This window comes from Punica granatum, chromosome 8, assembly GCF_007655135.1.
Source record: "Punica granatum isolate Tunisia-2019 chromosome 8, ASM765513v2, whole genome shotgun sequence".
Taxonomy (NCBI): domain Eukaryota; kingdom Viridiplantae; phylum Streptophyta; class Magnoliopsida; order Myrtales; family Lythraceae; genus Punica; species Punica granatum.
Window position 1 is genome coordinate 18,572,948 of NC_045134.1, and position 60,948 is coordinate 18,633,895.

General features: G+C 36.4%; 6 protein-coding genes across 10 annotated transcripts; 4 read left to right on the top strand and 2 right to left on the bottom strand.

The window, feature by feature from the left end:
* Positions 1-13,295: 13,295 nt before the first annotated feature.
* On the top strand, positions 13,296-16,565 carry LOC116188496 (GABA transporter 1-like). Its single transcript, XM_031517897.1, has 7 exons — positions 13,296-13,636; positions 14,292-14,414; positions 14,909-15,003; positions 15,094-15,280; positions 15,388-15,518; positions 15,717-15,932; positions 16,053-16,565. The coding sequence occupies exons 1-7, from the start codon at positions 13,417-13,419 to the stop codon at positions 16,446-16,448; spliced, it is 1,368 nt and encodes a 455-aa protein (XP_031373757.1). The 5' UTR covers positions 13,296-13,416; the 3' UTR covers positions 16,449-16,565.
* A 724-nt stretch (positions 16,566-17,289) lies between these two features.
* LOC116188799 lies at positions 17,290-31,398 on the bottom strand. The gene is made up of 4 exons (XM_031518270.1): positions 31,321-31,398; positions 19,809-20,043; positions 18,989-19,281; positions 17,290-18,765 (listed from the first exon to the last, which is right to left on the bottom strand). The coding sequence occupies exons 1-4, from the start codon at positions 31,396-31,398 to the stop codon at positions 18,760-18,762; spliced, it is 612 nt and encodes a 203-aa protein (XP_031374130.1). The 3' UTR covers positions 17,290-18,759.
* A 3,378-nt stretch (positions 31,399-34,776) lies between these two features.
* LOC116189614 (photosystem II reaction center W protein, chloroplastic-like) lies at positions 34,777-36,186 on the top strand. Of its 2 annotated transcripts, none has more exons than XM_031519342.1 (2): positions 34,777-35,032; positions 35,679-36,186. In XM_031519342.1, the coding sequence occupies exons 1-2, from the start codon at positions 34,930-34,932 to the stop codon at positions 35,984-35,986; spliced, it is 411 nt and encodes a 136-aa protein (XP_031375202.1). In that variant the 5' UTR covers positions 34,777-34,929; the 3' UTR covers positions 35,987-36,186. The 2 variants fall into 2 exon arrangements, with proteins under 2 accessions (XP_031375202.1, XP_031375201.1); XM_031519341.1 differs by having other exon boundaries at positions 34,810-35,032; positions 35,637-36,186.
* Positions 36,187-38,920: 2,734 nt separating this feature from the next.
* LOC116188800 (metalloendoproteinase 1-MMP-like) lies at positions 38,921-40,030 on the top strand. The gene has a single exon (XM_031518271.1). It carries the CDS (start codon positions 38,930-38,932, stop codon positions 40,028-40,030), a length of 1,101 nt encoding a protein of 366 aa, XP_031374131.1. The 5' UTR covers positions 38,921-38,929.
* Positions 40,031-49,577: 9,547 nt separating this feature from the next.
* LOC116187563 (glutathione reductase, chloroplastic) lies at positions 49,578-55,378 on the top strand. 3 transcript variants are annotated; one of them, XR_004152093.1, is made up of 12 exons: positions 49,650-50,044; positions 50,699-50,924; positions 51,436-51,714; positions 51,800-51,976; positions 52,264-52,317; positions 52,392-52,540; positions 52,956-53,019; positions 53,102-53,272; positions 53,630-53,767; positions 54,573-54,616; positions 54,698-54,763; positions 54,987-55,378. XR_004152093.1 is itself a non-coding variant. In XM_031516340.1 (11 exons), exons 1-10 carry the CDS (start codon positions 49,650-49,652, stop codon positions 54,609-54,611), a joined length of 1,692 nt encoding a protein of 563 aa, XP_031372200.1. In that variant the 5' UTR covers positions 49,578-49,649; the 3' UTR covers positions 54,612-54,640; positions 54,987-55,378. The 3 variants fall into 3 exon arrangements, 2 of the variants coding, with proteins under 2 accessions (XP_031372200.1, XP_031372201.1); XM_031516340.1 differs by lacking the exon at positions 54,698-54,763 and having other exon boundaries at positions 49,578-50,044; positions 54,573-54,640; XM_031516341.1 differs by lacking the exons at positions 54,573-54,616; positions 54,698-54,763; positions 54,987-55,378 and adding an exon at positions 54,042-54,499.
* A 536-nt stretch (positions 55,379-55,914) lies between these two features.
* Positions 55,915-58,586, bottom strand: LOC116187564 (U3 small nucleolar RNA-associated protein 18 homolog). Of its 2 annotated transcripts, none has more exons than XM_031516343.1 (2): positions 58,385-58,586; positions 55,915-57,948 (listed from the first exon to the last, which is right to left on the bottom strand). In XM_031516343.1, the coding sequence occupies exon 2, from the start codon at positions 57,925-57,927 to the stop codon at positions 56,245-56,247; it is 1,683 nt and encodes a 560-aa protein (XP_031372203.1). In that variant the 5' UTR covers positions 57,928-57,948; positions 58,385-58,586; the 3' UTR covers positions 55,915-56,244. The 2 variants fall into 2 exon arrangements, with proteins under 2 accessions (XP_031372203.1, XP_031372202.1); XM_031516342.1 differs by having other exon boundaries at positions 58,363-58,586.
* Between the last annotated feature and the right edge of the window lie 2,362 nt (positions 58,587-60,948).

A 60,948-nucleotide genomic window follows, 5' to 3' on the forward strand; every position in this document is an offset into this window, starting at 1 on the left:
CTTCGGGGTATATGCAACATGTATAAGATGCTATCTCAAATAATATGAGTTATAATTATCATTTATTTTAGGCACACTAAGAAGATGTTTACAAACAAAATGAGAATTTTGCATGACCAAATCAACTATATTTGAACAAATAAACTATAAGTTATAAAATCCTGATACTTTTTAATCTATGATGCTTTTCTTAAAAGACTCAAGATCGTGAGTTCCCTTTGAACTAACGTGTTTAAAACGTATTATCATACATACCTCAGAGAGATCTTTCAAGTATTGTCCTGTAGGGTGGGTTTCGAACATCATAAAATTGACCACCTCCTTGGCCGATCTATATGTCTTATGGGTGTAGTACTGCCATTAACAAAATAGACATATAAAAACATATGATGTTGAACTTTTAAACTAATTGACCAGTAAATGAGCAATCAAAACTAAATGAACCCATTTTGTGACATTAAAATTAGTTAATTCTTTTTTTTATCATGATGAATGTCAAACTTAGACAATTATTATGAATGTTTATAATAAATTAAAATAGTGAGACACCATAAAGTTTACCACGTCACATCTGCCATTAGTGCGTACCCTGCACTTAATTTTCCATCCTTGAGTTGAAGCCTCTTGTAAAAGGAAAACTGGAGCACCTTGCTACTACCATGAGAGGCAATCCTTGTTGACTGTCGAATAAACATGGGGAAACTATTATATCAAGAAGATATATGAACTTTCTGTTTAAGCGAAATAGATATGCCAAAATATTTTCATTTGACACGCTATTTTCAAGAAATGGGAGACAATTCACGTTAAATAAATAAATAAATAAATATTTATAATTATATAAATTTATATGGGGAAAATGACACTAATGGTCCTAAATATTTATCATTTTTTGACATTAAGTCCTAAAAGTTTTACTTTCAGTCATCAAGTCCTAAAAGGTTTGAAAAGGTATCAGCCTTGGTCCTAAATGTGACGGACCGTTATGTGATGCCTACGTGGACCTAACGGCGTTAAAATCGTCATATTGGCCGTTAATACGATGATGTGCACATTCCTATTGGACCGATTTGAAATTCGATGGATTTCAACCAGACTTGCTCATGGCTGACCCGAATTGCTCCTGTAATACACGTTGCAACCCGGTTCGGGTTCGGTTGTCTCCTTCTTCACCCGACTCAAAGATTGCCAAAAGAAACCTCTGAAGCAGAATACCCTGGGACAGAGATTCAGGAGACTGTTGATGGACTGGCCCAATTATTCATCCAAGTTGTGGAAGAAGAAGAAATGGGGGAAGTTTCGACTGTTCGACCGTGCACTCCCGGAGAAGTCTTGAACAACTGGGAGAAATACCTTTACCTTATCTTGCCTGGAAAGATTAATCGTCATGACTGCCCTTTTTTTTTTTTAGTTTCGGTTCATGACTCAAAAAGGACATTTGTAACTGGGCCTTACCCTGTTCTTGGTGATAAAAAACAGAGAGGGGCATGGATAAGAGAAGCAATAAATCTTCCTTCCCTGTTGTAATCGGAATGGCGCCCTTCAATGGGAAAGAGATTTGCGTGAAGACCAGAAGGGGAAAAAAAATGAGGTCTTTTAGGGCTGTAAAACCCTAAAAAAAATGGTTGTAAAGCCCAGCCATCACTTACTCTTCTCCTTCATCGTGCTTCGTCGCCATGATTGCCTCCCCCCGCTCTCTCTCCATCACTTACTCTTCTCCTCCTCCATTCGCAGTACTGTCTGCTGAACGAGTGCTTTTTGCATAATCGAGAATGGTGAGTCAGCTCGACAACTCGGCAGCGCACGACCCGCTTGACTTCTCGACCGTTTCTCGATGGGTATACAGGCAGCGGCGGCGCTGGGTTACATGGAGGAGAGGAGCAACGCTAGGGTTTCGGCATGGGGAGGAAGTCGGGTGAAGAAGGAGACATCCAGACCCGTTGACCAGTCGGGTTGTTACTCGGGTTGATCCATGAGTTCACGGGTTGAAAGGATGGCCACTGTTTTGGTTGATCCATGAGCAAGTCGGGTTGAAATCCGTCGGATTTCAAATCGGTCCAATAGGAACGTGCCACGTCATCGTATTAATGGCCAACGGGATGATTTTAACACCGTTAGGTCCACGTAAGCATCACGGTAACGGTCCATTGCATTTAGGACCAATGCTGATACTTTTTCAAACTTTTTAGGACTTGATGATCCGAAATAAAATTTTTAGGACTTAATGTCAAAAAATCACAAATATTTAGGACCATTAGTGTCATTCTCTCAATTTATATGTGTATCTTAAGGACAACTACCTCATCCAAATCGATATCAAAACCATGAGGAAGTTCAAACGAGGTCCAAATTTCCCCCAAACTTTGCTAATCAGATGAACACCAAAGCCTTGAAAATCAAGACAGCATGTCACCAAGGAGGAAGCCTTTGTTCAAACTTACTTCTAATTAAAAATAAAAATAAAAATTGTGTATGCATCATGGTGACTCATGTAAATGCACTCCACGTGGAAAGCACATGGCCATTCAACTAGTACAAACAAATATTGAATGGTAGAGAAAGAAATTTTAGAAACATGTCATAGATAATAAGGAAAAATTGTGCAAGCAGTTGGCGAATTCAACAATTAGGGGATTGTGGGAGTTTTTATTCTAACATTTAATAAAAGCTAGGTACAGGCCCACAATTTCGAGGAGTCGAGAAGTTATCTAATTTATGTGATTTTTTATTAATATTTTGATAACTTTAGTATTTTTCGTGATTAGAAAAACTTTCATTTAAATATTTTGATGTGTATTTATTATTTTAATACACTATAAAATATTATAATTTAGTTAGGAATAAGATAATAAATGAATCAATAAAAAAATCGTCCATATTGGATAGTTTTTTTTTATGAATTTTTACATGAATAAAAGATATAATTGCGACCATCGAATCATACCAACAAATAATATTACAAAAAAGTAATCAATGTTGTTTTGTAATGAACGAAATCAATTATTCAATCAAACTAAGAAGAACAAATTTGCAATGATAAGAAAAAATAACTTGATTTGTATAAGATTATTGTTGTCGTTAAACGTTATAATAATGTTACACTATAGAATGTATATAATATATGCACTATATGAATAAAAAGTATAGGGAAAATTACAAAAATGCCTAAATTTTCTGAAAATTCTTAATTTTGTCCTTTTTTTTTTGTTTGTTATAAAAAATCACATGTTTTTAAAATCTCAGAAGTGGCCTCTTGTTACAAATCTTATTATAATTTCAGTCAATTTGCCTACGTGGATATCGTGGGACCCACCAGATTTACATATCACTCCATCATTCTCTCTACCCTTAAAAAAACCCTAATTTTCAGAAAATTCTCAATTTTATCATAAATTTTGCTTTATAATTTAATAAAACTGCATGTTTTTATAATGTCTCAGAAATAACCTCATGTGCCTATAACAAGAAACAATTAAATCATCTTTGTTTTGCAAGATATCCATGATTGAAACCTCTATGTTTTGTCGTATCGTTGTGATCGTGAAAGTCGAAAGTTTTATCCTAAAACACTAATCCCTAGGCTGAGACAATCCTTGTTGTAACTAATCATACTAAATTCTGAGTACAATGATAATCCGTTCATTACTTTATGCTCTTACATGATCTATTTGCTTTAATTCTTTCCCGGATTGCCTCTTTCCCTAGTATTATATGCACAAATACATAACCAAACATATCGGGCTCCAGTTCATGCCAATCATTTCTTGTTATAGGCCTATGAGGTCATCTCTAAGAACTTTTGAAAACATGTGATTTTTTTAGTTATAAAACAAAATTTAGGACAAAGTTAGGAACTTATGTAAAGTTGGTTCTTTTTCTTTTTTCTTTTTTTTTGTAAGGGGCAAAGAGAATAATGGGATGATGTGTAAATATGGTGGGTTCCATAGCATCCATGTAGGCAAATGGACATAAATTATAACAGGAGGCCATTTTTGAGATATTTTAAAAACATGTGGTTTTTTTTGTTACAAAACAAAATTATGACAAAATTGAGAATTTTTTTGAAAACTTGGGATTCTTTTTTTATAATTTACCCAAAAGTATAAGAGAGATAGTCGTCATTTAAATATATATATATATATATATATATATATATAAGAGCATATGTAGTGTGAGAGAAATGGCCGGAATAAGGTATAGGGGAAAGAAGAGTAAACAGAAGTGTAAAGGATGATTTTTTTTGGGCGTCCTATTCATAGGACATTTAGTTCATTAAATTTTGAAAAATATTTCATATTTTGAGAAAATTTTCTAAGTTATATTGGGAGAACTTTAATTTTTTTTAAAAAAATTTCAAATTATATATTTAAATATCAATAACTAGTCATGGAGCATGTGCGTTGCATGGAATAGAACTTGATATTACATAAAATTAGAGAATTCAAAAATTTTACAGAAGTTTATGTCATAAAAAATAAAAAAAAATTGAGAAGCCAAAAATTCTGTAAAAGTTTAAGCGTGAAAAAGAAAAAAGTTGAAGAAATCAAACTTAGTCTAATTATAGGCATAATAAAATAACTCGCTTGCATGCATGCGAAAAAAGATGTGAAGAACTCAAATAGTAACAATATTTTTTCGAGGTACTTATCCAAAAAATAATATTTTTCCAAGGTGGATTGATAATAGTTTATGTGTGGTACCTCTCCTATTTATAACGTATCATAAAAATATTATAATATAAATAACACATAATAATTATATCTATCAAACAAAATGATCTGATTTAATTTTTAAAAAGCAAATGCATCACAAATTATATCTTTAAAAATATGTTCTAATTTATCTTTTGAAAAGCAAATTACATGATTTTTTTAAAATATTTATAATTTTATAATAGAGAAAAGACATGTCCCATAAATCTATATTTATAATATGTTTAAAATATTAAATAACCCGTTTAGAAAAGCTAAAAAAAACCCGAAAAAATAACGATCAGTCCTGTAAATCTATATCAGTATCTTTAAAAATATTTAAAAATAGTTTTTAAAGAAAGCTAAAAAAAATCTAGAAAATAAAGAATGATCATACAAATCTATATCTATATATTTTAAAAAATTTAAAAATTTGTTTTCTTCAAAGAATTCAAAATATTGAAAAAATTCCATTAGAAACCAAGCGTTTTGAGATCATCTGGTCGGACTCATCATGCCATTGCTTTCATATATATATATATCTGTGTGTGTGTGTGTGTAGACAAATATCTAAAATTTGTTGAACCACGCACATACAAAATCTGGCCAAATTTATTTAAATTAAATCAATAGATATAGGGAAAATAACCCCATATAGCACAGTTTTTACCTTATTTTCACTTCCTAGCACGTTTTTTAAAGTTGTCACGATCTAGCACAAATCACCATTTTATTCCGGGATCTAGCACACCGTTAAACTCTATCTAAAAACCGTTAAACATCGTTAGATGGAGTTTAACGGTGTGCTAGATCCTAGAATAAAATGGTGATTCATGCTAGATCGTGACAACTTTTAAAAACGTGCTAGGAAGTGAAAATAAGGTAAAAACTGTGCTATATTGAGCCATTTTCTTTTTTTTTTTATTTGAAGATTCACTGCCCAGAAAAATTTGAAAATTAGTGTGGAGCTTTATAATAATATCATGAACATGGGTTAAAAGTTTAACTATTTTTTAGATCAGATGGTTCACAAAAACTATCAAAATTAGAATACCAAAAAAAAGGGTAAATAATTTTTATCGGAAGATTCACCATCCAGAAAAATTTGAAAAATATGTGTGAAGCTTTATAATAATATCAGGAATATGGGGTAAAAATTTCATCTCGTTTTGAGATCGGACGATTCACAAAAACTATCAAAATCGGAACACCGAAAAGATAGGTAAATATATTTATCTGAAGATTCATTACCCATAAAAGTATGAAAATCTATGAGGACCTTTATAATTATGTTAAGAATATGGGGAAAAATTTTCATATCGTTTTGAGATCGGACGGTTCATAAAAACTATCAAAATCAGAGCATCGAAAAAGAAGGGTAATTATTTTTTATCTGAAGATTCACAGCAAAAAAAAGATTTGGAATTTTGTGTGGAGCTTTATAATAATATCAAGAACGTCGGGTAAACTTTTCACCTCGTTTTGAGATCGGACGATTCACAAAAGCTATCTAAATCACAACACCAAAAAAAGAGGTAAATATTTTTTATCTGAAAATTCACTACCCAGAAAAATCTGAAAATTTTTGTGGAGCTTTATAATAACATCAGGCACATGGGATAAAAGTTTCATCTCATTTTGAGATTGAGCAATTAACAAAAACTATCAAAATTGAAACACCGAAAAGATGGATAAATATATTTTATCTGAAGATTCACCTTCCAGAAAAATCTGAAAATCTATGAGGAACTTTATAATAATGTTAGGAACATGGAAAAAAAGTTTCATCTCGTTTTGAGATCAGACGGTTCACAAAAACTATCAAAATCAGAGCACTGAAAAGAAGGGTAATTATTTTTTATCTGAAAATTCACCATTTAGAAAATTTTGAAATTTTGTGTGGAGCTTTATAATAATATCAGGAACGTGGGATAAAAGTTTCACCTCGTTTTGAGATCGGACTATTCACTTCATCTATCTAAATCAAAACACTAAAAAAAGATGTAAATATTTTTTATCTGAAAATTCACCATCCAGAAAAAATTTGAAAATTAGTGTGGAGGTTTATAAAAAATCAGGAACATGGGGTAAAAGTTTCACCTCGTTTTGAGATCGTAAAGTTCACAAAAACTATCAAAATCAGAATATTGAACAGAGTAGTAAATACTTTTTAAGGGAAAATAGTCCCATGGAGCACATTTTTTACCTTATTTTCACTTCCTATCACTTTTTTAAAAGTTGTCACGATCTAGCACGAATCACCATTTTATTACCGGATCTAGCACGTCGTTAAACTCCGTCTAATGGTGTTTAACGGTTTTTAGACGGAGTTTAACGGTGTGCTAGATTCGGGAATAAAATGGTGATTCGTGGTAGATCGTGACAACTTTTAAAAACGTGATATGAAGTGAAAATAAGATAAAATTTGTACTATATGAAACTATTTTCCCATAGATATAAGATATTATTGAATTTATTAGGTACTATGCTTTAAAGGTCATGCAATGATGACCTAAGGCTTTGTGGCGGAACCACATCCCATTTCTCGACTTTTGTATATTGTTTATGAATAATTGTAGATGTTAATATAAGAACAATAAAGAATAAAGAGGGCGAGAAAATTAAGTGATACGTTAGATAAGTAACATGTTCTTTAATAAAATAGGCGTAAGCCCGTGCATTGCACGGGTGTTTAAAAAATAATAAAATTTATTTATTCGATATTTATGGTGAAATAATTTAATTTATCTAGAGAAAGTTGTTTTTACATTTTTTAACTTTTATTACTGAATCGACACAATTTTTTATTTTCTAAAAATATTAATATTTATCACAACTTGAGATATTTTTCTTCTTTCAGTGTAATAATTAAGTATTATCTTTGTTTGTTTAATTAATTGGTCGAGCAGTCCAAGAGATACTCAACCATATGAGATAAGGACATTAGGAACGTCAAACGCTGGTGTAGCACATCCTCGTTGCGCTTGCTTTTGTTATTGATATTTAATATTTGTATAATTGATTGATACAATTGAATCATAGTCATCATAAGTATTTATATATATGAAATAGAGACTAATTTCTTTAAAACAATAAAAAAATTAAAGGAGATGTAAATAATGTGACGAAGTTAAAGTTTGCCTAGATACATCGAAATGGTAGATACTAAAAGTTAAGTTAGCATGCATATATTGAATGGTAAAAATAGCATAGATAAATGAAATAAAAAGAGTTATTCTGGATATATTAGAAGTGGAAAAAAGTCTTAGATGTATAGAATGTACAAAGCATGGCGGAGTGAAACAGATATGTTGATATTTTGAAAGGGTAAAATTAAAAATCAAATGAACTCACAACCATCTTCAATCTCTTCAATTTGACATGATTAGTTGACAGGTGAAGAGGCAGAGCAATATGTGATTAATTTAACTTGGTCTTAATAGATATAGATGGTAAGTCCATATTTAATTTGAATATACACAGATAAATCATTTGGTTCATCATGAAAAAAGGATGCAGTGCAGTGGCACACGTCCTTGCTTGATAACCAAGAGATTTCAGATTTGATACTCGATGGAACTATATGTTCTCATTTATTAACTATTATGATTTTTATATCATTATACTATTCCTACAAACCTCTCTTATAAAATAATAATAATAAAAAAACAAGTGCTTCACTTATTTGAATTTCTGAAAACAACACAAGTTTAGGGAACTTTTTGCTTTTATTTATTTATTTTGATAAATGTTTTCATATTCATATAGCTTGAATTTTAGAATATTTCGAAAACATCATGATTCAATGGATTTGCTTACCATATGTTCAAAAATTATTAAGGCTGCTTCTTCTATGCATATTTTTTGTTTTTTTACATCATACATAATTAATTTGAGCCCATAAATTCCTCTCAATCTAATCAGGACCAACCAATTTTATAAGTTTTAAAGTTTTAAAAACATTCCTGAAAGATCACGATATGATCTCTTTGTTATATAAAATGTGATTTTTATCAACTATTCTTTCCATCAGTCTTTAATTCCATCACAAATCCAAAAAGTTTCATGCTGTGGAGAGAACAATTGAGATGGTAGACCCTGGCCATCTCATGGCCTTTGACCCCACCCATCAGTTCTCTTCTCTACCATCTTCAAGTTTTGGCTCTCTCATCTTCTTCAATGCCTTTGCCAATAATATGAACTATGCATGTATAGAAAAAATAAGGCTAATCAGCCGACTTAAAGGCTGTTGCTTTCTATCTTGAGCTCATACAAACATTATTAAAAAGCTCAAATTGTGTCGGGAAGCAGCATCAGCTCATGTATGGCAAGCTCGTACAAAAATCCACAGAATTGATAGCAAATAGACACATCAGAGCCCGAAACCAAATTTGTCGCCATGTTACAATTGAATGCGTGCATTGAATTGACCAATCTTTTTAATAAAAATTCTCATCTCTGACTACCATTCCAATCCCGAATCATAAAAACACATCCTTAAGTGTGAAAGAGATGATTTTGAGAGAAAATTACACAGCCGGTTCGATGAATGGCTTATGGTCAATGACATGACACTTCCTCATCGATCCATGCACAATGGGTAATTTGTAAAACTATTGAAGGTTGGTGAGATAAAAATAGGAAAGTAAATAATGAAAATACTTTAAAAAATTCCAAACTTTTCACATTTTAACGATTTTAACACAAACTTTTTTTAACCAATTAAATCACGAACTACCGATTTGATAACAATATTAGCATACTATTAATATCTCTGTTAATTATAACCGGAATTGCTGACATGTACGTGACTCATAAAATTTGGCCGAGTGGGTCCCACATTAAAAGAATTCTGAAAATTAAAAAAGGAAAAAAGAAAAAAAAAAGGTAGTTGGCTGATAGTGAAGAGGAAGGGAGGTGGTCGGTGGTGTAGGCCTCGACGCCGGCCACCACCCCCCTAACTGGGGTAGCCGGACCCCAATTTGGGGGGTGGAGGCCGGTGTCGAGGCCCCCATCGTCGACCACCTCCCCTCCTCCTCACTTTGGGTTTTATTTTTTTGTTATTTTTTTAAATTTTTTAAAATGTGAAACCCACTCAGCCAATTACCGTGAGCCAAGTGGCACCGTCATGTACACGTCAATAATTCCGGTTAAAATTAGTGAAGAAATTGACAGTGTACTAACATTGTTATTAAAATGGTAGTTTGTGATTAATTGGTTAAAAAAATTCATGTTAAATTCATTAAAATGTGAAAATTTTCGGATTTTTTTGGTTATTAACACAAAAAAATATTATGTAAAATAAACGGTCCATATTGAATGAGGGAGATCTAAGAGCTCATATTGGTTTTATATAGTGTGGAAAAACCAAAATTATACATAGTAGAATCTTGGAATTCCTAAACTGCATTTCCAAGATACTTCTTCTAAATCTATATATAATGTACAATAGAGAAACGAAAAGCAAGTTTGATGAGGTTGAACCATATATCATTCCAGTAATAAGGTGGTACCATGTGTCAAGCTCTTACTTTCTATTTACCCAAAATTCACAATCTTTTTTACCTCTTTAATGCATTAATAATTAATGCACAAGTAAATATATTGATTTATAAGGATAATATATTTATATCTATTCAATTTACTAAAATTATTTTCATTTTTCAATACTTTGTTTAACAAGTAAAATTATGTTCCCTAGAATATCTATGAAATTTTAAAAATTCTATACCAATATTAAATACACTTAAAATATATATAAAAATATAAGTGAATTGATCTAAAAGTTCGTACAATTTAGTAATAAATATATATTTTGGAATTCGATTAATTAAAATTATATTCTATTCCAATTTTCAATTCTACAGATACTTAGTTATATTCTCGAAATTGTAATAGAGTTTTTCAGTTTAAAAAGGATAAGGAAACATTTTTCTAAAGTTTTTACACAAGTAATTAATATTGAAATTGTAAGGAGGTTTGGAATATTAAAAAACTATTACAAGCTTTATGTTAATACAAAATATACTTAGATATGATGTTAAAAGAATTTATTTATTTAAAAGTTCATTAAATGAATGGAATAAATTTAGTCTCTTTTTTTATTAAATCTACTTAAAGTTGAAACATTTAAGTTCTATGAGTAACTTATTATTGTATAAATGACATAAAATATTTTCGATATTGAAAATTAAGAGTTTTTTTAAAACTAAAAGGTATTAATTAATTACTTAATTAAAATAATTTTATTCATGTGATTTTACTAATCTTATTTATAAAATATATAAATTAATGATTTCAAGTGAATAATATAGTTTTTTATGTAAATAAAGTTTTTAATAGAGTAAATTTAATACAATAAATTTAACATTATTTGTTCATCATTATTCTGACAATTATCTAAGAGTTGATTGACAATTATAAACTAATCAATATTTTTAAAGACCAACAATAAATTATCAAAATTCATGCACGAATAACACTTTCGCGTAACGTGCTGGTGAAATAACTAATTTCAGTTATTACAAAATTTAAGTGTGAATGGTTGCTAATGTATAAACTACCAGTTTGCAGCATAGCCTGAGTCCAGAAAGCTTGGAAACTGGTCCGCACTGTGTCCTGTTCGGGCACAGTGTGATCAAGCAGCGTTTCGTAGCATGATTACGAATGGCACAGGATTACGTCATGTTCCAGGGCTAACATAGCGTGATCAGCAGCGCTCCGTGGTACGATTACATGCACGTGTAATTTTTGGAGTGGCTCCGGGTACTCTTAATACTCACAATCCATTTATATTAAACTCGAATCTCCTGTCTAGACCCCTATCCATGACACAGTGGATCTCGCTCAAATAGTCATCTTTCAACTCGCTTCATCAAAAATCAAATTTGATGAATATCAAATTTTTGGTGTACAGAGGAATATCAAATTGATCGAGGGCTTCTGAGACCTACCAGGAAAAGGGGAAAAAAAAATAGGTTCTTGATCTGCGACCAACCCTTGTGGCTCCTCAAGGACGGTTCCGACCTCCTTCATTCTTCTTCTTCTTTTTCTTTGTGTGCACATGGTTATGGCTACAAGCAAGACCCCCACTAGGAACTATAAAAGTATTTGAAATGGGAATTCACTGAAAATCTCTTTCGTTCACGACACCTTTTCCTTTCCTTTTTGGGTGGTATAAGATCAAGTCGTGGGGTATGCCAGGTTATCAGCATTATCATAATCGGATCAGATAGTGAATCGGAAGGGATATGGGTTCATAAGTTTATAAGTTCAACCGGGATTCGATAAGTCGGACCGCACGTTTAATTAAAATAAAATAAGTATTCATATTATTAAAAAAAATTATGATGATTAAGTTAGAAGTATGATGACTTCAAAGAAATATAATGATAGTATAAGAAAATGTTTATATTTAATATTTCTTACTCCAGAATAAATATTAGATTTTAATAAGTACTTGAAAATAGAGTTAAAAAGAACAAGATGGTAATGGTGATTTGGTTGGCAGCATGATAGTATGGGAAGCGAGGAGTCATGGATTCAAAATTCCTTGCACAACTTAGCAATTTTTATATTAAAAGAACTAAATACGAAACCCATAAAATCGGCCAATTCAATGAAATTTTGCTAAAAATCGGCCAGTTAAATGAGTCTAACGGTTCAACTCTGCAACATGGGTCTTTAGGTAGATCAGATTGGACATGGTGCCGGTTCTTGATCCGATTGCGGTTCAATGAGTCTAACAGTTTAACTCTGCAACATTGGTCTTTAGGCAGATCGGATCGGATATGGTGCCGGTTCCCAATTCGATTGGTCGAACCAGCTGGTCCGGTCCGATTCTAATAACAATGCAATTTTTTTTAGGAGTATTGTTATATCTTTTTAATAATCATCGTAAAATGCCTTCTATTTCAAAAATTCACTGACAATAGCATAAGTTGTAATGTATACGACATCTAATGACTATCTAATATTTGTGAATGTTGAGAGGATTATTAGACACACCATTGAGGAGGATTGTTCATTCTTCAGCTATTAATTATTTGATAACTTTTAGTATTTTTCGTCATTGGAAAACCCCCTTTCATTTAAATATTTTGACATGTATTTCTGATTTTTTTTTGGTGAATTGGGGCCGAAGCCTGAATTTCTTATTTTATATGATATAAATTAAATATCACAATTACTCACAAAAACATAAAAATTCACTCACATAAATATGAGTTATAATTTACATAATATCCGATGACTATTTAATAGTTAAACGTGAAGAGGATTATTAAGGCACACCATCCAGGAGGATTTTCCATTCTTCAGCTGTATAGAAAGTCGATCAACTATTATGAGTTTACCCACTCATCCAAGTACAGCATTCAACTATTAGACACGATGACAATACAAAAACTTAGAAAAAAAAATATTCGATGTGTAAATCCATATTTTATATATTATTTTCTAACTTATTAATAATTTAACAATATTTATAATTATATCTAGCTTATTTAGTTGTTATTAGTGGAAAGAGGACACCTCAAAATTTCGTACAGTGAGACCTTGGAGTTCTTTTAGATTCATATTTTCTTCTGCCTCTGCAAAATTTTCAAAGGAAAAGTCAAACTTTCATCCATCATATTTTCAATTCCCATATATAGAAATTTCCTCATCAGTACTTCTACATCATCATCGTTATCATCACTTCAACCAGCTCCTCGATCTCCCCTGAATGAGTCACCCTCGTATTCCCCCTCCTGTAGCAGAACCAGAGCAAGAGGAAACTGATGCTGGTAGAGAAGATGATGAAAGGGAGGAAGAAGAAGAGGGAGGAAAACAAGAAGGGAGAGGGACATGGAAGCACGGAGCTTTCCATGTCGCCACCACCATAGCCACCCCCGCCGCTTACGCTCCTCTGCCCTTCGCCCTCGCCTCCCTCGGCTGGCCATTGGGTATGCAACTTTTGAATTGTCTTTGTAATATTCATATAACAGTTAAGTAAGACTCAATATCGCCCTTATTGGTATCACCAGTTAGCAGTGCTCTTTCGGATCCGAATCTCATGCTATGCTATGTCTCTGGCCTTGATGAGACACCGTGCCTGCTCACTTACTTCGCCTTTCATCAAATTCAAGTCCACATATTAGTCAGTTGATCGTTCTTTCCAGGCCAAAAGTGTTACATGATATAGTCCTATTATCGCCCGTTGTCGTCGCCTAGAAGGGGTTGAGCATTTAAAACAGTATGCAATGGCTTTTCAGAATTTCATCAAGTTCGGGCAGCCACTGGCTTTCATTTCGTTTTCTAGCATGCTCGCTCTTCTTCCCAAGAAACTTTTCGAAATGAGAACCCAAGGACAGTAACTCTTCCCGAAACACGCTCTATATGATTTGTGAATCTGTGCCATATGGTCTGGGGACGGACTTTTCTCTAAAACCTGAAGACAGTTTGTGATAACACGTAACGATAGACAACCCGAATATATAGACAGGAACCAAGAGCTACGCATCTAATTAACTTCAATTATCATTATGGTGATCACGTAGTTTTGTCCCTAATCATAAGGCCTGCTGCTGTGAAGCTAACTGATTTTACTGCTGCTTCTAGGTGTGAGCAGTCTTGTCAGCGGAACCCTGGCCACATGGTACTCTAGCATACTCATTGCTTCTCTATGGAGATGGAACGGGAAGAAGCATATCACATACAGACATCTCGCCGAGAGCATATTCGGTTTGTATCACATCCTAGCGCAAATGCTTTTGCTTCTAATGGATCAGTGTGTCAACTTAGTTAGTGATGAAGCTATTTTTAGAAAATTTCCAGACTGGACATTAGTTATACGCATCAAGCCTAGGTAAAATAGAAAAAAAAAATCAGATTTTAGCAACTGTACTCCATGGCTCCTGTTGTAGGTAACATTAACGAGCAAGTCTAATCGACTGTAGATAGAAGGGGACCATTGAATTGTTCATCTATGAGAGCGTAAGTCGGAGGTTCTGTATCCATAATACAAAAGTGAGATTGTTTGGGATTGATGCGAAACAACTTGGCGATTGCACTCTCAGAAGGCTCACTTCTTCCCGAATCCATCAATAAATTCAAGATGGGCTTTGCCGCTTCTGTATGCAAAGGGTCGTAGTTATGTCAAACTTCTCGATGAAAATCACTCAGTGAATTGTTTCCACTCATATTGTTTCCCGAAATTTCTTTCCTCATCCTTGAAGGATTCTGGGGTTATTGGGCCATCGCATTCTTTCAGCAGGTCGCTTCTCTGGGGAATAATATTGCCATTCAGATAGCTGCTGGTAGTAGCCTTAAGGTCAGTCCACCACAGAGATTCATGTAACCAATGAGGGGTATATTGCCTCTGTTGATTTCGTTTTCTTCTGAACTGATCCAATCTCTGCAGGCAGTTTACAAGTACTTCAACAACGACGGCACTCTCACTCTGCAACATTTCATAATATTCTTCGGGGCTTTCCAGCTTTTCCTGTCACAGCTTCCCAATATCCACTCCCTGAGATGGGTTAATGCAGTTTGCACAGCTTGTACCATTGGTTTTGCCGCCACAACGATTGGTGTGGCAATTTACAATGGTAGATCTTGCGACATATTACTCACCCGTTTGAGTCGTTGGACTGTGTGTTTGAGCTGTAGAACTCATATAGACCACACCAGCATGACATATATTTCGGAAATGCAGGAAAAGAGTTGGACAGAAAAACAATCAGTTACAGTCTGCAGGGAAGCTCTTCTGGAAAAGTTTTTGGAGCCTTCAATGCACTTGGAGCAATTGCCTTCTCCTTTGGGGATGCTATGCTTCCGGAAATACAGGTAACACCTGATCAATCGATTCTGAGCTGTGGGCTTTGTCTCTATCTATTCCCGGAATATAGGTAATACTTCCAGCATAGCCGAACTAGGGGCCTGATTTGGTAGAAGTTATTCTAATTGATTGCTCCATCTAGGGTGTTTGCAGCCTTCAGATGTTAGGAATACTCTTTGGATTTCAAGGCTTTTCTTCTTTGACAGAACACCTTGAGGGAACCGGCCAGGAAGAACATGTACAAGGGCGTGTCTGCTGCTTACAGTATCATTGTCCTCACATACTGGCAGTTGGCCATCTACGGGTACTGGGCTTTTGGGTCGGATGTTCAGCCTTACATCCTGGCCTCTCTGACAAAGCCGAAGTGGATGATCGTGATGGCAAATATTTTTGCTGTGATTCAGATATCGGGTTGCTTTCAGGTCAGTCCAAGCAGTCATTACAAGTTTCAGTATTGGAGCTGTTGCTAAGAACGCACCGGCCTAGAGATATAAAAGTAAAAATCGTGCCAATGGTAACATGTCATGAAATATTTCTTGCAGATATATTGCAGGCCAACCTATGCTTGCTTCGAGGATAGAACGATGTTCAGGGAAACTTGTTCTGACTTACCCTTCAGAAATCAGCTTCAGCGGCTTATTTTTACATCAGTTTACGTAGTGATCGTCACCCTTATTGCATCTGCAATGCCCTTCTTCGGGGACTTTGTGTCCATCTGTGGTGCAATAGGGTTCACCCCGCTCGACTTTGTGTTCCCTGCCTTAGCCTACCTGAAGGCCGGAAGAATGCCCAAGGACCCGAAGTTGAAGGTTTTGTTGCAATTCGTGAATTCCTTGATAGCTACATGGTACTCGGTTGTCGCAGTTTTGGGCTGCATTGGGGCAATCAGATTCATTACAGAAGATGTCAAGACTTACAGATTCTTCCATGATATGTGATTAATCAATTATGGCTCAGATCCTTGTGTATTCAGAGTTTTAAGAAAGATATAAATAACATATATCGACCGAGACAAGAAAAAGGAAAATCATATACCTCGGGCTGCAATTTACTGACGTTTCCTTCAATGGCAACAAATTGCTCAAATCATATATGGGATGGTTATCCGAACTAGTGATGCCACGACATGAGAGAATATACTGGTAAACACAGTGTCGCCGAACTTAGAGCTCGATCCTGCACAAATAGTACAACCAATAATAAGCTTAAGCCTCTTGAACAAGTTCTATGATACCAATGAAGAAAAATCTTACCTCCAGCAGCATCTTGAGCTGCTCGGCATCAGTTTTCCCCCAAGAGTTGCCCGACTTCTTCTCAATAATAACTTTGAGCCAATCGTAGAGGAGCCAAGGAATCAATGTGGATAGTCCATGCCAATTAGGAGTCTCCTTGCCTAAATTTTTTCTCAATAAAATAGCGGTCTCCCTTATCATCATCATCGCATAATTGTTCTAGCTTATCTCTTACCAGTGAAACAGAAAGCACCGCAATTGATTGAAAAGGAAGGAGTGAAGCCTTTCTGGTTTCTGCAGAAGAAAGGAGACGCTTTTGCTAACTATTGCATTATTTATGGAGTAAATAGCAATAAAACGAAAGAGTAGGCCGAAGGATCTAATTCATTGGATTAATTGCAGATATTCCCCATTACAGGGAACCGACAAATCTATCCATAGACGTCAATTGATGTTTGGTGATCCCATCGTACTCATCATCCATTATTATGACTTTCGGGTGGACATAAATCATGAAACATCGATTTTCCCGAGCGAGAGCACGGTATTACAGCAAAACATCATCAGTTTCCAACTTATTAGACCATTCAGTTTTCGAAACAGACAGTCAAATTGCCAAATAACAGCAAAAGGGGTAAAAAGGAAGATCCACCTACAGGTTTCTTCAAACTACCCGACTAAGATCTATAAGCAAAAGGTCACAAGGCAGCTAGCTCTATCTCATGAATATCAAATCGCATATCAGAGATAGTAGAAGTAAACATCAAATGATAAATCTTGCTGCTTCCTACTTCGTTTTCGTCAAAATCAGATGGCGCTTAGTCTTCACAAGAGAGCACTCCCACTATAACAACCTCCAATTGAAGTCCCTGAAACCGCGCCACGTGCATATCTACAAGATCTCTCCATTGTTGGTCTGTACAATAAGCCATTCTGTACCTAGCACTGGGTTCAGTATTTACTTCATCCACTGATCTTCAACAAGCAGATGTCCTTAATACCCATTCCAAGCTCATTCCATCTATTTCTTTCCGGTGGTTTTAGTTTTTGAGGGCCAGCCTCATAATCGTTGAAAGACACTGTTCCTCCTCAAATTCATGCCTCGACCGACCAGTTCAGCAGAACTTGGATCTTTCTTTGTCCCCCATTGGAGGACACGCTTGAGCTGCAACTCTCCCACTATTTCATCCATGAATTTATCCACTCTATCACGGTTCTCATCCTCTTGTTTCTCTTTCGAGGCAATATTCAAGCGCGAAAAGACGCTTTTCCGTATGAGAGGAGTGTCACTGTAAAGACCTCTGATGCTGGGAATTTCCTCACTGTCAGTACTTTGACCACCAAAAATAGGCACTGGAATATACAGATCAGAGTCAGACAAATGGTCATCTCCACCAATATCAGAACGAGAAGATAGGATCCGATCATCAAGAGGCAAGAGTTTGCCCTCTTCAAGGTCTGTTTCATCATCAGAGGGCACAGGCAAGGGTATGAAATCACCAAGGTCATCAATCAAATTAGAACTGTTATCCCCTTTTATCATCACGGAATCATGGTCTGGATGACTTCTCATCGATAAGTTCAAGGAGCTCTGGCTTATCTGAGGTGATGACGAATAGTTAGGACTTGAAGCCTCGGGTTTGTCCAAGCAAGTTGTCTTGGTAACTTGCTGAAGAGTTGAAACCGCATCCATAGGAATAGATGTTTCAGAATTTGAGTTCCACGATGACCTATGGCATTTGCTTCTGAATTCTCTCAGTGTAAACAAATTCGAGTCCCTCGAAATCTTCCTCGAGATAAACAAGTGAAGGAGTTGCTTAACCTAAACAGAGAAAATCTGAAACCAATATAAAGCTCAGAAAGGAACTATCCTGATCTTACACATAACATGAGCTAAACCAGATACCTGATATCTGGACAGACCGAGATGGAACTTCTTGGTGCCAAAATAGTTATCTTTGATAGCATAAGAAAACTCCTGTTAAGAAAGTGGATCACAATTCCAGATTCTCTTGACTCAGACCTGAAAAAATAACATGAAACAAGGGAGTCAATGAATGAGATATAAGAATACTAAAACAAGTACGAGATACCAGCAAAGCGAGGCAGCCTAGGGGTGGAATGGAACCTTAGCTTCAGCAGCCTAAAATGACGGAGGTCCTAGTCCAACCTCTCCCAACAAATAGGGCTCACATAAAACAGTGCAAGAGCTCAAGATGATACCTGAAATCAAAATTCGATATTACCTGAGCAGGGAAGTGCTTCCCAGATAAGCCATAGGCAGAGGGAACAATATTGATCTCGCCATCGGAAGCTGCCTTGAAAACTCCATAAAGCTTTCTTCGCTCATACTCAAACGGGAACAAAACCATACCGGCTTTGACATTCTTCACAAACTCAGTGGACGAAGATGGAAGCCCAAAGAGCTTCTTCCTGAGGCACTCTTTCTTAGTACGGGTATTCGACATGAAGATTGCACCACACTCGGGAAGCAACCCAGAGACGACACTCCTGAGCTTTTCACCTGTAAACTCCATACCTACATCAAATAGCAATCAAACGATCAAATCTTACTTAGGTTAACGAATTATGAGAGCAACATTTCTTAATGATAATGCTAAGTTCAGCTGGCCAACACGAACTTCAGCAAACAGAAACTAATGCTGCTGCTACAGATACATCGGAGGACCATGACACCGAGCACAGAAAGATCAACTAATTAGCCGATTTACCAGAACACTGCAAGTTTCACTCATTAGTAAGAATTTCGACTTATAACAGCAACGGAAATGGGGTTGTTAACATTCAGAGAATCATCAATGAGCATCGGTAACATTCAGATGGGAACACGTTCCAACGAAGACTAATGTGCATCTGCACTGATGAAACAATCGCACCGAAAATTTTAGTTTCACTAGAAATTGAGGGGAAACTCCATTAACGTTCCTCATTTCCAGCAACCGAAAAACCAGAACCTCAATGGCGGACTGAACCAACACCTAGAACCTTAACGAATGCATTAAACGGAAGGGACGATGGAACGGGGGGGCGGGGGGGCAAATTTACCAGTGAATGCGAGCTTCACCGACAGGCGATGGAGCAAAACTTTCCGCACAGAAGAACCTACGGAGATCCCGAAATCGAAGCTCTCTCTGTAGAAGATCTCCGAGCGGAAATTCGGAGCAGAGAATCGGAAGTGAGGCGTCCGGCGAGAGAGAGAGAGGGCAGAGTGGAGGAAGGAGGCAGATGACTGCAGTGCTCGGTAGTAAACGTGCTGGTCCAACAGAACCTTGGAACCGCACTGTTGGGTGTTATCAACCGTCGGATTCAGATGTAGGGGATCTCAGACGTTGGATGAAGCTACTGTGGCCCCTACCTTTTCCCGCGTGGAAATTTTGTCCCACGCGCCCGGGGACGGCTTCAGCTCGGACTCGGAGCTGCCCCGCTCCCGACCCGAACCCACCCAAAACAAAAGCCACTTCCAGCCGCCCTTTCGTTATCGAATCAACAAAGGAAAAATTATACGTAGAGCCGAACATCATGAAATTTTGAAAATTTTCATCAGGTATTATATACAGTAATATTTTCACCAAATCACATTATATTTTAAAATTTTTACACGGCATTGCACACGATTAATTTTTTGAGTCTTGAGTTTGCCTTGTCGAGGCTGATGGACCCCTGCACAAGGTTCACGAGCCAGAGCAAACCTAACCCTGAACCATACGTGCCCTAGGTTGTTCGAGATGGAATTGGAAGAAGCATATCACAACAAACATCTTGTCGAGCATTATTGGGTCCTTATTTTATCTTGCACTAATGGTTTAGCTTCCAATAAACTGTGTCTCAACTTAGAATGCGTTTGGTATGCGAAAATCTATTCACATTTCTGGAAATGTGAATTTATTTTCCTTGTGCCCCCAATATCCCCATGTTCGGTTGCACCATTTCCCCACCTAGATGGTAATCCACATTCTTACTTGGATGGTAAGCTACATTCCCATCAGGGAGTGGGAAGGTGAATTCCCACCAAGGTGGTAATCTTTGGGAATGCCAAATTATGAGACTACACTCATCTTCTTCCTGCCCTCCTCCCTCTTAATGCCTTACATTGTTGGAAACCAAGAAGAAGTGGCGGCGGCATCCATCATAATTGTCGATGAAGCTTCATCAAAAGTAGAGAGGGCTCGATTGAGCCGTCTGTGGCTTCGATTCAAACCACAGAGTCTACTTCGAAGTAGCACACAGAGGGCTCAATTAAGCCCCCTATGCTTCGGGTGAAGCTTCATGGGCAGGGGCTATGGAGACCGCCGCATCATAAGCTTCATAGGCTCCGGCTGCCACTCATTCTCCCATCTTGGCATAGCGTCCTAGTTCAAGTTGAAGACACAAATTAAATATAAAGTTGTGAGAACTTCAATAAACAAAATTGAAAGACCTAAATTATCATGAATGATTCAAAAATAAAGCAACATCATATATTGATAGGATTATCTATAGGATCTAGATAATGTTCGTAGAGTTAAAATTCATAGAGTTGTATAATGAGGGAATACAAATAATTAATAGTTAGAGAAGACAAATTCCGTTTCAATCAGTCCCCAATAATAAGTTTGGACGAAAACAATTGTTGCAGATTTTCTATGCATATGTAATAGGAGTTTGGGAATCTAATGCATACACAAGTATGTACACATCTGGACATTGCATACATAGTTAGCATGTTTGGGAGGTACTTAAGTAATTTCGGTGTGGATCATTTTGGTAAGAAGCCAAATTTTTAGAGAACAAAGTGTTTTATGCTCACTAAATCAATTCATTTTGGCATCATTAAGGTTTTTGATTATGATGGATGCCCAAATAGTTTAAGATCCATGTTTGTATATGTTTATCTGTTGGCTGGAGGAGCCATCTCTTGAAAGAGTGATAAGTAAACGCTTGCCACTACTTCAATGATGAAGGCAGAGTTCATAGTTATTTTGTGGAATCTAATTATGGAATATAATTGCAAAATTTTGTCACTGGTTGCGAATTATGTACAATGTTGAAAGACCACTAAAGTTATTCTATGACAATAAATTGGCAGTCTTATATTTTGACAACAACACAAAGTGGTAAGTTATCTTAGAGCACATCGGTATAACTTTCATGCTTGCGAATCGGCTCACTAAAGCTTTAACCCCTCGGTTTTTCATGAGCATGTTGCTCATACGGGTATTATGTCTCGTGAGGATACTATGGTCTAATTGGAGGTTGTATTTTGATTATCGTATTACATTATGATTATTTTCTGCATAATAAAATTTATACAAACTATAGTTTACAGTTTATTACAGTCAGCATTAATTATGTTTGATATCACTAAGGATTATAATGGATCACTTGGAAATAGGCATGTTCAGATCACATTACATGTAATGTAATTGACATATGTGATGCATTCTACGCACCCATATTTAATCTATGTTATTGGATGTATTAACATATGTGATCATTGATGGGTCTAGTCATGATACATATGTGACGGATATCGCTTTGGTCCCTTATTGATATGTTCAGTGGACCAGATTATTTGAGATGTTTGTAAGGATAACAATTAAAGAGTACTCATGAGGTTAATTGTAATGCATAACTAGTATTATCAGAATCGGACCCAATGATGAACCGGAAGGGGTATGGGTTCATGGGTTTATAAGTCCAACCAGGGATTCGATGGGTCGGATCGCGCGTTTAATTAAAATAAAATAAAATAAATATTCGTATTATTAAAAAAATTATGATAATTAAGATATAAGTATGATGATTTCAAAGAAATATAAGAATAATGTAAGAAAATATCTATATTTAATATTTCTTACACCAAAATAAATATTGGATTTTAATAAGTACTTAAAAGTAGAGGTTAAATAATAAGAAAGCAGTGGTGGCTTGACTGGTAGTATGCTATGGAAAGCAAGAGGCCATGAGTTCAAATCCTTACACAACTAAGGAATTTTTACACTAAATAAAAAATCCATAAAATCGACCGTTTCAATGGAATTTTGCTCAAAACTGACCAGTTTAATAGGTCCAGCGGTTCAAATCTGCAATTTGAATTTTCAGGCCAATTGGACCGAACATGGTGCCGGTTCTCAGTCCAACCGGCCGATCCGGTCCATTTCTGATAACAATGTGTATAACTCTTGGTGAAATATATGTCGGCCCAAGTGAGAGATTCGATGTGGCTCGACATATGCATTAATCGTTATGTATTATGGGTTATCCTAATTGTAGGCCTGATTAAGTGATCAAATAAAGTTTAAAATAATGGACCTTAATGATATATTGGTAAAATATGGGAATTAATGTGCAGATATAGTAATGTAATTTATGGTTCTATGATGGCTGAATTAGAAATTATATAACCTCACGGACTTAGATGCAATTGAGGGATTATGATTCTCGAGTTGTATGTTAAAAGGTAGTTTCCTGGGGCCCTATTACTCACCAGACTAACACAGCCTTTGCATATTGACTTGGAAGACTACATACTCGTCCTTTGCTCACACAATCCACACTAGGTACGTTTCCGATTTGGTTAATATCTCCATGATTTAGCATGTGTAATTTGGGGTTTTAGGAATTCGATTTTCTAACAGTAACATCTTGTAGGATGTCTACTAGTAAATAGTAAAGCTTGTAAAAGTGATGAATTCAGAGTTAGATAATAATATCTTATAATGCAAATAAATGCAAATATTGCCCATAGGACTTGCGTAACAACGACAATGATATAAAATGAAAGAAGACCTTTAATGGTCATTCCTAAAAAAAAAAAATTATGTTGGCCCATTATACTACATTTTATATGCAATGGATATATAAGATTTTTTTTTCCAAATGATTGAGTTATAATAATCACTTATTTTAGGCAAATATAAAAAAAGGTTTATACAGAAAAAATGAAATTTTTGTACAGAAATTTCATTTTTATATTGAGAAAGAGCAACGTACTTGTGCTACACATGCAAAATTACAATAAAAATCATATAGATGAAAGAAGATTTTATTTTATTCTTTTGAAAGAAGCTTTAATTAGATTATGGATGAATAGAATAATTATTTAGTAGCGGAAAAGAGATTAGAAAGCACCTATGGATTTAACATTAGAAGTTGAGAGAGAAAAGATTCTGCTCGAGAAGAAAAGACTTTTTCACCTTCCCTGCCCATCTTAAATTATACATGAATATGTAAAATCAACATGGAGTCTGCTCATATTTTTCAGATTTAAATCGTAAGGACTACCGAAAATGACATTGTGATATGAGCAAATCATCAACTATTGATTTTTTTTTTCATTTAATGCTGAGTTGGGCTTCTTTTAAGTCTTCTTGGGTACAAGATGGATACAGCTGCAACATATAGATTTTATAGGCTGCAGAGGAGACAAATACTTCAAGAACGAAGATCAAGGCGTAGACAAATGAATGTGAACCATATCCAGAATAATGAATCCAACAAGTATCAAGCAGAGGCAAGAGTGCCCCCAGCCACCACCCACCCAACGAGAAAAGAGAGTCAGGGAGAAACCTGCCCTTTCACTCTGCCTCAATTAATATTAAACTATACATTATAATTTATAGGTTATATAACGCATATCCCATGCTGTGTACCGGCATATACCTAATTTTAGTAAGAATTAAAGTAAATATTAAGATTTTCTATATATTTTTTATGCACATTTTACATATCTCTATAATATATAAAAGTCAGCAAGTGGAGACGTGATTGCTCCACATAAGCCAAATCACAAACCGTCAGCTCCACTCGATTAGCTTTTCAGTTCTTGTTAAATAAACTTGTACTAAATACTTCATTTGCGTTATATTCAACGTATTTGTCTATATCCTTTGTATGTAATCTATATATATGAAAATAAAGTACGAACTGAATTCTCACACCGCCACATCATTAAAAATGAAAAATAGAGCTCCCTCGCTTTAACACGTCATCACTTATATATTAAGGAATCTTTTACCGTTAATTATGCAATAGAATATATATATATATATATTATTTGCATAATCGTCATTCATATATTATAGCGATCGAATTGCCATTCGTATAGATTGTAGCAAAATATAAAGTAGGAAGCCAATATTAACGAAGACTTATAATATTTATAGAGTTGCCTTTTACATTATGAGCAAATGTATTCTTATAATATTAACTAAAATCAAATTGTTGTTTATACAATATTGTGTGCTTATAATGTTGCCGTTCATATTGTGTCGTTGGTATATATATATATATATATATAGTCTGTGCGACGGACCAGTTCATTTTAACTGTTTTCCAAATTTCACCATGTCCCTCAAAGACCAAAACATAACTCATGGCTTAACATTGCAAATCAAAACACACAATTACAAAATTGCTTTAGGCTCCATCCCTTTAGCTCTTGTGTACATAGTCCATTACAAAACGATGATCTCAGCATTTGCAACTAAAGCCTTTAAACATGGTCCCAAAGGAGAAACCCTCCTTTGATGTATAATCTATTCTTATTCTTAGTTCCAGTAATTCGTATAGGTCATCACATCTAGGACCGCCTTCATGGCTGGTAGTATCTCATCTTGTGTTCTTCCTTAAGTGTCTAGTTGCATACTGTATACAATAAACTGAAGCTGGTAAACAATGGAGAACATAGCCCTAGCGTAGGTCTCTCTAGTGTCTAATTCTATAATACCACAATGTACTGATGCTAGTCAAAGAGGTAATGTCATGAAGCTCTAATGTCCATTCGGCAGCTCTAATGGACCCTACACATTCTAATCCTTAAGTGCGGTGCTCCAAGCCTACTGAACCCAGGTAGTAAGTCCCGACGGTTAGGGTTGTTTTTTGGTTATAACCAAGGGAGTAATGGTGTAAGGATACGGTCTAAGTAGATGGAGGTTATTTGCGTAACTCGGAGTAGAGTTATCTTCATACATTACTGTTCGCTCTAGGTACAGCAGTTGGGGTAGGAGTTAGATCCCTGTGAGAGCCTTATTGAGTTTGTCTATGTGCTATTACTGTTAAATCTAGGTACAGCAGTTGGGTAAGGTACGTTCTAGATCTGAAAAGGAAACACAGTGTGAGGCTTCTTCCAGCGTCCAGGTATGTCTTAGATCTTGATCTTGAGAGAAGCTAGGGTGAGAGAGTAAGTTCAGTTTAGCATTTCAGAACCACTTAGCTATTGGTCTATGATCTCTAGAAACTTCGTCTAGGTATAGATTAGTATACTGAAAGGTAAGGAATTGATATGTTGTTTGAATATCTTGATAAATATTTGTGAAACTGGAAGATTTATTGTTTTCAAAATATGGATTGGCTTAGAGCAAGTTCATCGAGTACATGTCCTTCTGAAAACTCTTTCAATAATGATTTTGTTCTCAACAAAGAAGAGGTCAATTTGGAATGCTTTGATAAATCTATCGATGATTCGAAAATCCCAAGAATCGCTTCAAAACAGATTTATAAAAACTCAAAATTCCAACAAATATTTTCAAAAACTGATTACACCATTACCACCGAGGAAAGGGACATCCCCTTAAAAAACTCATCACAAACCATAAAGCTCTTGACCCAAGAGTCATTGAAAAAACATGAGGGAAAATACAACTTCATCCATATAGGGCTCTTCCAAGTAGGCATAAAACCCCTAACCTGAGAAGACTTAGATACCTCAGTACTTTTAGTGCTTAGGGATACTAGGCTTTTGAAGTACCATGAATCCATCCTTGGAACGGTTGAGACTAATCTGTGCGAGGGACCAATCCATTTTAACTATTTTCCAAATTTCACCATGTCCCTCAAAGACCAAAACATAACTCATGGCTTAACATTGCAAATCAAAACACACAATTACAAAATTGTTTTAGGCTCCATCCCTTTAGTCCTTGTGTACAGAGTCCATTACGAAACGATGGTCTCAGCATTTGCAACCAAAGCCTTTAAACATAGTCCCAAAGGAGAAACCCTCCCATTGTCGGGTCAAACACTGTAGTCCCCAAACCAATTAGGTGGAATGAGGTAACTCTTCCTGATGAATGGGTCTTAGAAGACGCAGTTGCCCTTGAAAAAATTCAAAATGAGGAACCTAGTTGAGTGAGCCAGTTCCAAGATGGGAGAGTTTCCATAAGCTTTCGGCATATGAGATTAGTCGACGTATAGTCAACATCTAACCCTTCGATAGGATCTTCCTTTAGGAGCCCTGAGCCAAGAAGAAGATCATTTAGTGTTGCTCCATCAGCAAACACTTTTCAAACAGCTATTGAAACCCCTCCTAGGCCTGCCAACCTTAGAGGATTAAGTAGTGTCGCCACAAATATTCCTAGGCTAGTATACTCTATCCAAAACACAGATGAAACTAAGTCTTCACCCCCATCACCAACATTTTCATCCATAACCGATAGCACCAGGATCAATCCTAATCCTGAGATCTATGTGATAGAAAAATCCTTCACATTAGCATCTGCCATCCTTAAGAAAGATTTCTGCTCCAAAGAAAATGAAAATAGGAGGAATTGGTTGCATAGTGTCTTCTCAGAAAAATACGTAAAGACAACAATGCAAGATCAGTGGATAAAATTCATGGAGAAAAACAAGAAAAATATCCTTTTCTGGGACTGGTTTAGCCAAGTCTACATGGAAGAAAAGGCCATTAAATTCACTGAAAAAACCATAACTTGGAAACTACCTTTTAACAAAACCATAGTTTCCTCAAAACCTCATCCCAAATATGTTGAGCCTATAGAGCTTGAACAAACCAAAAACCTTAGGCTACTCAACATGATGATCAGAAATACCCGAGCCATAGAGCATGAAAACCGGGAAAAAGAAAGAAAACAAATTGAGTCAGAACTTGGCCAAAAACTCTATGAGTTGCAAAAAGAAGTAAAAACTCTAAAAAAGAATGAAAAGCTGGTTCAGACCTTGGATAACACTAAACCCAAACCTGAATGTAAAAGCCAGGAATTCACATTTCAAAAATACTTCCTAAAACCTACAATAAGTGTACATGACTTCCAGATGGAAGCAACTGTCTTGTTGGATACAAGTGCAGACGCAAATTGTGTGAGGGAGGATTAATTCCTTTAAAATATTGTGAAAACACTCAAGAATCATTACGATCTGCAAGTAATGATAAACTAAAAATCACATATAAAATTGCAGAAGCAGAAGTAAAATATGAAGATTCAACATACAAAACTGGATTCCTAGTCGTAATTTACTTAAAAAATGAAGTCATATTAGGAACCCCATTCATCCAGCTCATCAAACCGTTCCTTTTCACCAACTCAGGCATAAAAACGGTGTATTTAGGAAGCAAAACCATTTTCCCTTTCATAACAAAACCTGTAACCAGGAATCTGGACATGATACAGGCTGCCGAAAGGCAGATCAAATGGGTAAAAGATGAAATTTCACACCATAAAGTTGAAAATCTACTCTAAAAACCATATTTGAAACAAAAAAATCCATAATCTCAACAGCCTGATACAGAAGTTAGTCTGTGGAGAAACACCAAATGCTTTCTGGGGTAGAAAGCAACATGTCATTAATCTACCTTATGAAAAGGATTTCGATGAGAAAAATATCCCAACAAAAGCCAGACCCATCTAGATGAATCAAGAGTTGGAAAAACACAGTAAATTGGAAATACAGAAACTCTTGAACAAAAAATTGATTAGACCTAGCAAGTCTCCCTGGAGTTGTTCAGCTTTCTACGTGAACAAAAACGTTGAACTTGAAAGAGGAGTCCCCAGGTTAGTAATCAATTACAAACCATTGAACCAAATCTTACGGTGGATTAGGTACCCAATACCTAACAAAAAAGATTTGCTTCAAAAACTTCATGATTCAAAAATATTTTCAAAATTCGACATGAAGTCAGGTTTTTGGCAAATTCAAATAACCGAAAATGATAAATACAAAACTGCATTCACAGTCCCTTTCGGGCAGTACGAATGGAATGTAATACCTTTTGGGCTCAAAAACGCCCCATCAGAATTTCAGAAAATCATGAATGACATTTTTTGTGCATACTCAGATTTTATCATTGTATACATCGACGATGTCCTCATATTTTCCAAAACCATTGATTCTCATTTTAAACATGTGAACCATTTCATGAGAATCACATCAAAAAATGGCCTGACTGTGTCTCCGACAAAAGTCTGCATTTTCCAAACAAAAATTCGATTTCTAGGGCATAACATCAGCAGGGGCACCATAATCCTCATTAACAGGTCCATCCAGTTTGCTGATAAGTTCCCTGACCAGATCCATGATAAAAAATAGTTACAGAGATTCTTAGGAAGTCTTAACTATGTTGTAGACTTTTTCCCTGGCCTGAGTAGGCTCTGTAAACCCCTCCATAACAGGTTAAAAAATTCTCCTCCACCATGGATGGATGAACAAACCGAAATTGTGAAGCAAATCAAGCTTCAAATCAAATCACTGCCTTGTTTACACTTGGCAAACCCAATTGCAAAAAAGATTGTTAAAATAGACGCCTCTGAAGAAGGATACGAAGGAATCTTGAAACAATCCAAAAATGGCAAAGAACAGGTTGTCCAGTTCACTTCAAAGCATTGGAATCAAACCCAGAAGAATTACTCCACTATTAAAAAAGAAATTCTTTCCGTGGTTTTATGCATTTCGAAATTTCAATTTGATCTTTTAAACCAAAGGTTTTTACTTCGGATTGATTGCAAATCTGCAAAGAAAGTTCTACAAAAAGATGTTCAAAACATTGCATCAAAACAGATTTTTGCCAGATAGTAAGCAATCTTGAGTATCTTTGATTTTGCATCGAATTCATAAAAGGAGAGGCTAATAGTCTCCCTGATTTCCTAACAAGAGAATTCCTGCAGGTTCCACCATAAGCATGAGGACTCGATCCTCCAAAAAAGAGGCATCGGCCTCAAAACAGCTAGCTCCTAGCCAGTCGATCAAAAAAGAGGAGCAATCCTCAAAACAGGTGGCTACTAGCCAACTCTCCTTTGGACAGATCACTGTGGATAGCTAGATTAAAACCTATCGACAGACCCTCCAATAGGAGATCGATAAGCAGGGCTGCATGTAAATCCTACCAGGTAAAATTCCTAAACTAAAGAAGGAGAAACAAACTCTTGAAAAACAGAGTGCATCTCCTCAAAATCTCGATAATAATGTCGTAGTCCAGCAATGGATTACTGTATTAAAAGATAAACCAGAATTAGTACAAGTGCTATCTGGAATACCTCCTCCTAAGCTTGAGACTAGCAAAGGAGAGAGTTTTGGACAGATTGTTCAAAAAGCAGAAAAAAGTCTCAAAACATTTTCCGATAAAGAAACCAGCTCTTCAAAAACAACACCTTGGTTTCTAAAATCATTATTTCAAACTGTTTTGATTATGGAAGAAGGTTTTTACCATGAAAACCCCTTCTTCGCAGCACTAAAATTGTTTCCTAAAAATTGGTGTTTTCGGCCAATGGATATTTCAAAAACTCGGGAATACTATGAGAAAATTCTGAGTGAAAGGGGTTCAGTTGAATTCAAACACCACCTTGTCCCTGGTTCATCAAACACCATATCTCACTCTACTGCCAAAATACAGAAAGTCATCCACCCAAAAGAATGGAATGAGGGAAAACCATATCAAATCCAAAAATTCCAAGCCAGATTCTCATCTAACCTCCCACATAATTCCATGTATTCATACTGGGATTACCGACAAGCCTGGTACAACGCATTTTTGTACCAAAACCATAAGTTCAGACACACCTAGCTTATCTTTTTCCATTCCAAAACACCAGCCATATTCCCCTACTGGTTTGCCCATTGGTGGTCACTCTGGAGTCCAATTCCAGATATACTACCCCCCATAATCCATGAAGCATATACCACATTTGCTTCTCGTTTCAAACCTCAGGGGAACCAAACCATATTTCCCGTACTTCTCCAATTCTACCAAATTTTTGGATTATCATGGGTTCACAACTGGACTTTCGGATACAAGCCCGATCAACAGACAGGCTTGCAGACACTGACCAAAAATTTCAAATGTAAGTGGTGGGTTAATTGAAGGTAAACCATCTTGACCACCAGTTTGTTCTCGATTGGTTCCGAAAAAATGCTTTAGTCTTAAACAAAGCACAAGTGGACCATCAAAGTTTTCTCCAGGTCAAAGCCAGAGCTTCCTCCTTCCTCTCAGCAGCAAAAACTGATGAGGATTACATAGGACGGCTAAGCTAGGTTCTCCTGAAACTCAAAGTTCTGAACACCACTACCTCGTCTGCATCAGATTCCCACAGGGAAGATGTTGGTAGTGATCTATCTTCAGATTAATTGCTAGCCTCAACACCCAGAGTCCGCCCACTGCTTCATCAAGTGGATCATAACCAGACAAAAGACCTTTCGGCTCACAGGCTATGCCCACTCAGCACAATCTCCGGAAGCGTCCAACCACTACTCCAGTGGTCCCAAAATGGACAAAAAACCTTTCGGTGAGCGTGCTCGACATAAAGCAGCATGCTGGCCCACTTTGCGACAAAAAAGGCACTGTAGGTACAGTTCTTCCACTGAGCTCGACAGTATCCCGCATGTGAGTGTACAGTCTAAAGCTGCACAGCGACAAGGCATCTTCCATCGCCTATAAAAGGGCCTTCCTTCAGCATTAGGGGGCATCACCTTCTCACACAATAATCTCTCTCTCTTTTCTTTCTTCTCATATGTAATCATCCGGCATGTAAAACCCGGATCCCCAACCTACCATTCTGTGTGTAAGTTCCAGTGTAAGCATGGGTTGAGTTCTTCGGGACTCTTCCCATTTTCTTTTAATGTTTTATTCTGTTTTCATCATCCTTATGTACTCCATCTTGCCCATCATGGGCTAAGTTTCTGAATAAATCTTCCATGTTGAACTAATATTTATGTTGATATTCCATTATATCATATTCTTGTTCTTTCAGTACTCTATGGTTATCCCTCAGTCGAGATCTTGGGTATATATATATATATATATACTGTGCGAGTTGAGCAAAGAAAGGCAAGCAAAGGGTACAAGTGCACCAATCAAGTAGACTCTCAATTCATGTTTTGTATGAACTAAATATACTTTAATTTGAGTTTGGTACATGCCTTTGCTTCTTTCCGATCGATATTTTGGCCGTAAGTCCTCTCTTCTCTCTTTCTTTTTCTTCTCAGTACGCAACCCCAGCAACCTTTTTAAATATTTTATAATTTTTCATTCAGAAAACTTAATCGAGTTGATTTGGTTTCATAAATTGATTTATCAAAATATGTTCACATGTGATATACTTGATTTTTTTTTTACTTTCCAGTAATTTTATGTTTTTTATGCATATATATTTATATATATGAAAATAAAGTTTCGAACAGAATTGTCACACCACTTACCACATCATCAAAAAATAAAATAGAGCTCATACTCGAATTCTCACGCCGTCACATTATCATTTATACTAAGGAAATTGTTATATTCTTATTATAGAAATTTTATTAATTAAATAAGCAATAAATATATAAGGCGCAACGTAATATATATAAGGGGATAAAATATGACATAAGGCACAATGGAATATATACAAGGGAACAAAATATGTAATAGAATATATAACATAAAAGATATAGTTGTCGCTTTAATTAAATATATAATTGTTGTTTTCTTACAATTTCATGTCTTTACATATAATAGTCATATGTTTAGCCAAAGTATCGGTTAAAGGAGAACAATATTCTATATATAATTCTAAACCTCTCTTTTCCTTTCTTCTCCAAAATTTTCTTTTCTTGGTTGAGTTTCATAGAATGAATTTTCTAATGCAAATTTCAAACTAATTGCTTCGATATTTTGATTGTTTTAATAATCTTCTCTGAATTTTTCTTTTTCTTGATTGAACTTTGATTTGTTGAATGAACATTATTCGAGATTGATTGTTTCAATATTGATTGTTTTGACAGGATCTCTATTCCAACTTTATTATGAACGTCACTTAAGTAACGATAAGACTTTTCTTATTTATTTTTATTCTTTAGTTGAATTTTAATTTGTAGAATGAATTTTTTTAACTAATTTCTTTTTCAAACTAATTTTTTTAATATTGATTGTTTTAATAAAATATTTATTTCAATTTTAGTATGATTATTGCTTTAGTAATTGAAAATCCTTCAATCATTTATATATATTAAGATCAAAATTTACATTAATTAACAATACGGATAATTTTTTATATTTCAATATTTCCACCTAGTAATATATAATAAAATATTATTTTCAAATTTTTTTTTTGATAATTGAAAAGATTTCTCTGGTTGTATGATATATATATATATATATATATATATATATTTAAATTCAATGTGTTAAATCTATAAATAGAAGACACGAAAGTTCATTTTATACATATCTTTGTACTGATCACTATAATTTTCTCTATATTGTAACCTTTACGGCGACGTTTGGACGTCATGATAGGATAGGAAATAAGAGAAGCAAAGAATCTTGATTTTAATGCAGGATAATTTTAATTCTAATCTTGTGTTTGGAGCAAATTAGGATACGTGAGTTGAATATAGTCTTCGAATGACCAATATCTACCTATTTTTCCTTTTATAATTTCTTAATATTTTTTTTTCAAACACTTCAAAAAAATCCACAATCTTCTGAGGGAGGGAATTAGTTGTGGCTGGACGCAGGCCACCAGACCTACGTTTGAGCTCAGCATGACTGGATGGCCAGTTGCTGGCGCAACCCCCACCTGCCGGGAATCTCCCGGCTCTAGAGAGAGCGGCATCCAGCCTCTGTTCCTTCCCTCCGTTGGTGCCGTGTCAACTGCTAGCGATGACGGCAGATTTGGCAAATTAGGTGCAAGCCTGGGGCTATTTTCGTCCTTTTAGTCTAAATAAAATCTTAATCAAGACCTAACCCACCCTTAAGCATGATATTGGCCTTAAACAGTAATCTTGTCCAATTCTCCTCAATTTCCTATCCAAATCACCACCAAATACTGGATAAGGATTTGCAATCCTATCATGTATTATATCTGGTCGACCAAACGCAATTTGTACGTGATTTTGTTGCTTTTTGTATGTACCTAACTATATATATACAAATTTATCACCTTTTACTACGTATCTTATTTCATTTTCATAAGACTGTTATACGTACTTATTTGCCATCGTTGTGACTTCTAACTCATTCACAATATGCCTATTATGTACATTCGATAGATATATATAGTTGTAACATCATTATTTATTCATATTCATTATACTTCCAAATGTGTTAATAATTTGTTTTTGTGATACAAAAATTGACAAGTAGTTATCACACAACGCTAATGTATCAACTAGTTATAATAAAACTAAAACAATAATAAAAGATTCAATTAGTTTATGGAATCTTAGATTTTTTTATTCCTAACTTTACGTCAAACTTAATAAAAAAATACATATATATATATATATTAGGATCAAAGTTTACATTATTTAACGATATTAATAAGTTTATATATTTTAAGAATTCTATCTTTAAGTTTCTTGCGGTCCTTATCTAGTTATTTTGTATTTTATATTTCCGGTGAGGATCCCCCAAATTCTTTATGGCCAGTTTGAAATTTGAAACTGATTTTAGAATTGTGATTTTGATTTTAACTCTACCTACTAAACAATAAAAACACACGTTTCCCAAGTTAAATTTATAATACCATCTCATTTGTCTTTTTCCACAATCAAAATCAAAATCAAAATCAAAATCAAAGTTATTTTAACTCTGAAATCAAACGCCTCCTTAATTTTCCATAATTAATTTTAGTAAATTATATTTCAGAACTTTCCATCAGCAACGAGAACCAATCGTTCCACCACGATGACTGGAATATGCTCTTCCACGGAGGCATATAGACCCAGACAATGTGACCGCTGACGGGGCAGAATTGGATCACGAGACACGTGGAAGAACGTGGTTGGTCAGGTTCAGATAAGTTGATAGCATGGACAGGAAACGAGTGGCTCGATAGTCTATAGTCTGATATGATACATGGCCAATAATTGCTCTCTCTCGACCGACGTAGAAGTAAGCTTTAATTTTCCTCACGTATAATCCATCCATCCATCCCCAGACCAATTCTTCCCCAGCCCATCAGAGAGAAGAGCTTCAATGGCCTCCGTTACCGCCACCGCCGTGCCGACCTCTATCGTCACCCGCTCTGCCGGCCTCTCTCTGAGGAGGTTGTCGGGAGTCACCTCCTCCCCGGTCCTTGGTAATCTGCCTAGCTTCTTCACTTGTGAAATGTAATAGGATTGAATTCCACCTATGATGTTATCGTAATTGATTTGGTTACTTGATGGTCACCCGGCGGGTTGCTTGGCCTTTGTCCGTTGCCTTCTCTGATCTACTACTGACAAGTCCTAATTCAGCAATTATTTTCTAATAATTGTTAGCTCGACATTGATCTCCAAGGAAGATCGGATCGAGCACGATATAGGGGTTATGCAATATATATGACTGATCTCTCGTCGATTTCAATGTGAGAAAATGTAATCGAAAGTATGTACACGCAATCCGAAATGTAAATAATTCGATGTTACCTGAGTTAGAATTTGAAACTATTGTGAAGTTTTTGAGGTTACCCTTCCTCTTCCTCTCGTACGTGATATAGAGTAGCTTGGAAATTTAATTAAATTAAATAATTAATTAGGATTATTCACAGTGCACGGTCTTTTGAGTTTCTGCATGCATCTTTCAAAATTCTGATACTTGTGAAATTTCCGACAATCATAACTGTCTTTTCTAAGAGGGTTAAGTTTGTCAGGTAATGGCGTAGTTATATAGTTTTTCATTGAAAAAACTTATCCACGTCTCAGTCATAACTCGAACTCGAACTCGAACTTCATCATCATGGGCAGGGTTGCCGGCGGTAGTAATGAAGGGAAGGGTGAGATGCAGCATGGATGGGAAGGCTTCCCCTGCCGGAACCTCAACCATGGGCATGAGCGCGTCTCTGATTGCAGCCATCTCCGCTGCCATGCTGTCAGGCCCTGCAATGGCACTGGTGGACGAGAGGATGAGCACCGAGGGGACTGGACTTCCCTTTGGCCTGAGCAACAACGTTCTCGGGTGGATCCTGTTTGGTGTTTTCGGGCTCATCTGGGCTCTCTACTTTACCTACACTTCCGGTCTCGATGAGGACGAGGAGTCAGGCCTGTCCCTTTAAGTTAAAAAATTTCTACCTTCCTTCTATATTGTTCAATTTCGTTCTGACTGATCCAAGTAGAAAATTTCAAAGAGTTTGCTCTTCTATGTGATCTGTTGTATCATACATATGTTTGCAGTATTTAAGTTTTATTCTTTGGTGTATCATTATAATATCTTATAAGAAGTTGCTAATCAAAGCTAATAAAATATGTTATAATACTCTTAGCCTATTGGTTGAGAGTACTCTCTATTGAGAGTCAACTTGATTGATCATGATCATGAGGTGCTTTCAATAAAAAGTGCTTCCATGAATCAATCAGTTTGTACTTATGGACCTTGCAGCCTGAGGAGTTAGATGATGATTTCCACACATTCAATTCTCATTATAGCAATTCTTATTTAAACAAAATCTTTTGAGAAGTGTCATGTTCTATAAAAGATTACATAATTGACAATTTGGTTTCCATGAGAGCCAACTTATAAGATTTGAACAACAATTAATATTTCATGGGAGCTGCCAACTTATGTCATGACACGGAAGCTTCCTAACATTTTGAGGCACCTATTTTCTGCTTTTGGTATAAGGGAGGCCCATAAGACTTACTGTCGGTACGAAAATGGAGAACTAAAAGGATGGAAAAACTTGTAATTTTCTATGTTTAAGTTTGATTTCCGGAGAACTCGACCTCAAAATTTTAGTCTCGGAGTTCCCTGCACAACATTTGAACGTATTTCCTGCCAACCGATAGGACCCTATGAAAATAGAAGATACCATGCACCTTGGTGTTAGGATGCTTGCTAGTGCCTGACCAGGACATCTTTAAATTAACTGTGATTGCTCAGAAACTGCCATCTGATTGTCCCGCTCAATAGTCGCCATGGGCGCCAAGTTCAGGCAGGCTTTTGCCTTAATTGATGAAGACCAAGGTGGTTGAGGTCGAAGAGGTTCTTCAGGTGATAATTGATGAGGGGGTAATATCCGCAGTCTTCGATATGCGATCCATGCTCCGAGGATCGGTTCCAATTTGCCAGGATGGAGGCAGACAAGTGGCTCACTCTCAGCTTCTGCAGCGTGGCGAATGATTCTCTCATGACTGACATGGCTTCAAAGAATAGGGAGCAGGAAGCCAAAGCCACGGGAATGGGATGGAGCATTTCCTGCATTATAATTGACATCGACGTAACACAGAGCTGTTAGTATTATGCAAATGGCAATATGAAAGCATGCAAGAAAACGGTCGAATTGTTAAGGAATGGCAGTGAAGATATGGAAAGAGTAGCCAATTAAACTACTATGCCCCCCAAAACTGAAGGAGGCTCCTTGAAGTTTTGTCTCCATCGGAAGTCAGAAAATGAGGCCGTCAAGGCACCATAATCACTAGCAGCCTTGATTAGTAATTCTGAAAGTTGTTTCTGCGCGTAACAATGAAAACATGCATTAGAATTGCACAAATCGGCATCTGATTAATCGAGCAACCGACATTCATCCAACAGCATGCTCGCAACATCTCAAGTACATAGCCCAAATTCGAAATTCCAAATGGAAAACTTAGAAAGTAAACCTGATATTCTGCTTGCTGAAACCGAGCTATAATTCTATCCTGCCAATGTGTAATGTAAAAGAACACAAAGTCAGGAGAAGTTATTGAGTGGTACCTCGTCACGTGATGTGAAGAAGCACCAATCAAATTGCATGAAACTAAGGACTTGGTGCTGATCATTCGGATAATTGCCGTAATTATTCATTAAAAAATTCTTATTAGTTCTTTCTCACCATGTCATTTGAGATGGGATCATCTAAAATTTTCTCCAAAGTTAATAGGGGTAGCAGAAACATGTCTCAGTTCAAAAACAATGTTGTCTGTCTGAGATCTCGAATCAGCATAACAGGACCTTTCTGAAGAATTAAAAAGTTAAGATTTTTCAATTGAATGATGAGATATGAAACAGTCAATTCGATGTCAACAGACGTGTAGCAGAGACAACTATAGAAACCACGTAGCACCTGCACGCCAATACCGCCTAACTGATTTAGCGATTAACTTTCTAATATTTATTGTATTAAGTCTCTCAATTCCCCTCTTTGTGTACCAACTGATATATCTGATTAATTTTGTAAAATTTTTTACATAAGAGTTGATTACTTAAAAGTAGCATAAAAAATTTAAAAGGAAAGAAAGCAGAGTTTATAAGAGGATATTATAGAATTTGTTACGCACCTAGAAAATTCTCAATTAGCCACGTGCAGTCCACGTGAGTTGTAGTTGATGCCCATCTTCCCCAATTGCCGATGAACTCCACGAATATGCCTCGAACCACCTCCAAAAGGGGAAGATGGGGGCGTTGTCCCGATTTTCCTCTGTGACACTCAAGTCAATTTGGGCCGTACACGAGAGGAATTAGAGTGTAAACAGTAAATTGATGCCTTACCTTGGTATTTATAATTTTATAGAGAGCTGGAATATATTTGTTACCTAATTCGAAGGGATCTCGATATATTCTCCATACTCAAAGATAGATTAAATAGGAAAGCATATCTTCTATGTACTTAGCCATCAAGTAACAAAGGCCATTACTCAGAATACATGAACCGTGTCACTCATGGATCTTAAGAGTTTCACTATTTCACCGAAAAAAAACTGTTGTTTCACTGTGGATGAGACAATCCGATTATGTATACATGAAGCTTGAGAGGAGCACCAAATAATATTTACATGTAAACCTAAAAATCTAGACTTACTCCTACATTGTATCCTATAGATTATGCGATAAATATTCAGATAGAAGAAAATCTATCTATATCAATAAAGAAAGTCCTCTTGAATTTTGAAGCCAGATATCTCGATTATCCAAGGCCTCAAAACCTCTATATATACACTTGCACCTTCAGAATCTGCCACACCAATTACCCTTAATTCTCTTGCATTCCTCGACGTTTGATAATAAGCTTCCGTCAATCACCATGGCTTCTTCCTTCAAACCATTCCGCTCCTACTTCCTGTTCTTCCTGCTCATCGTCCTCGCCTACCAGTACGGCCTTTGCTCTAGAAACATACCCCGGAACCAGTTAGACGTGAAAAATGGGACCAGAAACACGACACCACAGCGGTTTGACTTCTCCAAGTTCTCCCATGCAGGCCTCGGCAGCAAGATCAGCGGCATGTCGCAACTCAAGAGATACTTGCACCGGTTTGGCTATTTGGCGCCACGGCCTAGAGGTTCGAACTTTAGTGATGACTTTGATGTCGAGCTCGAGTCTGCTCTTTTTAAGTACCAGAAAAGACTAGGGCTACAGGGAACTGGACGCGTTGATCCAGAGACGGTTGCCTCACTCATGTCCCCGAGATGCAGTGTGAGGGACATCCACGACTACGAGTCCCCCTCTTCCCCAGAAACAAGTGTGTTCCATGTGACCAAAAACTACAAGATCTTAGATGGTAGGCCAATATGGAATTTGTCGAAGCCAATGACCCTAAAGTATGCATTCTACCCGGATGACATGTTCGACTATCTCAGCCAGGAGGAGATACGGGCGGCTTTCGCTCAGGCCTTCGCCAAGTGGGCCGAGGTGATCCCGGTGAAGTTCGAAGAGACATCAGATTATCTTTTGGCGGAAGTTGCGATTGGGTTCTTCAAGGAGGAACATGGGGACGGATCTCCCTTCGATGGGCCACTGGGAGTACTAGCTCACGCCTTCCCGTACCCTATTGGGGATCTTCACCTTGACGCAGATGAGAACTGGGCGGTGGACTTCAAGACCAACCGAGCACCCCGGGCTATTGACTTGGAGTCTGTGGCCATCCACGAGATCGGGCATGTGTTGGGCCTCGACCACTCCTCGCTCAAGGAATCCGTCATGTATCCAAGTATAACTGCTATGACAAAGAAGGTCGACCTGACGATGGACGATGTGGAGGGGATTCAGATGCTCTATGGGCCAAACCCGAATATGAACTTGAGCTCTTTGGTGCAGACACACTCGAGCGTTGCTGCAGTTGGTCTACAGAGAAGGCGGATCCCATTCGGGTGGACCCTGACTCTGATCGTTGCACTTTTATCATGATGATATATTAGATTCCTTTTTCTTCTTAATTCAATCGGCTTGTTACTGAAGAAGTTGTAAATTTTATTAATATATATTTCTCCATTGTGACTCGAAGTGCATATTAATTAATGAAGCGCTGAGGATTTTTTTTTTTCCGTGGGCGGGGCTCTCTTCTGTTCAAGCAAACCTTGCCTAATGACAATATCTGTGCATAATGAATTTTTCGGGGGATGCTTCTTGTTCCAATTTTACTTGGAGTGAGCCAATAATTAAAAGTTTTTGTTGATCCTTTTATTACTATTGATCGTTTTACTAATATTGGCCTATTATCAACACTAGAAATTTGATTCATATAGTATTTTGGAAAATATATCAAACTAGTTATTTGAGAGATTGTCGCGATCTATTGATCATCAGAGTGAACCACCTTACTCGAGGGTCGCTGCAGTTGGTCTACCGAGAAGGCAGGTCCCGTTCGAATGGACCCTGACTCTGATCGTTGCACTTTTCATGATGACAATATATTAGATTCCTTTTTCTTCTTAATTCAATCGTCTTGTTACTCATGAAGTTGTAAATTTTATTAATATACTTTTCTCCATTGTGACTCGAAGTGCATAATTATTAATGAAGTGCTGAGGATTTTTTTTATTTTCTTTTTATCTTTCATGGTTGGGCTCTCTTCTGTTCAAGCGAACCTTGCCTATGACAATATATGTGCATAAAGAAATTTTCGGGGGATGCTTCTTGTTCCAATTTAACTTGGAGGGAGCCAATAATTAGGGTTAATTACTCAGAAAAGCACAACATTTGCACTAATATAACACGACATTTAGAAAATAGTACAAAAATGTACAACTTTTGCATTTTTCCTAAATATAGCATGACCTTTTGAGAGTTGCACAAAAAAGGCATGACCTTTATTTTTTCCTAAATATATCATGATCTTTAAAAAATAGCACAGAAATGCATGACTTTCGAATTTAGTTGCAATTCTAATACGACGTCAGTTATTCATCAAATGTAACGGTAACTACTAACAGCACCTCGTAACACAACATAATTGAACGAATGGTTCCCACATACTTTTATTTAATTAAAAATAATTCTAAAAATTAAAAAGATTAAAAAGTTTTTTTTTAGAAAAAAGAAAGGAGCGGATTATAAATTGCGGGAGCGCAATCAGGGGTTCCCACCACCGAAATGAAAAAGCCCATAATTTCGGGGCTCTTTCAATTCCGGCGATGGGTACTCCGATTATGGCCACTACCCACATAATTGGGGTCCTACTGCGGTCGACGACCTCAATTGGGAGATGGTAGTCACCGGCATAACCACCATGGTCGGCCCCCTCCCCCTTTCCTCTTTTTAAGCTGAAACCCCTTTTCTTTTCTTTTAATTTTTTAATTTTTTAAAATTTTTTTAATTAAATAAAAACCTGTGAGGTCTACTCGTCCAATCATGTTGTATTACGCACATTAACTCCACATTAGTTGTTACCATTACAATATGATGATAATTGATATCGTGTTAGATGTGCAACTAAACCTGAAGGTCGTGTATTTCTATGCTATTTTCTAAATGTCATGCTATATTTAGAAAAAAAATGCAAAGGTCGTACATTTCCATGTTATTTTCTAAATGTTGTGCTATATTTAGGAAAAAATACAAATGTCGTGTTTTTCTGGATAATTAACCCAATAATTAAAAGTTTTTGTTGATCCGTTTAGTACTATTGTCATACTAATAAGTAAAAAAATTGTTTTTTTGTAAGGAAAAAATAGGTTGGATTATGAGAAGTAATAAATTGGGTAAATTACAAAAAAAAAATCTCAATATTGTAAAAATTTTCAAATTTATCCAAAATTTTACTTTGTAACAAAAAAACCATATGTTTTGATAATCGTCTAAGATTTGGCCTCCGTTACTATTTTGTTAAGATTTTCGTCTATTTGCCTACATGGACTTTATGGGACCCACCAAATTTGCACATCATTTAATCATCATCTCTTTTCTTTACAAAAATAACCTAAGTTTTCATAAAAGTCTCAGTTTTATTCTAGATTTTGATTTGTAATTTTAAAAAAATACATCTTAGCGCTCCGTTTTGGTCAACCAGCTCCAGGAGAAAACATCAACAGCATTCCTGACTACAACCCGGAAACTATTACAGAAGAAGAACCAGTAAACCCCAAGTTATTATTCACAATCGAGTCAGCCATGTGAACCGAATGGTCCCGGAAGCGATGCACGGAGGATCGCGGCATGAGGAAAATTCGAAATCAACAACCTAGCATGATCACGAGGAGGAGGGGCAAAATCGTCATTTCTATCATCCATCGGTGGGAAGTAACCTGGCTGACCCTGCTGTGAATAGTAACCCGAGTTTGTTGGGTCTTCCATTTTGAGCTAATTTACCACATCTTATATTGGGGTTGTTAGAAAACATTTGAATTGGGATAATCCTAGTTCAAAATGTGATAAGTTACATTATTTAAGTCACTACCTCTTGTACTTCAACTGCGAAAAAAATTTCATTTTTAATAACACAAGTTTAGAATGTGATAATGTGCCCATTTTAAACTAAACTACCACATCTTATACTGGGGTTATCAGAAAACTTTTGAATTGTGTAGCTCTTCATCGAAATGTAATAAGTTACACCATTTGTACTAATACAACATCTTGCACTTGGGTTATCGAAAAACTGCTCTTTTTCGATAACACAAGTTCAAAATGTGATAACTTGCCCATTTTGAATTAAGTTACCACATCTTATACTGGGTTTAACTAAAAACTTTCGAATTGTGATAACAACAGTTTAAATTGTGTCACAAGTGGCATCATTTATACCAAGTTAACATATCTTGTACTTGGGTTATTATAAAATTTTTCATTTATGATAACACAAGTTCATAATGTGATAAGTTGCCCATTTTGAACTAAGTTACCACATTTTATATTGGGGTTATTAGAAAACATTCGAATTGGGATAACACTAGTTCAAATTGCGATAAGTTGCATTAGTTGTACTAAGTTACCAAATATTGGATTTAGGTTACAAAAAAATTTGTCATTTTCGATAACACAAGTTTAGAATGTAATAACTTATCTATTTTGAACTAAATTACCACATCTTATATTTGGGTTATTAGAAAACTTTCAAATTGGGATAATATCAGTTCAAAAAGTGATAAGTTGTATTATTTAAGTTACGGCATCTTGTACTTGGGTTATTGAAAATCTTTTCATTTTCGATAACACATGTTTAGAATGTGATAACTTGTCCATTTTGAACTAAATTATCACATCTTATACTGGAATTATCAGAAAGCTTTTGAATTGTGATCACTCCAGTTCAAAATGTAATAAGTTACACTATTTGTACTAAGTTACCAAATCTTGCATTTGGGTTATTGGTAAACCTCTCATTGCCGATAACACCCATTTTGAACTAATTTACCACATCTTATACTGGGGGTTAATATAAAACTTTCGAATTGGGATATCACTAATTTCAAATGTCATAAGTTGTATAATTTATTCTAAGTTATTGTCTCTTGTACTTGAATTATCGGAAAACTTTTAATTTTGGATAACACAAGTTCAGAATGTGATAACTTGCCATTTAGAATTAAGTACCACATTTTATGTTGGGGTTATCAGAAGCTTTTGAATTGGGATAATACATGTTCAAAATGTGATAAGTTACATCATTTGTACTAAGTTACCATATCTTGTACTTTGGTTGTCGAAAAACGTTTATTTTCGATAACATATATTCAGAATGTGATAACTTGCCCATTTTGAACTAACTTACCACATCTTATAGGTTATTAGAAAACTTTTGAATTGGGATAATTGCAACTCAAAATGTGATAAGTTGCATTATTTAAGTTACCCCATCTTGTATTTGAGTTATTGAAAAACTTTTCATTTTCGATAATAAAAGTTCAAAATGTGATAGCTTGCCCATTTTGAACTAAGTTGTCATATCTTATACCGGGATTATTAGAAAACTTTCGAATTGGGATAAGACCAATTTAAATTGTGATAACTAGCCTTGAACTATACTACCAATTCTTAAATATGGGTTATCGTAAAACTTCCAATTTTCAATGGTCGTAGCTCATAATCTGATAAATTGCCCAATTTGAACTACGTTACCATATCTTTTACTGAAATTATCGAAATCAATTTCACTTTAGATAACACTATACAAAATGTGATAAATTCAGCTATTTTAGCTAAGTTATCACATCATGTATTATTGTTATCTAAATCTTTGGAATTGTGTTAACGCTTGAAGAAAATTTGATAATATGACCAATTTCAACTAAGTTACTAGTTTTTATACTAGTGTTCTGGAAAGCAATCGATTTTCGATAACTCCAATACAAAATGTGATTAAGTTTATGTCACGACCTGAAATTTCAACAGAATTTTCCATATATTTCATCGATATCCATTATCACATAACTATTCACATAAAATCGATTTTCCATAAACTCCCAAAAGTGTATATATAGCTAATCCAACAAGCTCTAATATGTATATACATCTCAAAAGAGAGTAATTTCCTTTTCTCAACCACATCACTAACCAAACTAAACAAAAATTTTAGGTCGTAACATATTGAAAAACATTATATACAAAAAGAGTACCTTATCAAATAACTAAGATCCCTACCCAGTCCTTTGAACTGATCCTCGATGTCAAAAAAATTCTCTTGGTTCATCTAAAAAATATATGTAGCGTGTGAGCTGCATTTCAGTGAGTACTATAATCCAAAACAAAATGAATTAGTATTAAATAAATATTTAATAACAACTAAATATTCAAATAAATAACACAATCACATCTAATCCAACTACTAGCTCACCTACACACATATACTATATATATATATATATATATACATACTATAACAATAATTATATTCAATATAGTAACTAAATTTAAGTTTCACTAACAATTACCCATAACTCTTCCAACCATTTCTCTAATAGTCAATATCGCATAAACATCAAATATTCATTCATTTAGCGTTTCATAATAAATCACTACACAATCAATTGACAGATGAAGTTTTAGCAACAATACGATTTTTACAAAATAACCTCAAACAATTGCACAATCATCACATCTCCAGTAATCAGACCAGACAAACAATATACAACCCGACCAATTAATATAACCATAGGGTCGCATTTCCTTACGATGAGTTAAGACGGTATCGTGATCCCGTACATTTTATTCAGGCCCCCTTTTCTATTCCGCAAGGTCCAGCGACCATTCGGGCCCCATTTTCTATTCTGCTGAATCCAGTGGCCATTCGAACCCCATTTTCTATTCCGCTGGGTCCAGCGGCCATTCGGGTCCCATTTTTTATTCCGCCGGGTCCAGCTAATCAATTCAGCGGTAACTTTCCTTAGTATAAACACCCATACGATTCATGTCTCATTTAATGACGTAAGAGTCCATCACTTAGCCTATATCAGCATATAAGCAATCTATACCCTCCATACAATTATTTACCAGCTAAAGCTCTTGCAGCAATCACATAACCTCAAATAGACGACAACAACACAAACAAAAACATCTCTCAAATCATTTTACATAACCTAGCAAAACCCATTTCTTAATCTCTAACTATCACAATATTCTTCTTAAATAATTTATATAATTATAATACATCATTTTACAAGAGAATAGAGTACTCACCAAACTACCAAAATATTTAATGAAGTCAATCTTTCAGGACACAAAGTTTCAGTCTCTTCAGCTCCTACAAGTCACAAGCGTAGCAAGAAAACAATTATAACATATCTTCTTTTTCTTCATATATTCCTCATGACAAACAATATCGTATTTGAACCCAAAAAGAGGAAATTCATTCATACTTAACTATCCTTGAGAACCTCGGAACCTAACTAGTTTCAACTGTTATTAATGTGCAATAAATAAGTTATTCAAGCTAAAAATAATCCTGGGGCAGTGACTAGCTTTGTCTTAGCAATAACTAACCTTATTATATAATTTATCATGTTAAAATTCTATAAATTTACCTAAGCTGAAATATCTCACCAAGACTTCGAGATCTAACAAAAATCAGTTTTTCAAAAATGTCATATCTCCTAGTTAGTAAAAAGGCTGAGAATGAAATTCAAAGAACTCATCCTCAAGCAAAGTAAAACAAATCAAAGGATTCTAAAGTGTTTTTTCCCAGCACGCTCATACACATTCTGCCATACATGCATATAAGAATATAAATACAAGAGACCCGAAATTACAAGCTAATCGGAATAAAGCAACATATAAATTCTCAAATCAACTTCATACATACCCTATTCTCAATCACAACAAGTCAATTTAGCCAAAGAGCATACAAATTTCCGATAGTATAATCCATTTCCACTAAGACATATATATACATTAGAAACCTACTAATTCAATCAAGAAATTTGCCTCCTGCCTCAAGACTGAATTATTAAGCTCATATGAGTGACCAAACTCATTCCAACAACAAAATAAGACTAACTCCCAATATATCCAACTCAATTGACATCAACTAGGAGAAAACTAACCAAATTACAGCAACTACACTTCTCAAACCTGAACAAGCTGAGATGAAGGCAACAAGAGCCATAACCTATGCCAAACCTAGTGAATATGAATGTTTAAATCATAGACAATCAACTTACAAATCAAAAAATCCAAACTTAGTTTTCTTCCTCTTCTTCTTCTCCAATGGGTCTCTTCAACTCAACTCACTCCTCTCTCTCTCTCATTCTCTCTCTCTCTCTCTCTCATTTTCTGTTTTTTTTAACTATGTTTCTTCTTCCTCTCTCTCTCCCGCTCAAAACAGAGCAAGAAAGAAAAAGAGAAGTCAATGGCGGTGGAAATGGGTTTCTTGGAGAGGAAGAGGGCCACGTGGGCCCCCCCTTTTTTTTCCTTCTTTGGCCACATATAATATATATATATATATATATAATAGCATATGTATGTATAGGTATGTATATTTGAAAAAGTGCCGGGTCTTACAGTTTACCATTTTAACTAAGATATTACATTTTAAGGTTAAATGCACTTTGCCTCCCGACTTATGGGGTGAAATTAGGTTTGCCCCCCGACCTATGAAATTTGGCAGAGTGCCCCCTCACCTAATCTAAAAATAAACGATGTGATTCCCGGATCAAATTTCGGTCAAAATTCCGGCCAAAACAAGTTTTCAAAAATTGATTATCATTAATCTGATATTCAATTGGTCTTCTTTTTCCCTGTGACTCCAAACGTTCACCTCTGCCCCTAAAAACTAATTATGAGATACACTCTACGATATATGATAATATATATATATATATATATATATATCATTCAAGCATAAATTTGTTGATATGCTTCTTTTCATTTGAATATGATTATCACATATTTTACATTTTAGAAATACATAGGACTTAAGAGTAAAGTGTTCAGCTAGATTTTAGACTAGACGAATAAACAATATTATATTAGATTGCTTGTGATTCACAGAGCCCCGATGATTAACCGGGCGAAACTCGGACATCCGGGTCAGCAAAAAGAAAAAGAAAAGAAAAGAAAAGAAAAGAAATATATATATATATATATAATGTAGTGAATAAAGAAAATTCGTCATAATTATAGATTTATAAGTCAAAATTGATTTTCTTGTTTTTTTCTGAGGAATTTGAAATCATGAATTATTTTATTCAGTAGTTGTTCCTCGTTTTTGTAATTAGGAGTTGAGATTTCTTGGAGCTATAGCATTAATTGATTGAGGAAAACTTGTTTTGGCCGGAATTTTGACCGGAATTTGGTTTGGAAGTCACATCGCCTATATTTTGTATTAGGTGAGGGGGACACTCTGCCAAATTTCATAAGTTAGGGGGCAAACCTAATTTCACCTCATAAGTCGAGAAGCAAAGTGCATTTAACCATACATTTTATATTAGTGTATTAGAAAACTTTCGGGTTTCGAAAATTTTTAGTTCGAAAAATGATATCTTGACCAATTTGAAGTAATTTACCATTTTCTTGTACTTCTGTTATCGAAAACCTTTCGATTTTGCAAAAACACGAGTATAAATTATGATAAGTTTACCAATTTTAAGGGTAAATTGCACTGGTGGTCCAAAATATTTTACAAATATTTCATTATGGTCCAAAAAGTTTTTTTCGCTACATGATGGTACAAAATGTTTCAAAATTGTTTCATAATGGTACAAACCATCAATTGGCCCTAATGCCGTTAACATTTTGCTGACGTGGCACGTCCTATGTGTTACTTTTGTTACATTGAACCAATCATAATGCCCCACGTCATTTAAGAGAAAATAAAATTTTAAAAAGTAAAAAAAATACAAAAAATACAAAAAAGAGTAAAACTTTAGAAAAAAAATATTTTAAATTTAGAAAATTATTTTTTAAAAATTTATATTTTTTAAAAGTTTTTAAATAATTTTTAAAATTTTTAAAAATAATTTTTAAAATTTTTAAAAATAATTTTTAAAAATTATAAATTTTTTTAATTTAATATTAAAATTATTTTAAATTTTAAATTATTTTTATTATTTTCAAATTTAAATTTTAATTTTAAATTAAAAGTTTAATATTATTTTTAAAAGTTTTTAAAATTTAAAATTATTTTTAGAATTATTTTTAATTTAAATTTTTAAAATTATTAGAATTATTTAAAAATTTTCGGCTACGTTAGTAGCCACGTCAGCATCGGCTTGACGGCTTCAAGCTCGAGTTGACGGTTTGTACCATCATGAAACAACTTTGAAACATTTAATATTATCATGTAGCGAAAAAACAATTTGGAACATAATGAAATATTTGTAAAATATTTTAAACCATCAGTGCAATTTACCCCAATTTTAATTAAGTTACGCATTTTGTATTGGTGTTTTCGTAAAATTTTTAATATTATGCTACTTGACATGTGATGACCAACCAATTTTCGATATAGTAATATGTAAAACATATTCGTGTTATATTTTTTAAAATGCAACAAATTTTTTTATTTTTTGCATTATTTATTTTTATTATTCCTTAAAAAAGCTTTTTTTTATGTCACTCTTTCATATTATTGTTCAAAAGCAAAAAAAAAAAAATCAGTTGACCGGGTGTATCCGGTCAACAGGTTACCCCACCTGGCGGAGGTAGAAGCTCCCCCATCCACAGGTCAAATCGGAATCAAAAGAAAAACCCAAATCGAAACAGATGACTTGAAAGTTGAAAACGAGATTTTTTATTTTATTTTATGGTAACTTATTATAATATAATGAATTTTTTGGTGGGAGATAGATGAGGTAGATATTAAGGATAAGATTATAACCAATGAGTTCATTCAAGCATTTATTGTCGGTTTTTCTTAAATAAAATTTTGAATTTAAATATTTTTAATAAAAAAATTTATTCGAAAATTTTTTACTCTTTATTGGATCTCCAAATTGAATTAGTGAAAATCGATTGGATTTCGAATACTAGAAAGATAATAATAATAATTTATTTATATATAAAGATAAAATAAAATAAAAAGGAAATTCAGGGGAAAAAAAAAAGGCCATTTACTTCCTTCTATCCCCACCTCTGCCAACCCCAGCTGCCGGCGATGGCCACCTCCATTTCCTTCACCACCCCGAAGCTGACCACCTCCTTCTCCTCCTCCCCTGCCCTCCTCCAAACCCTCCTCTTCTCCCGCAAGCTCTCTGTCTCCTCTATCCCCTTCCCTCCTCCTTCCGCCCCTCTAATTTCCAGCCTTTACTCCCACTCCCTCTGCTGCCGCCGCCTCCGCCGCTTCCGCCGCTTCTCCGTCAGCGCGGAGTCCGACAACGGCGCCGACCCCTCTGCCCCCCGCCACTATGACTTCGACCTCTTCACCATCGGGGCCGGAAGTGGCGGCGTCCGCGCCTCCCGGTTCGCCGCCAATTTTGGCGCCACCGTCGCTGTCTGCGAGCTTCCTTTCTCCACCATATCTTCCGAAACCACCGGCGGCGTAGGTGGAACGTAAGTTGCACTTGCGCTTTTGTACGCTGCCCTAGTTGTGCTGATTTTCTAGCAGAAGCTTTTTGAAGCTTCTGAACTGTAGCTATGAAGTTTTGGGAAAAAATTTGATTTTTTTTCTTCTCTTTTAAGAAAAAAATTGACAGGCTCGCATAGCTTAGGACTTAAGGGTGAAAGGAAGTGCTTATGAATATCTTACTAGGACTATGTGTTGTTTGGCCTTTGTAATTATGAGTAAATTCATGTTTTGGTTGGTTTTATGCGGGATTTGGTTAAATCAGTTTTTAGTTGTTGCAATTGATGAACGGTTATCGAAAAATGAAAATTGGATAAAAAGAACAGAGATTTGTAGAGTTGGAGGGCAGGGGAAGATGGTTAGATGATATTAAATAACATCCACATTAAGATTTTCTTTCAAGTCAATTGAATGGAAGGTAAATGATAATGTTTTGGGTAACACCCAAGTAGTTTCTCATAAGGAGTAATGGTTCAGTTGAGGGAGAAAAATGTTAGGAATATGATTTCAGTATTTCGTTCAGTTTTTCATGGATCATATAATTTAACCCACAAAGCATGTCTTGAAGTGTGCGGTAATCTGTTTATTTTAAATATATATATATATGTATGTATACACTCATCAGTCTACTCCTATCGCAGATGTGTGCTTCGGGGTTGTGTGCCGAAGAAATTACTTGTTTACTCATCCAAATACTCTCATGAATTTGAAGAGAGCATGGGTTTTGGATGGAAATATGAGACTGAGCCCAAGCATGATTGGAGTACCTTAATGGCTAACAAGAATGCTGAGTTGCAGCGCCTCACTGGTATCTATAAGAATATCCTGAACAATGCTGGCGTCACTTTGATTGAAGGTCGTGGAAAGGTGGGTTGCTTTAGGAATACATGCGAAGAAAGTTACTCAGGCTTGTTTTTATTACTAGTTGACCTTGACTTAATTTTCCTGTCTGAGTCAAACTTTTGGTATGCAAGTGGTGCTCTAGCTTTATAGTGCTTCGATTGAGAGGTTTGCGAGCCTGATTGAGTATCTTCTGAGGATTAGCTTTTGGAAAATATGAATGCTACCTTCATATCTGAGATCTAAAGCTTGGGACAAAGCTGGACCAATCTCGACCATACTTGAATTTTAGCTTGGCCTCTTTAATATGACAAGAGATGAGCTAAAAGTAAGATAATCAATCAAGCTTTGAGCAGAGCATTGTGCCGGAGTTGGCCTGGCAATACTTGGCTCAGTTTACTCTCTCAAAAAGGAAAAATACATGGCTCAGTTTATACCTTCAAATAAATGTTGACCAGGATCATGTTTAATATTATATATATTTGTATATTTGTAGACTTTTCCATCTCATATATCTTTATTATTGGTATTTTCACAGATTGTGGACCCACACACAGTTGATGTGGATGGAAAACTCTACTCAGCAAGGCACATACTGATTTCAGTTGGGGGACGACCCTTTATCCCTGAAATTCCTGGAAGTGAATATGCAATAGATTCTGATGCGGCACTTGATTTGCCCTCAAAACCTGAAAAAATTGCAATCATCGGGGGTGGGTACATTGCCTTAGAATTCGCTGGTATCTTCAATGGCTTGACGAGTGAGGTCCATGTATTTATAAGGCAGAAAAAGGTTTTGAGAGGTTTTGATGAAGAGGTGAGAAGTTTTGCAAACTGCAAATGTTTGTGGATTATTCATCCAATGACTATATCAAAATCCATTTTCCAATTTTATTATGTAGGTAAGGGATTTTGTTGCGGAACAGATGTCTCTACGAGGAATTGAATTCCATACAGAGGAGTCACCTCTGGCAATTCAGAAGTTGCCTGATGGTTCACTGTCCCTTAAGACAACTAAAGGAACAGTTGAAGGTTTCTCACATGTTATGTTTGCTACTGGACGCAGGCCTAATACCAAGGTTTGTACAGAATTCAATTGTATTTGGTTTCGGATTGTAAATCAGAAGTGCATACTAACTATAAATATGGATGAGAAAAATAACTGTATGTAACTTGGTGAAGCAGCCAATGTTGGTGATTTCTAAATGTTCTCAATTTGGCCTCTGGGACCTCATCTTTCCACATCCAGAGCACATTTCTCATTTCTGTTTATTCGTTGCTGACCAATTAGAGTTGAATTTTGTGGCTAAAATCTTTTGTATTTTGTAATAGGCTAATAGCAGTACGTTGTATATTTGCTTTGCAGAACTTAGGATTAGAGTCAGTTGGAGTGAAAATGACAAAAAATGGTGCAATAGAGGTATGATTTCTGTTTTATCTTTTCGTTTTCCCCTCTTGGCAGTTTCTTCCCATTGATTCTTTTTGTGACTGTAGGTTGACGAATTCTTGCGAACATCTGTCCCTTCCATTTGGGCAGTTGGAGATGTAACTGATAGAATAAATTTGACTCCTGTTGCCCTGATGGAGGGAGGTGCATTGGCAAAAACGCTTTTTCTCAATGAACCAACAAAACCTGATTATAGGTATAATGATCTGTGTTCTAGCAATAGCCATCTCTTATACTGCTTGGGTTATGATGCTCTTTTTCCCTCTATCTCCCCTCTTCTCCAGTGAGATGCATTTAGAATATATCAATCCTCATGTTGACTTCGAGGGTCTTGTGACCTTATTTCTCAAGCCAGATTTATTGGAAGCTGCAATAGTGTTACAACCAAATGAGAGGGTTATTCTTTTCTACTGTTGTTTCTTCCCCCTTTCCTCTCTATGATCAGACACATTGCTCTAAATTGGGTTGCATGCTCATTTGTATATTGAATAGATCTGGGAAAGATTTGTAGAGATTTCTTGTGCTGATGTTTGAGTTAGATTACTGCTCAATTTGTTAGATTGGTTCTTATTCTAAGCTTTATTTATTTATTTATTTTTGTTTTGGAACAGAGCTGTTCCATCTGCTGTATTTTCTCAACCACCGATTGGGCAAGTTGGTCTCACTGAAGAGCAGGTAGACAATTTTATTGGCATGATTAAGGGAGCTGCCGTTGCCCCTTGTGGTTGAAGTGATAATGATTTTTTCTTTTTCACAGGCAATTCAACAATATGGTGATGTTGATATCTATACAGCAAACTTCCGGCCGTTAAAGGCTACTCTTTCTGGGCTTCCCGACCGGGTCTTCATGAAACTCATAATTCGTGCAAAAACAAACAAGGTTCTTGGGTTGCACATGTGCGGCGAAGATTCTCCTGAAATTGTGCAGGTCAGTTGCTTTTTAGTCTAATATGCCCAATCTATTTCATAAGTTCCTAAATTGGAATGATTAAACTAGTACTGAAATGAAGCAGACTGCGACATACCAGCAGTACACATTCATTTAAGGCGAGGTTCCTAAATTTGTGGGCCTCTTCACAAGTCTTAAACAAACATAGATCCATGTTCTTGTGGGGGCATTCACAGCCTGGAGTTTGCTTCCATATGTTTTGGCCAAGACTTGGTGACATCTATGAGCTTGTGAAGTGTTAATGAACCCAAAAAGTTGACTACAAGTGGGAGCTCTTCATATTAAAGGAAAAGCGCACAGCTCAGATCATGATGCTATTTTTCTCCGAACATACAGGGATTTGCTGTTGCTGTTAAGGCTGGTCTGACCAAAGCAGACTTTGATGCTACAGTGGGTGTTCATCCAACAGCTGCAGAGGAATTTGTCACAATGAGGACTCCCACACGGAAGATAAGAAATCGCTCTCCACCTGAGGTTTGTCAGAAGCCTTGGCCTCTTTCTATTCTTGCTTTAAAACTCATTGACAACCAAACTTGTCTGTAAGTGTGAGTGGGCGATCCATGTTGGTGATTGGAATGCTTCTAGGTGTTTCTATAACATGAGGAGACTTGTCAGTATTATATATATGGCACCTGGTGGAATTGGTGCATTACTGTGGTTATGTTGCTGGTAATATTGTAGAGAACCTTTATCAATTTCGTTACCGGATAAATTGAGAGAATCTCATGTTATAATAGGAATGTTGCAGACATTTGTAGCAAGATACCCGTAACTGTGGAAGCCAGCAAAGTAGGGCCAACACTTTGGGCAAAGCTAGCTGGGTGACTTATTTGTCAGTCTATCAAAGCCAGTGGGCCCCAACTGAAGCCTTCTTGGGGCTGGACTCTGGTCTTGCTACCCTGAGGGCAACCGCGGAAGTCACCGTTGATGATAGTTCTTGGGCCAATGGCAGTTAGGTCAGTCAAGTGGTTTGTCTAGGGTTTAGGAAGCAAGGTTTCCAAACAAGAAAGGGCCTCTCTTCTACATTGGGGGGGTAGTTATCAGTAATAGTTATCTGTGAAATGAGGTTACCTACACTGCCTTACATTATGCAATTCTTCATCAGTGATGATGTAGCCCGACTTCCTTGGCCAGTGAATTCTAGTCAATACCTGATGATAATGAGAAATACTTGATTATAAATAGTTTTAGATCGGAACTTGCAATCGTTGATTTTGTGGTGTTTACGGATCTCATCATTGACATAATATTGACTGTGAGGTTTACCATTTTTCCTCAGGGAAAGGATTCTGAGGCTAAAGCTGCAGCAGGGGTCTAGTCTAAGTATGGATTCTGATGGAAACAAGGGTATGTTGGTCTATTTTTGAAGGTGGTTGGAATTTTGATTCTGTACCTATTTTGTAGGTGGGAAATTCCTATGCTCCACATAATCTTGCTGTCCACTTTCATGGCTGATTAAAGCTTGCATCGGTACAGTCTCAACTAGGTAGCATTTAGGCATTTGTTCAAGTAGGTTTTGGGAAAGTAAGTCGAGCAAATCATCGCTAGGAAATATGTGTGAGGCTGAAATTTTCTTTTTTATTTTGCATTCCAAACTAAATATCCACGGCACTTTTTTCTTGGTGTAGTAGACTAGAGCTCAAATCAATGTATTCCTTATACTTGGAGCTAACAACTGATACTATTTCTGCAGATTGTTGCCAGAAGTGACCAATGGGAAGTACACTGCTACAGAAGAATTCTCCTCAGCATTGGGATATTCAACTTGGTGGCCTGAAGCGGAAAAATCTGTTGCCGGGGCAAATCAACCACTTTACAACTGAGTAGTTGTTCTGATCCTGCACCGACTATACAGTCTTGAGCATACGGAGATACGGAACTGCTGGCTAGATAGAAAAAGAGGATAGGGATGATTTCCCCCATGCAGTTTTCAATTCGTTGTGTATTGTCTAAATAAAGTTCTCATTTTCTCTTTCCTTCATTTCCTCCTCTTTGGTCTTTATACAAAGTTCACAGACACAGGAGACGCAGATTTTGCGGTTTATGGAGTATGCAGATGTCCGCTTGTGCAATGTTTGTTTCCAAGTCCCTGATATTATTATGCGAATCATGCTGATCCAATCCTGTGGCTGCACCAAACGTTGATTGGTCTTTATATGTGCACAGGAATCATCACCTTTCGATGTTTATCAACATATTCGTTCACGGTAATGATTATCATTAGTTGCATTCCAACTTTTATGCAAAGATAAGACACGGAAGATGCAGATTTTGCTGTTTATGCAATATGTAGATGTCCGCTTGTGCGAAGTTTGATTGTTTCCAAGTCCCAGATACTATTGTGCAAATCATGCCGATCCGATCCTGTGGCTGCACCAGACCTCAATTGGTCTTTATATTTGCACAGGCGACATCACCTTTTCATGTTTATCAACATATTCGTTCATGGCAATGATTATCATTAGTTGCATTCTAACTGACACATAATATGATGAACTAATTTTAAGTGGAGTCACTGAATATTTTCCAGCAGTAACTTTCCAAGAGGAAAATGGACCGTCTATGTCGAATAGGTAATAAAATAGAACGCCTCTTGCAATTTCATTGACAGGACGCAAGAATTAAAAGGCACAGTGCTTTATTTTCACAACAAAATTTTCATCGAAGAAATTTCCGACGTTCATACAGAAGAAACATATAAATATCGATTCTAGATATAAGGAACTCAAACATCTGATATGCTTTTTGGAGCAACATGGCAAAATTTAGTTCCTCAGCTCCGGTTCAGAACAAAAAACATGTAAATACTGAAACCTAAATATGAAAGACATCCGCTAATGGTTTTTAGAGCTACAGGGCAAAATTTAGTCTGTGACCTGTAATTCGAATTCCATTCCAATTAATCGATGTTAGGGCTGCAGAATGACTAGGAATACCCCTCTTCATTGCAATTAGGCGCAGTGGTAATGATGCAACTTATACAGCAACACTTTCCCAGCAGCATTACCAAAAGCCATGAACCCTCCTCCTGGGCTAAAGTCCAAACACCTCGGGTATCCCAGGGACTGGTTTGGCATCGGCCAGTTAGAGAATGCAGTAAACGATGGGATGTGTATCAGTTTCATCCCGTTCTTCTTCATGCCTGAACATATTGCCAGTATCTGAGCATCATTGTTGAACTTCATGAAGTCCACCATAGTTGTTAGGTTCTCAATGGCCTTGATTGGCTTTCTACTCCCTCCCAAGAACTCGTGCCTATTGTAAACATTGACAACCCCACTGTCCGACCCAGAGGCAAAATATCCACCATCAACGGATGTGCATAAAGATGTTCCGTTAATGCAGCCCTCATCGACTCCCTTGTGAATGCAAGTTCTGGTTCGTAGGTCCCAATGGTAGACCTGCCCGTCCCCACCTGAGCTCAGCAACTGCTGCCCGTTGTCGGCAAAAGCTAGGGCTCTAACAGTTCCATTCATCTTCAATGTCCCAATCAGTTCCTTTGTCTTGGACGACACTAGTAGTATATAACCTTCATTTCCCACGAATGCAATTGTGCTGGAGTCGGGAGAAATCTCAAATACCTCCAAGCTCTTCTCCTCGCGACCCACGAGCGGCCCTATCTTGTCCACCTTCGCTTTCACAAGGTCAAAGCTATAGAAGAACTTCCTCCTGCCGGAAACAATGACCTGAGACCCATCAGGCAAGAAGGAAGCCTTACGGATTGGGCAATCATCAAGAAAGATGCTCTGTATCTTTGTGTTCCGCTTCCCATCGATTTGAAAGAACCGAAGCTTCCGGTCTAGCCCTGCTGCAAGCAGCAGCTGAGCATTCCGATGGAATTGAACTGAATTTATTGGACCACTTGATGGGTCCTCGGCATTAGCATCCACAAGCCTCGAGTACTCCAAAAGTCCCGGCAACAATTTTACGCTGCTCTTCACGACAAGATCTTCGTCCGTCCGAAGGATGCTGTCGACAACCACGGGTCCCTCTCGTTCTTCCTCTGATGACTCATCAGAGTAATAGCCGTCTCCCTTCAAGGCTGAATCACGTCGGGCCCAATCTGTTCCCGGGTTCAGTTTAACATGCTGAGCCCTCAGCCTTGAAACATACTCAGACCCAGTAACAGTGCTCTCATCCTCTTCTTTCCGCAGTTTCCTCAACCGGTTAACTTTAGCTATGTTGATACTGGCCTTCTCCTCTTCCTCATCCACCCAAACAGGTTTCCTTTGTTTCCCCCTCCCTTCTTCGACATTCAATGGCAACTCCCCATCCTCCTCGTAAACAGAGAGCATACTGCCAGCAGAACGATCCACAAAGAACAAAGCTGAATCATCCGGAGCCTTGTCTTCAACCTCACCCCTTTCCTCCTTACCAAACTCAACAGGAGAGTAAAGAGACCCGAACAAGAAGTTCTCCAGCTTCTTCATCTCTTGTTCTTCTTCTTCTTTTAACCCCTTCTCCTTCCCATTCTTCCTCTTCTTCGTCCTTGAGACGTCCAAGTCCGACAACTCCCCATCATCTTCGCTAGCGTTTTCTTTCACAACAATGGGCTCATTGATGTCCGACTCCTCCAACTTCGAGTTATCGGGTTTATTTCTTTTGGAGGGAATATTTTGCGACAGGAAACTCATCTTTTGGAGTCAAACAAATCCCTGCAATAACCACACCACAGAAAAAACTAAGCAAACATTAACCTCAACCAATCGATCAACAGAGGTGGGCCAAAAACAAAAAATCAATCGAGATATAACAGCAATTCCTTCTCATTCCCAACTGAAAAATTGAAACTTTTCCGCAGCATTGCATCGCCATCAGCATGATCGGCACTGATTGCAAATCAATCAAACTCATTCAGTCTAGTTTAACTCTTATTTCACAATACAAACCCAAATCAGCAATGAAAGAACATTTGACGAACACCCAAGCTGTAACTTATGAACGATCCCTAATCTCTTCATAATCAACTTAACCAACAGCCACACAACCAGCTAATCAAACAATAATAAAATCACTAAATTATACTATTAAAGTGACGGAACTCAGTGAAGGTGGAGGCAGCAGCTCACCGCCTGGGAGAGCAAGGAGTACCAGCAGAGGCTCGGTAGGGAGAGTGACCGGCAGCGGCTCGCCGGCGAGAGAGAGCGCGATTAGCGAGGGGGAGACGGGGGCTTAGCGGGAAGGTGACAGCCAAACCTTAGAATCGCCGGAACAGCCGTCAGCCGTGTGAGGTGGTGAGCGGGCAGGAAGGAGACGGCTTGCGTTGCGGCTGGTTCAGAAAATAAAGGAAGGAGAACGATAAGGGGTGGGGGCGGGGGGTTGGCGGAGGGCGGGTGTTTTCAATTGGGTCCCTAACCTTTCAATGCTTTCCGTTTCATCCTAATTTCTTTTTGTTTAATATTTTTCCTAATATTTCACGGTTTGTCCACTTTGATCTTATGTAAAAGAATTCAAAAATAAATAAATAACAACTCGCTGAATACTACTGAGGTTGTGTTAATTTAGACTTATTTTTAAGTGCTGAAAATTGAACGTTAAAAATTTAAGTTCTAAATATAATAAGTGCTTAATTGATTGAGTGAATAGTATTTGGCTCGGTAAATTATAATGGCTAAAATTATATACGATTAAACCTGTTTATTTAAACACGATTAAACCTGTTTATTTAAACATGTTTAATCGTGTTACTATAATCATGTAACCCATTAACTCATTTATGTATTTGGATTTATCAAAATATCCTCATGTAATCCTAACTTCCTAAGTCCCTAACCTAATTTCATTTCCTTTCTTTCATCCAATCCAACACATGTCGTGTTAACGTGTAAACATGCCGTGTTAACGTGTTCGGATAAGCGAGTTAATTGGATAAACATGTCGTATTAATGTATCCGGGTAACTGAGTTGATCGGATAAACAAGTTGGTTTAACATGTCCTGATAACGTTTATAATCGTGTCGTATATACGTGTACCTATTATGACACGTTTCGATAAACGGGTTTAAACGTGTCTAAACGGGTTGACACGGATATAAACGTGTCGTGTATGGGTTTCCAAAACCTAACCCGTTTAATAATCGTGTCGTGTACGGGTTATTACTTCGATGACACGAACCCGTTTAGACACGACACGTATAAACACGACACGACACGAATTGCCACCCCTAGGTGGCCCCCTTCACCGCCCAAGGCGGCCTTCAACTATCGTAATTGCTTATTAAGGCCCTCGGCAATCTAGGGGAGGGACTGGTGCCCTGATCCTATCACACTTCCACCTTCATTGACTATTGTTGGCTAGTGTTTCCTCGCAACCTGATCAATGTGCTATCCCACCATCCCTTTGTTCTTATTCTCATTCTCCTTTACATGTTAATTAATCCATAAAAATTAATTTTGCATCGGAAAATTTGTTGTTTTAGCAAATACATAGAATATTATGGTTCCATTACATGTACCACCATCAACTGGGTGAAATTTCGAACAACTACTTTAGTGGTTAATAACCTCGGATGATGTTGTGTTGCCAATGACTCATCTCCAAGACATTGACGTCATAGTTTGGAATATCAATGTCAGAAATGGCCCTCACCGGTAGCTATACCCCATCCCGAATAGTTATTGGTGACCTACGGAGTACTGGCGGTTGTTTTTTGTTTTTATTTATTTTTTTAAGCAATAACTTTCATTCATAAGTACTTTACATGTTAATAAAGAGTGAACTTACCATGTTACGTTAAAGACAATATTGAATAAAGAAAAAAGAATTTAGACGAAATTGAAAAAATTAATTTAAGATTGAGGACAAAAAATTTCCTTTTGTTAGGTCAACATAAAAAATGGGATTGAGTGTGGTTTACAAACTTGGTGGAGTTATTGGCCTATCAATCAAAAAGCTCACCCTTCTAAATTAAACATATCGTGAATTCAGCTTACATACATTCTCACATACTAATTGATGCTAAAGGAATTTCTTAGTGGTGATAATTAAAATTTTTTTATAGCATAGCTAACAAATTAATATGTGCATGTGTAGTATCCGAAATATCATGTACCTAGACTTGATCAATTAATGCAAGACTTTGGGCTTCCTTCTGAGAGCCATGAGGTTACTCGAGGACAAAGGTTTTTCCCGACGTAGAAGCATCTTCTTAGGAAATATCTTGAGAAGATAAACAAGCACTCATGAGGTGATCTTCAGTACCCTATGGACTCGCAAGATATCAATGACATCTCGATGGAGCTAGCCCTTGGGGCTCATTATCCTCTAAACATGCACGAGGGAGCATGTTTCCCTATTACAACCAAGGGGAAACTACAACAACTATTACTTCTATGTGTTAGAAAAAATTCACAGGCCTATTTCGGACTCGGGTCCATCCGCAACTCAAAAGTTTAAGCCAATAGGTTGTTAGACCATTATCTATTATAAACCTATGGATTTCCTCTCAACTTTTTCATGTGGAACTACCTTCAACATCTACCCTCACCATTCTCCATATATGAGAGAAACCGTCCCAACAATTCTCCTCCTTCTCGACTATGTGGAGGACTTTGAGTCGGGCTTCCACTTCCGGACTCGGATACCAATTGTTAGGCCCTTTACTAGCCATGAGTTCCACACTCAGGCCTTGGTGTGGTGTGAGTTTCCACGCATA

Bases quoted from the DNA above. Each gene is read 5' to 3' on its own strand.
- LOC116188496 (XM_031517897.1), top strand. From the start codon at position 13,417: ATGAGTCACCCTCGTATTCCCCCTCCTGTAGCAGAACCAGAGCAAGAG. The intron at 15,519-15,716 runs GTAACACCTGAT...CTTCTTTGACAG, and splicing joins CTATGCTTCCGGAAATACAG to AACACCTTGAGGGAACCGGC. The intron at 15,933-16,052 runs GTCAGTCCAAGC...TATTTCTTGCAG, and splicing joins AGATATCGGGTTGCTTTCAG to ATATATTGCAGGCCAACCTA.
- LOC116189614 (XM_031519341.1), top strand. From the start codon at position 34,930: ATGGCCTCCGTTACCGCCACCGCCGTGCCGACCTCTATCGTCACCCGC. The intron at 35,033-35,636 runs GTAATCTGCCTA...TCCACGTCTCAG, and splicing joins CACCTCCTCCCCGGTCCTTG to TCATAACTCGAACTCGAACT.
- LOC116187563 (XM_031516340.1), top strand. From the start codon at position 49,650: ATGGCCACCTCCATTTCCTTCACCACCCCGAAGCTGACCACCTCCTTC. The intron at 51,977-52,263 runs GTTTGTACAGAA...TTTGCTTTGCAG, and splicing joins GACGCAGGCCTAATACCAAG to AACTTAGGATTAGAGTCAGT. The intron at 53,020-53,101 runs GTAGACAATTTT...TCTTTTTCACAG, and splicing joins TTGGTCTCACTGAAGAGCAG to GCAATTCAACAATATGGTGA.
- LOC116188800 (XM_031518271.1), top strand. From the start codon at position 38,930: ATGGCTTCTTCCTTCAAACCATTCCGCTCCTACTTCCTGTTCTTCCTG.
- LOC116188799 (XM_031518270.1), bottom strand. From the start codon at position 31,398: ATGGAAGATGCCTTGTCGCTGTGCAGCTTTAGACTGTACACTCACATG. The intron at 20,044-31,320 runs GTACCTACAGTG...AACACCCAACAG, and splicing joins TCGAGCTCAGTGGAAGAACT to TGCGGTTCCAAGGTTCTGTT. The intron at 19,282-19,808 runs GTAAATTTGCCC...TATTTGATGTAG, and splicing joins GGTGAAGCTCGCATTCACTG to GTATGGAGTTTACAGGTGAA.
- LOC116187564 (XM_031516343.1), bottom strand. From the start codon at position 57,927: ATGAGTTTCCTGTCGCAAAATATTCCCTCCAAAAGAAATAAACCCGAT.